Raw genomic sequence first — 72,089 nt, 5'->3', positions numbered from 1 at the left:
CACCAGTACAAGAAAAAAAAAACAGCAAACAAATAAAAACAACAAAAAAAAAAAGAAAACAGCTGGAGGGCTCTGCACATGTGACACAAAATCAGCTGTAACAGAAATTGTTCAATAGAGGCAAGAACATGATATATACTTGTAATTACATATATTAAATTATATTATATATATGCATATTTGTGATAGAAATTAAGATATATAATATATATCAATAAAGTGGGCAATCTCACAAGCTAAGTTATAAATGTATACATGTCTAAAAACAGTGTTCCAATATATGTGAAGTGAAAACTCTCAGGATTAAAGGAAAAGAAATTTCTACAAAAAGGGGTAGATAATTTGTGATATTCCACTTTCAAGAAAGAATGAAATGACTATCAAAAATCCATGTAAAACAAACTGACTTGAACAACTATAACTATACTATATCTACAGGACTATATAGAATATTCTGCCCCAAAGAGTAGAATACATATTTTACTCCACTGTGTAGGAAACATTGTGCAGGACTTGCCATTTTAAAGCCATAAAAATATCAATAAATTTAAAAGCACTGAAATCGGGACAATAATCTTTTGTAACTACAATGAAATTAAGTTTAAAAAAAACAAAATTTAAAAATTTGCAAACATGTAGCAATTAGTGTACTCTTTAAGAAGAAAAAAAATAGAAAATAGTTTAGGTGGATAAAAATGAAAGCAAACATGCCTAAATTTATGAGGTGCAGCTAAAGTAGCCCTCAGGAGAAAATTCATAACCACAAAAGCCTACATTATAAAAGAAAAACCGCCAAAACAAAAATCTAACTTTACACAGTAACTAGCTGTAATCAAATTGCACTGGGGATGAACTTTGATAAAGAATAGAGCAAGAATAAAAGAAATATGCAAAAGAAAGAATTAAGAAAATATCTTGATTGTTCAAAGGATTTACAAAATTGATTCTTCAATTAACCAAGAAAAGAGAGAGAGAGAGTACTCAAGTTAATAAATATAAAAAATAAAAGTGAGACCATCAAAACAGACTCCACAAAAATTTAGAGAATTTTAAGGGCATATTATGAACAACTAAATGTGACAAAACTCCTAAAAAATTTCCATTGAAACTGACTTAGACATAGAAAATCTAAAAATACTTAATAAGAGATTTAATCAGTAAAAACACAATAAAAACAACCATATCAGAGCTGAGCATGGTTGGCACAGTGACTTGGGAGGCTGAGGCAGGAGAATCATGAGTTCAAAGCCAGCCTCAGGAAAAGCAAGGCACTGAGCATCTCAGGGAGATACCATCTCTAAATAAAACACAAAATAGGGCTGGGAATGTTGCTCTGTGGTCAAGGGCCCCTGAGTTCAATATCTGGTACCAAACAACAACAACAAAAATCCTATTAGAAATGTGAAGTGAAACTATCAAACTATATCTAACTCTAAAAGCAGATATATGGCTTTATGTGAATTAAATCCTAAGGTCTCTGTACCAAACAACTATTTAAATAAAACATTTCAGCTTTTATGCAGGATATAGCACCAATCAATAAATAAAATTTTTGAAGCTGAACAATAAATATTCAAAGCAAAATTATTTAAATTTTCATTTATGGTAGTATCAAACATTAAATTCTTAGCAAAAAATTTACAAATATGTCTTATAAGCAGAAAATACTATAGAAAATATTTAAAAGACTAAGTAGGCATCCATTATTTATTGATAAAATTTAATGTTTCTGAAATAGTAAAATGCAAGTTGATTTACATACCAATGTAAATCTTACCAAAATTCCCACATGCCATCTTTGAAAAAGATGGAATGGTAAGCCTAAAGTGAACATAGAAGTTCAGTCAACCTCAAATATGAAATACAGGTTCCCATCAAGAAAAATATAAGGAACAAAATTAGAAGACTCACCCCAATATTAAAGCTCAGTATAAAGTTTCAGTTCTAAAGAAAGTGGATCCTGATTCCTCACCCTGTTCAAAATCAATTCAAAAGGGGTAAAAGATCTGACCTTAAAACTACAAAATAAAAAAGAGAAAGCAATTTAAGCTCTGGTAAGGACAACAAATGTTTTGAAAATAATTTCAAAATCAAAAAATGAATAAATAAATATGGCATTAAACTAAAAACCTGATTTACTGCAAACAAAGTGGAATCTCTATAAAATGGGAGAAACTCTTTGCCCAGTATGCATTTGATACAAGCTTCATATTTAGAATACATAAAGAAAAATAATAATAAAACAAAACAATCAAAAACTAAGTAATGCCATTCAAGTGGGCAAATAAAGTAGACAGTTTTCAAAAGAAGAAACAAAATGTTCCAGTAAACATATAGAAAAATGTTCAATATAATTAGCCTTCAGGAAAATGCAAATCAAAAATACAATGAGGAAGACTGGGGAAATAGCTCAGTTGATACAGTGCTTGCCTTGCATACACAAGGCCCTGAATTCAGTCCCCAGCACCACAAGAAAAAAAATACATGAGGTATCATTTCATCCCAGTCAAAATGGATAACTTCGAAATGTGACAACCACTGATGTGGATGTGGAGAAAAATCAACACTTATGCATGGGTGTGTGCAAGTAAATTGGGTAGCTGATATGAAAAACTGTGCATATTACTCAAAAAAATAACAATAGCTGGGATCATGGTACACAACTAATCCCATATATATATAAGAAACTAAAGGAGAGGATTACAAGTTTAAGGCCAACTTGTGCAAGTTCAAGGTCAAAGAGGGCAAAACCCTGTCTCCAATAAAAAAGAAATGTGTTGCAAGCCAGAAATGGTGATAAATTCCTGTAAAGTAGACAACTTGGGAGACCACAGTAGGAGGATCCTGAATTTGCTGTGAGAATAAAGAAACAATGTAACGCTCTCAAAATAAATTAATAATAATAATAATAATAATAATAATAATAATAATAATAATAATAAATAAATAAATAAGGCACTGTGATATAGTCTAATGGATAAATGTTTGCCAAGCACATGAGGCTTTGGTTAAGTCTTCAACTAAACCAACTAAATAATACTATCTCAAGTAAATAATACTAACATAAAGTTACCTTATGATTCAGGTATTCCACTTGGGAGTATGTAATGAAAACAGTAAAATACTCATCTGATAACTGGATGCCCATGTTTATTGAGGCACTTCCCAGTTGAAATGATATGGAATAGCCTAGGAATTCTGGGACAGATGGATAAAGAAAATATGGCATATATGTAGGCATACATCCATAAAAATCAAATCCTGCCACCTGCAACAATTGGGTGAAATTGGAGGGTAGTGTGGTAAAATGAAATAAAACCATACATAGAAATACAAACACTGCATGCTGTGCCTCATGTGGGGAAGCTACACCCAAATTTAGGTTGGTGATTTTTAAAGGTTAAAGAGTGGAGGTGGGAAATGAGAACAGGATTTCATCAGTGGATGTGGCATGTGTGTTAAAATACCATGCAGAGTCACATTATTATGTATATTTGGTACATCTTCATCAAGGCTATTTTTAAAATGTTACTGTAATCAGTACTGAGTCACACGTACAAAATGATTAAATGGAATAATATTGCCAGGTGTGGTTGTGGATGCCTATAGTACCTGCAACTCAGGAGACTGAGACAGGAGAATTGACACTTTGAGGTCACCCTTGGGAACCTAGAAAGATCTTGTCTCAAAACCAAAAGAAAAAATAATGAGCTGGGGATAAATCTCAGTGGAAGAGTGTTCCCAGATTCAAATCCATTACTGCAAAAATAAATAAGTAAACGGAATAGAAATTAGAAATATATCCTTATATTTATGGTCGATTATTTTTCAAGGAGAATGCCAAGACATTATAGGAAAAATGTTTTCAAATCATCTGGAATAACTATTCATCCACATAAAACATGGAACACGATCTCAAACACTATCTCACACTTTACACAATTTTAAATGGAAGAAAGGTGTAAATATGAGAATTTAAACTACAAGATTCTTAGCAGAAAACATGTAAAAACCTCATGACCCTACATTGAACAATAGATTCTTAGAAAAGACAATTTTTCTTTGTTTCTTTTTGGTATCAGGGATTGAACCCAAGGGAGCTTAACCACTGAGCAACACTCCCAGCCCTTTTAAACTTTTACTTAGAGACCAATTGCTAAATCTGGCTGTGAACATGTAACCCTCCTGCCTCAGCCTCCCAAACTGCTGGGATTACAGGCAGGTGCCAAAAGACACTGCTTAAAATGACATATATTTAGAAAGTATCTACAGGATTTTAGACATGAGGTTTATGATGTGGCATAATAAATTTTGTGAAGGGTAAAAAAATATATTTATAATTTAGTCACTATGTTTTTTTTTTTTTAACTATAGACTTCATCTAGGCTTCCGTATATACTATTTGAAATTTCACTGTTCCCAATGGGGACTTCTATCTGAAAGACTCCAACCACATTTACCTGTATAGGTCAAACCTGGACATCCTTTATTCTTAATCTATAGACTTAAATAAACTTGAAGTTTCTCAAGAATAAAGATTATTCCCCTGGAGCCAAATGATCACTAGCATTGTGTGGAATCATATTAGCTGAAGGGCTGTCAAACAATATTAACTAATTAACTTCTGACCCCAAACTAACATCTATATAATTGTGGCTTCTTCATGTAGTCATGAATGTATTGTTGAGGCACAAAAAAGAGAAATATTATAATTTCGTGGGCATATTTTAGCAAGTTATGAATTATCATGGAAATGGTTCTCATTTTCACTGAACACACAGAAGTATCACCACAGTGAAGATTAAGCCAATTACATTCAGAAATGTCTTTGTCTTTAATAATTATTTGTTGGTACAGAAAATTGAACTCAGGGGTGCTTTGCCCCTGAGCTACATCTCCAGTGCCTTTGTCCATTTTTGAATTTTATTTTTTATTAGTGAATTTCAGTTACACGTAACATTAAGTTTTATTTTGCCATGAAATCATACCACTTGTAAATGGGGATTATTCTAATTGAGTGGCATAATTAAAATAAATACAAAATATTAAATAGCCATCATCACATCCAAAGTAACAAAAATTTTCTCAACTGTTTTTATGAGTTTTATGCTTCTAGCTATTACACAAAGGCCTTTGATTCTTTAAATTTTTTTTTTTTTGTAAATGTTGTGAGGTACGACATATCCAAATACTTCTTTTATTCTTATGGATATCTAGTTATCCCAGGGCCATTTTTGCTGTTGCTTTTACACTTGAAAAATAAAAGCTGTGTGTGTGTGTGTGTGTGTGTGTGTGTGTGTGTTTGAGATTCCTCTGAACATCAGTTACAAATTGCTGCCCATGCAATTCAGGCCAATCACCGCACCCGACCTGCACAGTCAACTGAACTTAAGGTGATTTATGTGAATTTCCAGGGACACCAACTAAAACTCAGACACACTTTACATTTACACAAGCTTCAGGACTGCTTCTCTGCTCTTGGCCTCAGGCTCCCCAAAAGGGAGGGCAAGAGAAAGTAATGAGAGGCTGGTTAGAAAGTGACCACATTCAGAAGAGAACTTTTATTGGAATATTCTTGTTCTTAGAAACTTCTATTCAAAAAAGGCCAGAGAGGGCAGGGTTACAAGGGATACATGAGGGTAAGTCAACCCTCATGGGTAATGCCTACATCTGAAGACCCACCTCTCTATCTGAGCTGGGAAAGTGCCCAAGACACCACAAATGTAGTGACTGGTCAGAGCCTCCTGCTTCAGGATTGGAAGGCATGGGTCATTCAGAGGGGCTTCCCACATATCCGTTCTTCATTCTTTGAAAAAGCAGGTGATGAGTCATTATTTGAGTCCCTGAATTCTTCTTCTGGGTCACAACATCCTACAATTACAACACAAGAGACAATTAGTAGCAATGAGAACAATACAAGGATATTCCATGCAGAGTGTTTAAAAATATTTCCAGGGTTAAAGCTGTTGAATTCTTTAAGTATTTGATCAGCTAAAGAAGTAGGATCTGAAAAATCAATCTTACTTTTCTGTATAACTTGAATCTAATGATGCAGCTCCAAAAGATCCCAGCTGTTATCATTATTCTGCCAAATATACAAAAAATGGTTTTGAACCTTCTCCCAATACCATTAAGAAGCATTGCATTTGGCAGCAGTAACACACACATACTTAGAGCTAGCATGATATCTAAGTCTTCCCTTGAATTTCAAAGCAGAAAGTTCATTACCTATATTCATGACAGCAGCCTCTAAGGCATTTAGCTTGGTCTCAATCTTTTCATCAACATTTATTTGATTGTGAAGAGCCTTGGAAGTATTCTGAGCAAAATTATTAACAAAATTTGCATGTTGAATATGTGAGATATGGAAACCAAAGCTGTGACCATGGGAGCAATAAAATAAACCAAGGGAAGAACTCCCACTATTATGAGCCCAAGAGCACTCTTAGATCTTGCTATCTGGGCGTGTATTTGTAGTAAGACTTGAAAACCGCATCAGCCTACCATGGCTCTGAAATATTTCCTGGTAATAAGACAAAAGAGGGCTGATGAATATCATTGTTCCTTTTTTTTCTATTATTTCTGGTGATACAATTAGTTAAATTACATTTACTACATGTTACAAGATTTCTATCATCTTCCATTATTAACTTTTACATTTCCAGTAATTAAAGCATAAGGAGATTGAATATAGGCCTATAACCCATAGCAAGAATCTTCCTTCTAGTACTTGCTTACAAAGTCTGGTAAAGGTTTTTCAGTAAAATGTAAGAATTCTGAGGCAGCAATTAAGCTCCAAGCATCTTCTGAATGCCACATTCGCTGAAGGTCATGATGTCAATAAGTATGGAGATGCCTTGAAAAACCTGAATGGAACCACCATTTGACCCAGCTATTCCTCTCCTTAGACTATACCAAAACGACTTAAAAACAGCATACTACAGGGATAGGGCCACATTAAGATTCATAGCAGCACAATTCACAATAGCTAAACCATAGAACCAACAACCTAGGTGGCCTTCAACAGATGAATGGATAAATAAAATAAAATGTGACTATATATATATATATATATATATATATATATATATTCCCCCCACCAATCAAATATTATTAGATTTAAAGATAAATGAAATTATGGCATTCGGTGGTAAGTGGATGGAGTTGAAGAATATCATGTTAAATGAAATAAGCCCCCCCCCAAACACGTACACATAAACACACACACACACACAGAAATGCAAAGGCCAAATGTTCTCTCTGATAAGTGTATGCTAATTCACAATGGGGACTGGGGAAGAATAGTTACTTTAGATTAAGTAGAGAGGAGTGTAGGGAGAGGAGGGAATATAGGGATAGGAAGGAAGGTAGAATGAAACACACATTAAATATAATACATAATATATATGGATGTTAAACCACTCAAGAAGGAAGGAGCAGAGAATAGAAATTCAGTGGATTATACAAAGTTGGAATGAAGGAAAGAAAAGGGAAACAGGAATACAAATGACAGGAGGATGAATCATACACAACTTTTCTGTGTTCATATATAACTACACCACCAGTGAAGGTCCACACTATGTACACTTCAAGAATGGAATACTAATTAAATGAGTTTTACTCCATGTATAATATGTCAAAATTCGCTCTACTGTCATGTATACCTAAAAAGAGTGAGAAATTTTGAAAATGATAAGGGGAAATGTGTATACAGAGAAGATTTGTGAGATAAAAACTCTTCAATAAATAGTAATGTCATTAAGGTTAAATAAAATTATAAAAGACTACCTAGAGCCCAAACAAAATAATAAACAATGGTAAATAGAGTTGCCCAAGTCAGTCTGTGCAACTATCTATTATCACAAAATTTTTGGTTTACAACTCTATTTGTTTTACAAAGCAGCACAAGAGAAATACTTACAAGTTGAGCAGAGAGGAAATATGACATAGCAGTGTTATGAATACTATTAATAGTGCTATGTGCTCTCAAAGAAAGCATTCTCAATTTCTTCCCCCATGCAATAAAAAATCATGTATTTGAAAGATACGCTAGTTACTGATTAAATAACACATGCTTGTGTTTATGACATTAAGTATGTGGGCAGCTGCTCAACTTGGCAGGTCAGAGCCAATAGATAAGGAAGACACTCTCTTCACACAAGACAGTGTTTCTTTGAATAATACTATGAAAGCAAGAGAGAAAGGAAAACTAACAGACACAGGCGAATGTATTGCCAGACTAGGAAAACCCCAACACTGAACCTATATACTAGGGAGTCCCAAACAGCTTTTCAGGTTCCTGACTGGGAAGTCCTGGGCAGGGCATCCTCTCCACAGGTGAGAGTCTGAAGTCTTGTAACTTGTATTTAAATTGGGGCTGAATCAATACAAGTTAGAAAAAAAAAAAACTTCATTCTAACAGCTTGCATGACCTGGTGATCCCATGAAGAACACTACATCCTCCCCAAAACAAGTCAGATCCCAGAGGAGGGAGTGATAGCCTTGAGATGACTAAATAAATTGAAGTTCCGATGAGTGAACCACTGAGCCTAATGCATTGAGAAATCAGCATTCTTTAGCTGTTTCGACAAGGATATGCAGACATCATGCAGGCACATGGAAAGGGAAGTCTCTTTAGTATATTTTTAGATATCTGGTACTGAATCTTCCCTCTGGACCTTATAAAGAGTTAAAACTCTCATATGTAAAATGAAGCCATTTTCTGTGTAAAATAATATGGAGTGGAGATAAGTATGAAGCCTAGAGATTTACCCTTTGGAATAAAAAATATTGTGAATATTATTCTCCTATAATTTATCATTATATTTCACTATGTATTTTCCCAAATAAAGTTAAATGCAATATTTGTAGGTGGTGTTATCTTGACCCAAAGGGCTCACATAGGAAGATAATATTGTGTTTTTACTTTTTGAACAGGACTTGTAGATTAGAGACTGGAGGTTTATTTCAATCAAAATTATTTTTCTCTCTCTGTGGTGTCATGGATTCCTGGAGCTGTAAGATCTGAAGAGGGACAGAGTTAGTTTATAGTAGCTGATAATTACTGGATTGCAGAGGGGTCTCAAAGACCATGACACATACTATCTATCATATAATCCAATAAATAAAACAAATATTATATTGTAAGTAATAAGTAGAACAAAAAAAGTCCATGAAATCAAAATATATAATGAAATAAAAATGTGGGGGCATAAATGCTCCTATAGTATGTCTTTTTCTTTTTACAATCATCATTTTACATGTTTCTGGTTACACTTTTCTACTGGGTATCCAAGACTAAAGAGGTGGTCCTCTATTGGGATGTTTTTCCTACACTTTAGGTCAGTCCAGTCTCTTCAGTGATTAATTTCATGAGGAACTGCATGGTTTCTTCAGTTCAAGTGTCAGGAAGGACCTGTGGACCACGTGGTTTCTACAGGAACCATTGAAACTATTTCCCCTTCGGCAACACTCCTTTTTTACCCGAATATGCACATTGGCTCCTAGTCACTTGGGTCTTTCTCCTCTCCCTGATTGGGAGCTTGTATAACTCTCCAAAGTTGTACATCGCTTAGGGAGTACTGCAACTCTATAAGGTGAAATGTTAAAGTTGTAATTCAAACTAGGGATATCTGGGCATTATTTTAATATCCCTAGGAACTTCCTATAACTATCTTAATTTTTTCATAATTACAAATAAGAGTATATAATTTACATAAAAATATTCCCCAAATAAAACTTGATTAAACATATGAAATAATTAATGGAGACATTATATCATTATTTACCCAATAGAATGTTATACTATTGCATCGATCCATTAGCGAAGTGAATAGTGGGAGATGTGTGACCAAATAACATCATTAAATGCATGACAAGGTTAACATTAAGAAACTCACACTTTATTTTGAAACAAATTGCATCTGTAAGGCAAATATAAGTAAAAATGCTCTGCAAAATGTGCGTGGTGGTCCATGCCTGTGACCCTAGGGACGTGAGAAGCTTTGCAAGTTAAAAGCCAGGCTCCATAAATTAGTGAGGCCCTATGCAACTTAGCAAACCCTATCTCTAAAAAAATGGAAAAAAAATCTGGGGATGTGGTTTACTGATTAATTGCCCCAAAGTTTATGTACAAACATAAAAACTAAAAAATTAAAATTTCATATAAATCATAAGAGACTTTTGATATAATAAACTCTGAGAATTGTTATTTCTCCAGTTGTGAAAAATGAGACTCTTTAGTAATGGTTGATTTATAGTAAAATTATATCCTTTTAGGGATGCACTATTCTATATTTGTATTTTCTTATTTCTACAATATCAGTTAAAGATGTAAAGAAAATTTTCAGCAAATGTCAAAAAGCAATTACCCTTTTTCTACATTTAAATGATTTTTCCCTCCTAGGTCTCAAATACTTCAAGGGATGGGCTATAGATAAGAAAATTACTACAATCTTTATATTTGTCAAGGTGTTTTTGTAAATATTTGCTGTTGTCTAAGGTACACACTTTGGACAAATGCTATTCCACACTTGCTACAGATATGAGGTCAGAAACTGAAAAATGTCTGAAATTTTAATACAGTCTTGGACTCATTCTTTGGTTTTCTATATGCTATAAATCCCCCAGTGTTTTTAAAATGTTTGATCAATGTCCAAAAACTTTGCAAAATTTTTTCCACATGTTCTCTCACTCGTATGAATTCTGAGGTGTTGAGTAGAGTGTGAACAACTGTTGGAGAATATGTCACCTATTTTACACTTGTATAATTTCTGTGCTATCATATCTCTGGTATGAAATACTGTTGAACTACTGTGAAAAAAGGGTTGATTCATCCTTAAAGAAACTGATGCAACGTTTTCACTTGTAAAACTTCTCTGCAATAAAAAATCTATAATGTTTAGTAAGATGTGATCTTCAATTTGAGAAGCTTTGCCATTCTTCACATTTATAGAACTTCTCTCTAGTATGGGTTCTCTGGTGTCGAGTAAGTGATGATTTTTGATTAAAAGCTTTGCCACATTCTCTACATTTGTAGGTCTTCTCTCCAGTGTGGATTCTCTGGTGCTGAGTAAGTGATGCTTTGTAATGAAAACTCTTGCCGCATTCTTTACAGTTGTAGGGCTTCTCTCCACTGTGGATCCTCTGGTGCAGAGTAAGTAATATTTTTCGATTAAACGTTTTTCCACATTCTTTACATTTGTAGGGCTTCTCTCCAGTGTGGATTCGCTGGTGCTGAGTAAGTGATGATTTTTGACTGTAACTCTTGCGACACACTTTACATTTGTAGGGCTTCTCTCCAGTATGAATTCTGTTGTGGCGATTGAGCTCTGAGTTTGTATAAAAACTTTTGTCACATACTTTACATTTGTAGGGCTTCTCTCCAGTGTGGATTCGCTGGTGCTGAGTAAGTGATGACTTTCGACTGAAACTCTTGCCACACACTTTACATTTGTAGGGCTTCTCTCCAGTATGAATCCTGTTGTGACGATTGAGCTCTGAGTTTGTATTAAAACTTTGGTCACACACTTTACATTTGTAGGGCTTCTCTCCAGTATGAATACTTTTGTGCCAATTATGCTGTGAGATGCTACTAAAAGCTTTGCCACATTCTTTACATTTGTAGGGCTTCTCTCCAGTGTGGATTCTCTGGTGCTGAGTAAGTGATGAATTTTTACTAAAACTCTTGCCACACACTTTACATTTGTAGGGCTTCTCTCCAGTATGAATTCTGTTGTGGGAATCAAGATGTGAGTTTCTATTAAAAGTTTTGCCACACACTTTACATTTGTAGGGCTTCTCTCCAGTATGAATTCTCTGGTGATTTTTAGGGCTTGGTTTTTGAGTAAAAGCTTCACAAAATTGTTTACATAAGTGGGGCATCTCCCCAGTGTGTGTACACTGGTGACAAATAAGATTAAAAATTTTATTAGAAGTTTTGTCACATTCTTTGCATTTGCATTGCACATCTCCTGTATGAACACTGTGATGTTGAGTAAAGTTCTTGAGCGCATTGCATTCTTCACATTGGTAAGTCTTCTCTGCAGAATAAATTTTTTGTTGTTGAGTAAGAGTTGAAATTTTTTTTTAAAGCTTTGCCACACCTTTTACATTTACAGGTCTTTAGTTCAGTATAAATCCTCTGATGCTCAACAAGTTGTAACCTTTCACTAAAGGTTTTTTTGCATTCTTTAAATTTATAGGGTTTATCACTGTCATAGTATCTACTGTGTTTAGAAGATGTTGAGCAAGCCAATGCTTTCATATATTTTTTTAAACATATAGGACTCTCTTTCTCTATAAATTATCTTGTATTGAGCAAGCTCTGCACTGTGATAAAGAACCCTTTCATATACCTTACACTTGCAAGTTTTGTCTCGACTGAAGCAAACTTTCCCACATTTTTTATCTAGGTATATTTCCTTTAAAAAATGCCTAGAGGTTTCTCTATATTCATAATTTTTATCACCAATGTAAATATACTGGTAATTACTCAGAGTAGAGACGTGGCTAATGGTGTTACTTATAGCATTATCTATATAGTGCACTTTCCAGAAATCTGTATCAGAATTATCATTGAGCAATAGTGGGGAATTAGAAACCTTTCTACAATTCTTAATAGTGTCTATTTGGGCACAAGGAGAAATTACTGTATTGCTGCAGAAAAATGGACATTTTGTAAAGAAATACTCAAATTATCACTTTTAAAAATATCTTCTCTGTGCAAATGTTTGAATGGAAGTTTACCACAGTGCTAAATTTATAATTGGCCAAGTTAAAAACTGATGCATGGACCGGATTTCAAATTTTCCACATTTCTTTTCACTTCAAAAATGGCTGTGGATATATTCTTACAGACACACAGCCCCTCAGAAGTAAGTGAAATAAATTGAATTTTTTTCAGATATTGTTTCTGGTGTCCTTTGACCATGAAATTTTTATCATAAATAGGGACTACTAATTGGTTTTGACCACTATAATACAATATTTGAACTTTACTCTCACCTATATTTTCCCATTGTTTTCTTAGTTGTAAATGGTTAATGTCATAATTTCCATATCTTCCCTCTCTCTCTTGTATTCCCTGCTCTGGTAAAATTTCTTCAGGGTGATGAGAAATCATGGCTGAAATAAAAATAATAATCATGTTTACTTACTGTTCTGGGCTGAGTATATTTTGCAAACATAAGAAATTACAGCAATAAAGGAACATCAGCAGGGGAGTAGGTTATTAAATCTAAGCCCATTGTTAATACAGAAACATATAAATCAAATAAAAATGTACACAGAAAATTACTTTGAGAACTTTCCAAATCATCATAGTGTTCACAGTATCCAAGATGAGTACATTACTATGAAGAGTAATATAGCAGAGGAAAATACATTGTGTTACACAAAGTCTTTCCTCCTTCACAATATATTTTAAAAATCTACCAACTTTCTTCTGTTTCATTAAAAAAGAAAAAAATATGAAAGATGCAAATATTTGGGGACTGTTCAAAAAGGGGTTCCCGCTTAACAAGAGAAAAAGTCATGGCTAAATTTACTGTAAGAAAATAAGTTATGAAGTACTCAAAGGAAATAGTAAATTATCATTTAAAAGAAGTTTACTGAATTAAACCAACACACATAAAAATGGAATTAAATTTAGTCAAGAATTGTTAATAGTAATAAGCAGAAAATGTGTTTTTAAAGTCTTTCTTTAGAAAATGTCTGAAAAAGTCATGGGTGGTTGTACATAGCAACATAGGGGCTTGAGCCAGAAGGATCAAAATTTCAAGGCCAGCCAAGGTAAAAAATGCAAAGTGGTAGTTCTCTTTCCAGTACTAATAAATACATCTCAGAATATAAGAAAAATAAAACATCCAAATAGCTCAAAGTTGTAAATACTCAAAGCAGGTTTTAATCCAAATTTTAAAACTTACAGAGAATATTCAAAGCATCCAAGAGAAAAAGTTGGGTAACCTAGAAATGTGTAACTACATAATTGTGAAATCCTTAGTTAAAACTTCACAACACAGAATGGAATTTGGGGCTATTTTCAAGTGATGGAAGGATAAAATTATCAACCAAAACATTATATTCACAGCTACTATTTTTCAAAAGAGAAGGAAAATAAAGACTTTAGAGATATAAATGCACACACTATTTATCAACACTAGATCTGTTCCCCAAAAAGTATGAAAGGTAATCCTTCATACTGAAATGTAAGTGTGCACAGCAACACAAGTCATAAAATTCTAAACATTTCTTTCCTCAAACAATTGGTTTTATTGTAATAATGGGACAAAAAACATGTAATTTTGCAATAGAATTTGAAAGACAAAAGCATAAAAGCAAAACTGTTAATAGACATATATACCTGTAACAATAATATAGTTTTGAAAAGCCACAAATATATTGAATTTTTAAAAAAGTGAAGTCAAGTTGATACTCATACAAAGTATGAGTAGGAGATTCTTCATTTTTAGATATTTTTATTGGCAAATTCAAGATTACAAAATTCTGATGAAAACAAACCTTGGCTATCTGAATTACCTCTAAAAATTAAAACTGTAGATAGTCCACAGTATACTCTAAATCTAAGGACACACACATACTGAAAGCAAGGGGATACAAGCATGACACATACAAAAGTGACCAAAAAAAAAAACCTGTGCAGTCTAAATTATAGTACATAAAACATAGTTTAAGACAGTTATAGGACATAGAAATCATTTTAAATTTTAAAAAGACTTTGAAAAGCAGCAAAATAGAGAAAAGGAACATTTCCCCAGGTTCTGAATTAAGAGTAAATACATTTGCAATGTATATCATACTTCCCAAACACACAAAGAAAAATATTGAGAGAGTTGAATGAAAACAAAGAATCACTGTCATCCTAGGAGACATCAATCCCCACTTACTGAAAAGGGAAATACAGTGAAGCAAAATGGTAATTGCAAAGCATGAAACTTTGAAAATATTTTGAAGCTACTATAGACTTATAGAATCCCTAATCTTAATTACAAGTGGGATATTATGCTGGATAGACCAATTTTATGTATTAAAACAAAGGTTAATAAATATTTAAGTGACAGTTATTTTGTAACCAACATGGAATAAAACTTTGAAGTCAAAAGTGATAGGAATGTTCAAAAATCCCTAAATATGTGTCAGTTGATTGAACACTCTTGGGCGTGCTGTTTTTCAAGAATTGAAAGATAAATTTAAAAGATGTTTATACTACTTAAAGTTAACTAGAGTCTCCAGGTAATATGCATCAGACTCCCGTTGTTAAAAAATATATATTTTTTTTTGCAGAGAAATCTATTCTTTAAATTGTATGAATATCCCCCAAAATACAAATAAGACTATTTCCCTCCTTCAAAAAATAGTAAAATTACAGCATTCAATTGTAAATGCAGACATAGAGTTAGGTAGACTGACTTTTTAGTGAGGATGGCAATAATCTTCACATCAATAGCAAATTAATAAAATTGCACACCAGGGTTTTTGCATTGTTATTCAATATAGCCATCATGGGGGATGCAAACCAAATATCCCTTGAAAAGAACAATGAGCCAATTTGGAATATAGAAACTATAGAACTTTGAAGTCAAAGAATTTATTCTAATTGTATATTTTACAAAATGTATATACACTAGGTTAACTGAAATATGTCACAGAAAGAATGCTTCAGAATTCTACAAATATGACATCAGCTTTCTGAACAAAAGAGAATGGTTTGGTGATGGGGAGACAGAAATGAGCCTTTGCTTTCTAGGCATAGTTTTTGTTGTTGTTGTTGTTTGTTTTTTGGTTTTTGTTTTTTTTTTTTTTGAGATCTAATCTTTTTAGAGATATATTGCATAACAATTTGAATTAATGTTACTAAACTGTATATTTAAGTTTTTGGAGACAGTAAGTTTTATTTTGTAGTTTTGATTATAATGAAAATTACAAACAATACATAAAAGAGATTTGCAACATTTCTCAAAGCTTCATTTAAAATAATGTGGTCTTTATCGTATAAGTAAGAAAAAACACATCAATATACAAATGATGGGCAAGCATGTAATCTCAGCAACTAGGAAGTCTGAGGCAGGAGAATTGCAAATTCAACACATCCTCAATAACTTAGTGAGAACCTCTCTCAATCTATGAATGAAAAGAGCTTGGGGTATAGTTCAGCATTAGAGAATCACTGCCATCAATCCACATTACATTTACGTATAGAAAATTTCAATTTCTATGTACATGGGCAGAATGAAAAGCATTCAAGATAAAATATAATAGTCATAGACAAAAGACGCTTAATATTTATAAAAGCAAAAGCACACATAACATTATTGGCAATACAAACAAGAGTCATTCATATCTTAATTTGTGAAGCAATTAACTGATATGAGAAAACCCAGTCTGCAACACAGAACCTATTGTACACAATTAAAAAATTAGGAGAAATTAACCAACCAAATTATAAATATCCACAGATGTATTATTTTACAAATCCTCTTATTTAACTACAACTTACACCATCTCTCAAAAGAGCAGTCTTTGTCCATCTTGACTTTCATTCCATGGCAGATAATTTTACAAAAAACTCCATTACACATATCAGAAAGAACACTGACAAGAAAATTTTAGTGAAAAAAATATGTACAAATAAGATTAGAGAAACTGACTTATGATAGTAATGTATTACAATGGTTGACCTAGAGGTCTTGAGAAATGTACAAAAATTTCCTGCAAATAATGGAAGAGGGCCTGGAGTTATAGACTAGTGGTAGAGGGCTTGCCTACCATGTATGAGGCCCTGGGTTCGATCCTCAGCACCACATAAGAATAAATGGGAAATTCATTAACAACTAAAAAATATCTTTAAAAATTATGGAAGAGCTGTCAGATAATATTGACACTCACAAGGCAAGGGGAGTGTTTTGTTGTTTATTTGCATGTATGGAGACATTACTGGAGGAAAAGCCGGAGACTAGATTATTTGAAAGCCAAAACAAAGGACAGGTTCTTCTATGATAACAAGAGAAAGAAATTAAAGCTTCTCAAAACTCTTTTCTGCTGGATAACTTCTCAATCAACCTTTGTGAATTTAGGCTTCCTCCTCTACCTCAACTATTTTCTCTGCTATATGTGGGCCACATTCCTCTAAGTCAACCATATGTCAAGTGAAGGATATATATCATGCCAACAAAGGAAAACATTAAGGACAAAAAGAAACTTAATGTTTTCTTGTCAGCACTAAGAACTACCCCATGTATTTTATTGAAAACACGAATCTGAATCCCATTCTTATGGTGAAGTTCCCAAAAGATATATTTCAATGGAAGAAAATTAAATAATGATAATTAGAAATTTTAAAGGAAAGTTATGCTCACCCACAAAGACCAGGTTGTTGTAGGTCTCTAACATCACTTCTCTATATAAATTCTGCTGAGCAGGATCCAGACATTCCCATTCCTCCTCAGAGATATTAATGGCCACATCCCCGAATGTCAATGGCTCCTAAAATAAAAATTGGTAGTTCAATAGCACACAGACAAAACCATTATTCAGTGTTTAGTTTGGATTAAGAGTTAGTAGTACTGGTTGTCATGTAGGAGAGTTACTTTAATTATTCAATGAGATACATATTTTCCTCTGAATTAGATAATGGAATGTAAGTCCTAAAACAGTGTGTGTGTGTGTGTGTGTGTGTGTGTGTGTGTGTGTGTCTTCCATATCAGAGTGAAGTAAAGGATATATACCATAATCCAAGCACTGAATAAAAGGCCAACTTCTAACTTTTCTGCCATCAATGAATGTGAAATTTGGCCGACATTCCAGAGGCAAATCAGACTTGTCAAAGATACTCTCATAAGACAATTTTGCCCAAGGAGGATAAAAAGAGTGATTTTTTTTTAAAAAAAAAAAGCTTTTGAAAACAGTCTGGTAGTATTCTCTCTGCTTTCTATCCATGAGATAGATTGAACTCCCCAATAAAATTAGTTTCAAGTATCATCCATGACACATTCCCAATGTGTAAAATATTCATAAAATATGAACATTTGGAGACATGTAAAGTGACACTTCCATCTCATGAAAAGACAAATTTGAAATATTTCAAGTTCTATAAGCAGTTCAATGAGTGAATAAATATGGTAGAATAAAGGCCCAGATAGCAGCACATATGTGTTGAAATGACTGGGGCAAAGAAATTGTTAACAAAAGAAAAAAGATTTTTTAATATAATTGCAATGGATATATAATGGTGATGATAAGTTACTTAAAACTCATACAACCAAGGAAATATAACGAAGGGAAATGATGGCTTTGAGAAATACATAATAAAATTATTAGTAATAAAGGAGTCACAGGACTATCATCTCTGTGTGAAAAAGGAAGATGAGATCAGTAAGACACACCAGAAGTGTCCACATGGGTTTTCCACATGTGGATGGATCCTAATTACTTAAACATAGCTACTTTATTAAAAGAATTACCTTGACATCAGAGCAGAATCACCCCATCTACACAAATAACCAAATAAAAATCTTGAATACCAAAATATTTAAATACTTGACAAAATTGGAATTGTATGGTATCAAGATTTTATGAAAGGAACAACAACAAGACAAATCAGGTTAGTAGATGAATGACTATAGTCACTGTTCACAAGATGCAAAAAATAAAATTCCTGACATGTTGGAATAAATATATTTTCAAAATTGTGGAGCAACCTCACTGTAACACTGTAGCCTTCTGTGGTTCATTCCTAAGCTGTGAGTGTGGTAACTCTGGGCAGCTAAGAAAATAATTCTGTAAAGTCCACACACCTCAGATCCCTTTTTCAAACAAAGGAAATGCTTAGTCTTCCAGAGTCACAATTCTCACCAGTTAACAAACATATAGCTGGAGTCACTTTAAGGTCCTCACCTACAATTTCTTTTAAAAATTATTTTTCTAAAATAAAATGTGTGAATTTGCAGAAAATCAACAAAATTTCTACTCTTTGGGAGGCTGGGGTTGTGGTGCAATGGCAGAGCACTTGCCTATCATGTGTGAGGCACCAGGTATAATCCTCAGCACCACATATAAACAAAGGTATATCAAAAACTAAAAAAATGTTTTTAAAAAAGAACATATTTTTGACACTGGTTGGCACAAATGTCACTAGTTCATGTCTCAAACTTGCAGTCTTTCACCTCATTTGATGCCATTTATAAGTCCCAGAATGTCATCTACACTGCTGATCAACTTCCTGTAAATTGGGGGACCCTACAACTACCAAACATATAAAGGAGCATTCAATATTAAGACATTAGTTATCTATAACTCTAATAAATCAATTAAACACAACCATGATAAAATCCTATCAACCTGTTGCAGAAATATAAAAAAAAAATGGCTTCTAAAGACTATATGGATAAGGCAGGCATACAGAATGGACAACTATTAGAATAAGTTTACAGGGCTGAAATATCTGACACTGAGATTTACTATGAACTTAAAGTAACCCAAAAGGTGAGATATGTGGCAAGGAGTATACATACAGATTATTGGAATAGAACTGAAAACCTAGAAATATACTCAAACCCAAGAGATGTCAGGACTTCACTGGAGATGCTATAAACTTTTTAATGAATTATGAACACCTTGGCATCTGTATGCAAAGAAATGATTTAGACTCAGAACTTACAACTTTAAAAAATGAAATCATTGATCTAAAAGAAAACGTTAAATTTGTAGCTTGTGTCAGACAACATAGCAGAAATTCTATATGGCCTTGTCCTTGACATGAATACTCAAAGCCAGAAGAAGGATCTGTAAATGAGTAAGTTAATAAACTTTTATCCTGTTGAAAACTATTCTGTATTTTGAAGAATGCTATTAACATAATGAGAAGAAAGTGGAAGAAATATTTGCCAAATACATATATGATAAAGGTCTGGAATAAAAAAAAAAAATATACAATGAGCTCTTTAAACTCAGAAAAAGGTGCTGGAATTGTGGATCAGTGGTAGAGCACTGTTCTAATACATATGAGGCACTGGGTTTGATCTTCAGCACCACATATATATTAATAACAAATAAAGGTCCGTTGATAACTAAATAATATTTTTTAAAAAAAACTGAGCAAGAAAAAAACCAGTTTAAAAAGGGCAATATCACATATAATGGTATTAGAAATACATAAGGAGCAATAGTAAGAAAAATATAACTAGAAACTATAATAAATATATACAGATCCATGGAGATAAGATTTGTGTATCAATCTACATCTGTTTTTCTATAGATATCTGTATATGTAAATACTTTGATTTATAATTATAGATATATAAAATACAGAATTACATAGTTTAAGCATAAATCTTAAAAAACCTTTATTATAATTCAATCATTAATGACTCATTGTATGTAATTTATGCTTAAATACAGAATAACCTGTAAGGTATTCACTTACAGAGATATTTACACAATAATATTTTATGGAGTTATGGTTGTAGTTAAGTGATGCAGAATTTGTTCAGCTTGTGCAAGACCTTGGGTTTTATTAGCAGCAGCACAAAAACAAATGCAATAGTTTCCACTAAGGCTATGATAACATAGTGACATTTGACAGATATTCCATGAATCTACTCTAAGTCATTTTCTTGGAAACCACAGAATTCAGTGGGTTTCTGTGTCTCCTATCTGTAGTAGAAACTTCAATGTCTGAAAAGTTCTACTTGAAATATTTTTATCAATCCCCATTAATTTCTAATGTCATTAAGTTAAAACAATCAATCATGACCCTAGTGTACCTTAAGCATAATTTTTCTTTAAACTTTCACTTTTTACTTTTCTCATGTTTCTACTTAGTGCCCAGCCTTATTTACTTTGGAGTTCATAAAGTCCCCAAATCATTCCTCCTGTTCAATCACCATGGTTCCAAGAACTCTAACAGAAATGTACAAACTTCCCCCTTAGGGAATCTACACTGATAGCCCTGCCCTGGATGAGCCCATGTATCAGTACATTCTTAAAAGTCAAAGCCATAAGGAAAAAATTGTTATGCCTTTTATCTTTCTAAAGGTTGTTGCCTAGTGAACAAAACTGTATTGAAATTTACACAAAATCTAAAAATGAGAAAACAGATTTAAAATGACAAGGGATGAAAAAATTAAAATTTCTATTTCTTTGGGAGAATGTAAATGGGCATTAGAAGGAACTGACTTTTTATGTATAAAAATATCAGAAACTAAACACTGTTGATCGTTTTACAACATTATGACTACTGTATCAGTTATAGGATTGTAACCTAAAAAATGGTAAATTAGATTTTACTTACATTTTGCCAGAAGAAAAAAAAAAATTTTCTAAGAGACACAATAAAAAAGTCAAAACCATAGCAAAATAATAATAAGTATATAAAAATAAAAGATTAAAAATGCAAACAAAAATGCAAGTGATATTTGCCCAATAAATAACACTATTTCCATAATTAGAAACATTTATTTGAATATGCTACTGCCTATATATAATAATCAACAGTGGATTGTTTTCTTATGCCTTAATTATATTTGTATCAGAAAAGCATATCCAGGTAGCCATGAATATTGGCTATATGTAACTGCAATTAATATTATATTTTGATGGAGCCACATTTTTGTTTCTAACATCCCAATTCACCATAGCCAAATTATGGAAGCAGTTATCATTTGTGTTATTAGATGAATTGATTAATAAAATGTGATAGACACAATATGGAGTTTTTAGTCAGCTATAAAGAAGATTTAAATTGTGACACTTGTCAGTAAATGAACAGAAATTAACATCATGCTAAGTGACATAAATATGACTGATCAAGGGTCAGATCTTTTCTTTCACATGTGACAGCTACCTACAGCAAAACAAAAAGGGAAAAGAGAATTGAATATCATAAATATATAGAGAAGATTAGTGGAGTATAAAGAGGCTGGGTGGGAGTGACAGGAAAGGAGAATATCAAATGAATTTTTAAAAACATGGGTATATAAAAATATACCACTGTGAATTCCACCTTCCTGTATATGTAGAAAGCATCAAACATAAATGAATAAATGAAAGATTAGTAAAATAGATGAAGGAGAATATTGTGGGAAAATAATGAAGGGAAAAATAAGGTAATGAGAATTGAAATGGATTAAATTAATTTAATAAAAGAGGTGAAAGCTTTGTACAATGAAAACTACAACATGCTAAAGAAAAAGAATTAAAGAAGACCTAGAAGATGGAAAGTTCTACCTTGATCTTAAATAGGTAGAAGTAATATTGTCAAAATGACCATGCTACCAAAAGCACTGTATCGATTTAATGCAATTCCAATCAAAATCCCAAGACATTCCTCATGGAAATAGAAAAAGAAATAAAAATTAATCCTGGAAAAACAAAGAGACCCAGAAGAGGCAAAGCAATCCTTAGAAGAGGAAGGCAGGTGGCATCACTATACTAGACCTTAAACTACACTTCAAAGGAATAATGAAAAAAAAAAAAACAGTGTGGTACTGGCACCAAAATAGACAAGTAGATCAACATATTGGAGAAAAAAATAGCCTTTTCAACAAATGGTTCTAGGTAAAGTGCAAATCCATAAGCAGCAAATGAATTTAAGACCCTCTCTTTTATCATGCACAAAACTCAAATCAAAGTGGATCAAGAACCAAGGAATTAAAATACAGACCCTGCACCTAAGAGAAGAAAATATAGGTCCAAATCTTCAACATGTCTGATTAGGCCCAGACATCGTTAATAAGATTATTATAGCATAAGAATTAAAACCAGGAATCAATAAGTGGACGGATCAAAACAGAACAGCTTCTCGGCAAAAGAAACAAGCAGTGAGGTGAAAAGACAGCCTACATCCTTTGAGCAAATTCTTACCACTCACATGTCAGATACAGCCCTCATCTTTAGGGTATATGAAGAACTCAATCTTGACACCAAAACAACAACAACAAAAAAAAAACACAACCATATAACCCAATGGGTAAATGGACCAAGGAACTCAACAAACATTTCTCAGAATATGATATACAAATGAGCAATATATATATATATATATATATATATGAAAAGTTCAACATAGCAATTAGAGAAATGCAAATCAAAGCTAATATTTCATCTCACTCCAGCCAGAAATGCAGCTATTATGCATATAAACAATCAGTGTTTAAAGTAAAAAAAAATATATATATATATATATATATATACACACACACACATACACACACATACATAAACAATAAGCAAGGATGTGGGGGAAAAGGCACATTGATACATTGCTGATGGGGATGTGAATTGGTGCAGGCAATATGGAAAGAAGTATGGAGAGTCCTTGGAAATCTGGGAATGGAACCACCATTTAATCCATCTATCCCATTCCGCAGGCTATACCCAAAGGGCTTAAAAACAGCATACTACAGGGACACAGCCACATAGCGCAATTCACAATAGCTAAACTGTGGAGCCAACCTAGATGCCCTTCAGTGGATGAATGGATAAAGAATATGTGGTATATATACACAAAGGAATATTACTCAGCACTAAAAATAAATAAAAACATTGCATTTGACAGTAAAGGAATGGAGTAGGAGAATATTATGTTAAGTGAAGTTAGCCAATCCCAAAAAAACCAAATCTTAAGTATTTTCTCTGATATATGTGGGGTGACTCACAGTGGGTAGAGAGAGAGAACATGAGAGGATTAGATTAATTCTAGATAGGGAAGATGGTGAAAGGAAAATGGATGGGGAAGGGGATTAGCAAGGATGGTGGAATATGATCAACATCATTATTCAAAAACACATGTATGGAAATTTGAATTTGATGCCAACATACCTTATATACAAACAGATATGAAAACTGTGTTATGTAAAAGTTGTAATGGAGAAAGAAATAATTACATGTATAATGGCATGAATTAGCATGAACATACTTTTTTTATACAGAGATATGAAAAAATTGTGCTCTGTGTGCAATATGGATTGTAATGCATTCCACTGTTGTCATGTATTTAAAAAATAAATAATTTTTTTGAAAAAGAAAGGTATTGGAACCAGTTGGGGACACTATAAGCCTACAGGGTAAAAATTGTAAAACCTTGAAAACACAGAGATGGAAGAGAAGATGCATGAACAACAAGAAGAATGTGCCCCAAACAAAGATGCTACATTATTAGAATCCATGGTCAGAACAGTAGGAGAAATAACAGAGAAGGAGTGGAGGAGGTACATAATTTTCTGTGAATTAAAGGATGATATAAGAGCAAATACAGGCAGCAGAGGATTATTTTGATAAAGCAAATACAGAAAGCAAAAGATTCCTTCAATAAGGAGATAGAAATTCTGAAAAACCAAACAAACAGATATTTTTGAAATTAAAGAAACCCTAAATAAAATTAAGAACTCAAAAGGAATCATCTCCAACAGAATAGATCACTTGGAAGACAGAACCTCCAACATTGAAGGCAAAATATATAATCTTGAAAAAATGAAGTTGACCCCAGGGAAGATTGTAAGAAACCAGGAGCAGAAGATTCAAGAATAATGAGATAACACAAAAAGACCAAATTTAACAACTATTGGGATAGAGGAAGGCATAGACACCTAAACAACAAAAATGGACAATATATTCAATGAAATAATATCAGAAACATTTCCAAACATGTAGAGTGAATTGGAAAATCAAATACAAGCAGCATACAGGACACCAAATGAACAAAATCACAACAGGTCCACACCAACGCACATTATAATGAAAACACCTAGCATGCAGGAGAAGCAGAGTACTTTAAAAGCCAAAAGAACAAGGAATCAGATTATATATGGGGGAAACAAATCGGAATCTTCGATTTCTCAACCAAGACAGTGAAAGCTACAAGATCCTGCAACAACATATCATATACCAAGCTCTAAAAGAAACATATGCCAACCAAGAATCATACCCAGAAAAATTAAATTTTGATGAGCAATTGAATTTTGATATAGATGTTATTTTTCTGACAAAATAAAAACCTTCCATGATACACAAAAGTTAAAAGAATTTAAAACTAGAAGGCCTGCACTACAGCACATCCTTGGCAAAATATTCCATGAGGAGGAAATGAAAAACAATGAAAATTAGAAAATGGAAGTATCCCTCTAAATGAAAAACCTATCAAAGAGCAAGTTAAATACCAAAAATAAACAAAAAATAACTGGGAATACAAATCATATCTCAATAATAACCTTGAATGTTAATTTCCAAAACTCAGCAATCAAAAGACTGGCAGATTGGATTTAAAAAGAAGACCCAACAATATGCTGCCTCCACGAGACTCATCTCATAGGAAGACACCCACAGACTGAAAGTGACAGGTTTGAAGAAATATATACCACTTGGGCTGGGACTGGGGCTCAGCGGTAGAGTGCTCACCTAGTATGTTTGAGGCCCTGGGCTCGATCCTCAGAACCACATAAAAATATATAGATAAAATAAAGATATTGTGTCCATCTATAAAAAAAATAAATATTAAAAAACATACCACTCACATGGACTGTGGAAGCAAGCAGGGGTTTCCATCCTTATATCAAATAATGTGGACTTCAAGTGAAAGTTAATCAGAAGGGATAAAGGAGGACTTTTCATACTGCTTAAGGGAACCATACACCTACAAGACAGAACAATTATAAATATTTATGCCCAAACAATGGAGCATCTATGTTCAAACAGAATCTTCTCAAGTTTAAGGTCCAAGTAGACTACAAGACAATAATTCAGGGTGACTTTAACATACCTTGTTTACCACTGGATAGATTTTCTAAACAAAAGCCAAACAGAAACTATAGAACTCAATAATACAATCAATAACTTAGATTAAACTGACAAACATAGACCATTTCATCTTTCAACAGGTGAATACACTTTCTTCTCAGTAGCAAATAGATATTTCTCTAAAATAGACCATATATTATGCCAAAAAAGCAACTCTAAGCAAATACAGAAAAGTAAAGATACTACCCTGCATTCTATAAGATCATAATGGAATGAAATTACAAATCAATGATAAAATAGAAGCTACTCCAACACCTGGAGACTAAATAATATTCTAGTGAATGAAAAATGGGTTGCATAAAACATCAAAGTGAAGATTTAAAATTCTTAGAGGTGAATGAGAACACAGATACAACATGTCTAAGTCCCTGGGACACTATGATGGCATTACTAAGAGGAAAGCTCATTGCATGGAGTTCATTCCTTGAAAAAGAAACCAGTCAAATAAATGACCTAAAATCGCATCTCAAAGCCCTAGAGAAAAAAAAAATGAATCAACACCAAAAGCAGTAAAGGACAGAAAATAATTAAAATCAGAGCTGAAATCAATGAAATTGAAGCCAAAGAAGCAATTAAAAATTCACAAAATTACTGGGAATGGAACCACCATTTGACCGAGCTATCCCACTCCCCAATCTATACCCAAAGGACTTAAAAACAGCATACTACAAGGACACAGCCACAATGATTTTAGCAGAACAATTCACAATAGGCAAACTGTGGAGCCAACCTAGATGCCCTTCAATAGATGAATGGATAAAGAAAATATGGCATTTGTACACAATGAAATATTACTCAGGAGTAAAAGAGAATAAAATCATGGCATTTGCAGGTAAATGGATGGCAATGGAGAAGAAAATGATAAGTGAATTTAGCGAATGCCAAAAAACAAATGCTTTATGTTTTCTCTGATATGAGGGGCCTGACCTTAGTGAGGTGGGGAGGGGGACCATGGGAGGAATAGATGAATTCTATTTAGGGCAGAGGGGTGGGAAAGGAGGGGCAGTGGATTAGCAAGGATGGTGGAATGTGATGGACAATATTATCCAAAGTACATGTATAAAGAAATGAATTGGTGTCAACATACTTTATATACAGAGATGAAAAATTGTGCTGTACATGTGTAGTAAGAATTGTAATACATTCTGCTGCCATATATTTTTTAAATTAATTATTTAAAAAAAATTCAAATTGAAAAGTAGGCCCTTTGAAAAAATAAATACATTTGATAAACCCTTATCCATGCTAATGTAGAAAAAGAGAGAAAAACTCCAATTACTAAAATCCATGACAAAAAAGGAATATCACCATGAACACTAGAGAAATAAACATAATTAGAAATTATTTTGAAAATTTGTACTCTAATAAAACACAAAATATTGAAGACATCAACAAATGTCTAGAATCATATAGTTTATCCAAACTGAGTGAGGATGATATATACAAGTTAAACAGATCATTTTCAAGCAATGAATTAGAATTAGAAGACACCTTCTAAAGCCTACCAACCAAAAAAAAAAAAAAAGCCCAGGACTTAATGGATATAAGACCTTCAAAGAAAAACTAACACCAACAATCCTCAAATTATTCCATGTAATTGAAAAAGAGGGAACACTTCCAAACTCACTTTATGAGCCCAATATCACCTTTATTCTAATATCAGACAAAGACACATCAAGAAAGAAAACTTCAGATTAACCTCTATAAAAAACAGATGCAAAAATTCTCAATGAAATTCTGGCAAATTAAATACAAAAACATCAAAAACATGGTGCATCATGATCAAGTGGAATTCACCCCAGGGATGCAAGTTTGTTTAAAACATACAGAAATCAATAAATGTAATTCATAGAATCAGTAGATTTAAACATAAGAATCATATGATCATCTCAATAAATGCAGAAATATCATTTGACAAAATACAGCACCTCTTCATGTTCAAAACACTAGAAAAACTAGGGATAACAGGAACTTACCTCAACATTGTAATGGCTGTCTATACTAAGCCCCAGGCCAACATCATTCTAAATAGAGAAAAACTGAAGGCATTCCCTCTAAAATCTGGAACAACACAGGGATGCCCTCTCTCACCATTTCTATTGAACATAGTTCTTGAAACACTGGCCAGAGCAATTAGACAGAGGAAAGAAATTAAAGGAATAAGTATAGGAAAAGAAGAAATTAAATTAGCACTATTTGTTGATGATATGATTCTGTACCTAGAAGACCTAAAAAACTCAACTAGAAAACTTCTATAACAAGAATTCAGCATAGTAGCAGGATATAAAATCAACAGCCATAAATTAAAGGCATTTCTGTATATCGGTGACAAATCCTCTGAGAAGGAGATGAGGAAAAACTACCCCATTAACAATATCCTCAAAAAAAAAAAAAGATACTTGGGAATTATCAAAAGAGGTGAAGGATCTATACAATGAAAACTATGAAACACTAAAGAGAAATCAAAGACCTTAGAAGATGGAAAGATTTAATTTGATCTTGAATAGGCAGAACTAATATTATCAAAATGCCCATAATACCTAAGCACTGTACAGATTTAATGCAATTCTGATCAAAATCCTAATGGCATTCCTCATGGAAATAGAAAAAGAAATCATGGAATTCATCTGGAAAAATAGGAGACGCAGAATGGCAAAAGCCATTCTAAGCAGAAAGAGTGAAGCAGGTGATATTGCTATATCAGACCTTAAATTATTCTACAGAGCCATAGTAACAAAAAACAGCATGGTATTGGCACCAACACAGGCTGGTAGACCAATGGTACAGAATAGAGGACACATCAACTAACCCATAAAATTACAACTACCTTATATTAGACAAAGGTGCCAAAAACATGCACTGGAGAAAGGATAGTATCTTCAAAAAATAGTGCTGGGGAAACTGGAAATCCATATGCAACAAAATGAAATTGAACCCCTATCTCTCACCATGAACAAAAGTTAACTCAAAATGGATCAAGAACCTATGATTTAAACCAGAGACACTGCACCTAACAGAAACAAAAGTAGGCCCTAAACTTCATCATGTGGGATTAGGCCACAACTTTTTTAATAAGACTCCTATAGCACAAGAATTAAAACCAAGAATCAGCAAATGGGATGGATTCAAACTAAAAAGTTTTTTATCAAAAAAAAAAAAGAAAAAGAATAGAGAGTCTACTTCCTGGGAGCAAACTTTTACCCCTCATACATCAGATAGAGCACTAATCTCTAGGGTATATAAAGAACTCAAAAAATCTTAACACTAAAAAAATAATAATCCAATGAATAAATAGGCCAAGGACCTGAACAGACACTTCTCAGAAGAGGATATATAATCACTCAACAAATATATAAAAAAATGGTCATCATCTCTAGCAATCAGAGAAATGCAAATCAGAACCACTCTAAGATACCATCTCACTCCAGTCAGAATGGCAGCTATTATAAAGACAAACAACAATAAGCATTGGCCAGGATGTGGGGGAAAGATACACTCATACATTGCTGGTGGAACTGCAATTTGGTGCAACCAATACAGAAAGAAGTATGGAGACTCCTTGGAAATCTATAAATGGAACCACCATTTGACCAAGCTATTCCTCTTCTAGACTATACCCAAAAACTTAAAAACAGCATACTACAGGGACACAGCCACAGTAATGTTTATAGCAGCATAATTCACAATAGCTAAACTGTGGAGCCAACCTGTTTGCCCTTCAGTTGATGAATGCATGAAGAAATGTGGCATATATACACAATGGAATATTATTCAGCACTAAAAGAGAATAAAATCATGGCATTTGCCGGTAAATGGATGGAGTTGGAGAATATTAGGTTAAGTGACATTAGCCAATCCCCAAAAAACAAATGCCAAATATTTCCTCTGATATATGGGGGCTGACTCACAGTAGGGTAGGGAGGGAGAGCATGGGAGGATTAGATTAATTCTAGATAGGGAAGAGGAGTGGGAGGGAATTGGAGGGGGAAGGTTATTAGCAAGGATGATGGAATGTGATGGTTATCATTATACAATGATACGATCAACATCATTATTCAAAATACATGTATGAAGACTTGATTTGGGTGTCAACATATCTTATATACAAAGATATGAAAATTGTGATATATTTGCATATTAAGAATTGTAATGCAGAAAGAAATGAGTTCATATATACTGGTACAATTTGATGTGAACATACTTTATATACAGATATATGAAAAATTGTGCTCTATATGTGTAATAACGATTATAATGCATTCCACTGTTATCGATTATCTTTAAAAATAATAAAAAATATTAAAAAACATAAAAAATAAAAAAAAGAATCATGACTTTTAAAAAATCTAAAAAAAGAGAAAGAAATTGTGAGATGGGATGCATGTGGTGCTACACACCTGATATATCCAGTCTTCTGGAGGCTTAGGCAGGCAAAATCACAATTGTGAAGCTGACCCCAGCAACTGAGTGAAACCCTGCCTAAATTTTTAAAAAAAGTAATAGTAATTTTTAAAAATTAAATTCAAAAAATATTTAAAAATTAATTTTTAAAACATAAAAATTTAAAAAGGGCTGAGGATATAGTTCAGTAATAGGATACCCTGGAAATTCCATCCAGAAATAACCATTTCTGGCAATCAGCCACATTTTGTTTGCCATATTACATACAGTTGGACAAATACTATGAAACACTGTTTCAGTTTTATATTGGTGTCACATAAATATCACATTTCACACATAAGCATATTTTAAAAGGACAACTGCAGAATTTGAAGAAATACAAATACAGATCACCACAAAACAGACTGAATTACACACCCTGGGAATAGATAATAGGACTCCTCATTAGAAAGAGGACAGCTTCCCTCAGGTTCATCTATAACACCCCATCAAAGTTTCACCATGATTTCCTTTTCATTGAAGAAGGGAACAAACCAAAAAGCTTGAAAATTCTCCTGGAAGGCTAAATTGATATGAAATTAGACAAGAATTCTGAACTCTAAGAGCAAAAGCAGGAGCTATCATTACCAGGCACTAATGCATATTATAAAATTATCATAATACACTGATTTGAGGACCAAGAAAATCACAATGCAGAAATTTCATGGATGACTCCAAATGTATGTAAATTTCATTTTTATTGTTAAGTGCAATAAAAAGGCCTAGATAAGTGCAACCATCTCCAGCAGAGGATTTTATGTGAATGAACAAGACAATCCATCATGAAGGGAGGTGTGGAAACTGGAGGCGCAGAGCACTGGTAGGGCTTGGGTGTAGGACGTGCGTGGTACTGGATTATACTCCAGCACCCCAAAGAAGCACATGTTGAGCAGGATTATGTTTCAAAATTATAGCAGAATAGGAGGCTCCTGGTATAATTTGGTATAGCTGTTACTATTATCATCAAGGAATCATGACATCAACAAAGTCCACCCACGAACCCACGTGGATGTAAAAATCATACACTTAATTGCAATGGAAAAGTCATTATCAATCAAACCCTAACCAGGCCACCCTCAGCAATGTAGCTAGACCCGCGGTCAGAATAAAAACTAAAAACTTCTGGGGTCAGAGATGAGTGGTAAAGCACCCTTCTGTTAATTACCAAAACACAAAACAAATAAACTCCACAAAACTAGCTCAGGAATAAGCAGGGTCCCTGTACACTGCAGCTCCCCTCCTACAGGAAAAAAGCGTTTGAAGGATTTTGCATTTTATTTAGAGGCAGGGTCTCATCTAGCTGGTCTCTAAGTGCCTCGCCAAGTTGCCAAGGCTGGCCTTGATCTCGCAATCTTCCTGCATCAGCCTCTCCCCCGCTCCCCAGCCTCTGGGATGACAGGTGTGTGCCATCGCTGGGCTAGGAGATTTGGATTCTTCTAGTGGTCCCACCTGTCAATCACCACAGCCCAGGAAGACTCCAGGCAACCTCGCTCACCTGCCACTTAGGACTTGAGCAGGGGCTGAGGCTGCCCTGGGGGATGGGGAGGCTGCAAGGGGTTTCCGCCACTGTCACGCTTTCCACCCAGCTGGCCATGGGGACTGAGGGTGCTGTCCCCACTGGGCTCAGTCCTTTGGACTCAGAGAGCACCCAGGGTCAAGGTTGGCCAACTCGGGTTCCTGCCACAGCAGGACCCGCAGGACCACCTCCCTGCCCCATCTCCCTCCGGAGCCTCCCTGTCCAGGCACCAGGTGCCACTGCACACTCACCATTTCCTGGTGCCCATCAGCCAAGCCTGCCCTGGAAAGCTTCAGCTGCTGCGTGGCAGGCCCACGCGGGATCCCAGACACGGAGGGAAGCCTGAAGTCCAACTGCAGGAATCCTAAAAGTGCAGACCACGGAGAAATAAATCCCATCCTGAGTGCGGAGGCCCGCCCCCTGCTTACTGGCTGCGTTCAGGATTGGACAGCGCTCAGCACGGGGGCTTCTGATTGGATTGGGAGTCAGTCAGTCTCTGCTCCCTCCTCCCCAGCCCGAACCCAGGGAGCCTTCTTTTTGAGTGACAGCGGGTGATATCCGCTCCAGGCAAGAAGGAGGCCAGAATGGCAGAGTTTGGGTTTAGCTTTTTTCTTTTTTCCTTTCCTTTTGGTGTCTGGGCATTGGGTTAGGGTCAAGGTGACCAGAATTCTAAGTTCTTTTGGGTTTTGATGTTAGGAAATTGAAGTCATTTCTTAAAAGTTTCATCACCTGGGCCTCCACCTATAATAAGATGTGCCAGAGCATCTCTGGGGTGCTGATTTATCCTCGGTTCATCTGTGCAAAAATCTACAAGCAGAAGTCCCCTTTTGCCCCTTGGGAACTGCTGGTAGAGGCTCACATGGGGCCTGGAAGGTGCCTTAAAGGAGGCTCCCAACCGGTTGGCAGCATGAGAGTTGATGTTCCTCCAGCTGAGTAGAATCTGTATCTTGAGCCCCCATTGAGCTGGAGGCAGAAAAAGAAGATCAGCACAGAAGAGACACAGGAGAGCACAGAGCTGGGTAAACACCAGCTGCACCCAGGCTCCCTCTCTCTCTGGCCACTGGGGGTTGAATTCAGAAGACTGGACCTCTGAGCGCCTTCCCCAGCCCTATTTTGAATTTCATTTAGAGACAGGGTCTCACTGAGTTGCTTAGCACCATGCTTTAGCTGAGGCTGCCTTTGAATTCGCCATCCTCCTGCCTCAGCCTCCCCAGCCGCTGCAATGACAGGCGTGTGCCACTTTTATTTAGATTTCTTTCTTTTTTGGGAGAAATACCTGTGGTGGCCACAGGATAACAGCCTTGCACAGATCAAGGCCACCCTGGGTGCTCTCCCTGGTTTCCACCAGTCCCCTGGATCCCAGGCAATGGGATGCTGCCTCCTCCAAAACCAGAGACACCCTGCCCAGGTGCGCATCCTTAGTATGAGCAGAATACTCTGCACTTAACAAGAAAAAAGAAAAAGACAGACCCCACCTGCTTGTCTTGATGCAAACAAAGCCAATGTGTTTCCAAAGAGAGCTCCACGTCTTGTCCCCCCAATTCAGTGGTGCAAAAAGTCACATAATACAGAGAAGACTTCTCGTTAAGAGGGGCTCAAGGGTCTCTCTCTTTAAGGAAAAACAATTTGCGTTTGATTGAAATTCCAAGAAAGCCAATTCCAGGTTTTCCTAATTTGGTAAATAACTCCATAGACCCGAATGCACCCTGCTCTTCTCTGCCTTAATTAACCTTGGAGGCCTCCAGATTACCTGCCCCCTGGGACCTCTGCACCTGTAGATGAATGGGGGGGGAGTCCTTTCTACTCATGCATCGCCCTGTACCTCCACGTTCCCACAGGCTCCAACACCTTTGGCAGCATCCAATGGGGGAGCCGTTTAGAAAATTCTGGAATGTACCTAAAGACATTTCCTCATCCGGCTATGATGCTATCAATTTGGTCCCGTGGTCCTTTTCAGTACTTTCTATTTTTTTTTTCTATTTTATTGGTTCTCCTTAGTTATACATAGCCATAGAATCCATTGTGGTAAACTTATCCAAACATAAAATGTACCTTATTCTCCTTAGGACCCCATTCTTGTGAGTGGGCATGATGGGTAGATTAATTTAGGTATTTCCATATAATTAAATAGAAACATTATGATCACTTCATGTTACTGTCTTTTCTGTTCTTATCTCCCCTCCCTTCCTGTTGTTCCCCTTTTTCTCATCTATAGAAATTCTCTTCCTGCCCCCAACCTTCCTTGTGATATAGATAATGCATGTAATAAAAAACATGTGACATTTGGTTTGGGAGGATTGACTTATTTTACTTTAGCATGATAATCTCCAGATCCATTCACTTACTGGCCAATGTTATGAAGTCATCCTTTTTTAAAGATAAGTAATATTCCACCGTGTATACACACCACAATTTATGTATCTATTCATCTGTTGATGGGCATTTAGGCTGGATCCATAGCTTAGCTATTGTGAATTGTTCTCTCATAAATATTGATGTGGCTGTGTCCTTGTAGTATGCTTATTTTATCCTCTTTATGCTGAAGAGTGGGATAACTGAGTCATAAGGTGGTTCCAGTCCTAGTTTTTTGAGGAATCTCCATCCTGCTTTCCAGAAGGGTTGCACCAATGTTCAGTTTCTCCAACAAGGTGTGAGCATTCCCTGTCCCCCACATCCTCACCAATTTATTGTTAATGTATTCTTGATAATTGCCATTCTGACTGGAGTGAAAGAGTATCTCAGTGCAGTTTTAATTTGCATTTCTCTAAGTGCTAGAATACATTGCCTTTTCAGTATTTTTTTAAATATTTTTTTCTAGTTGGTGTCAGACCCAATACCTTTATTCTATCTATTTATTTTTCCGTGATGCTGAGAATGGAACCCAGTGCCTTGCACATGCTAGGCAAGTGCTCTATGGCTGAGCCCCAGACTCAACCCCCATTTTCAGTATTTTTTACTTTTGCTTCTCAGTAACAGCAGTCCAGGTATTTGGGGAACCAGTTTTGCTACATTTGTGAAATGGGAACATTTCTCTTGAAAGAATACTGAGAAGGTCAAGGCACATCCCCAAGATTCCAGGGATAAGGAGTACACGGTTGTCTTGCACATGATGAGAAGAAAATGTATGTGGCTGAGAAGACAGAAAGAGCAGGGGACACCCTGGGGCTAGAACCCCACCTACCCCATGAGGGATATTATTAATTATTTTTGTTGTTAGTTTTCTTAACCAAAATGAGAAATTTTCCTAATCTACCAGTGCCACTAGATATAGGTCCCTGAATGGAACTCAGATTTGTCATTAGAGGCAAGAAAAAGTGAATAACCAACCCAGTGGTTCCAATAACCAACAAGCTAGACGTTGGGCTCCTTGAGAACAAAACACTGGGTTTTACCCAATAATTAATAATCCAACAGCACCTATAATTCAACACCAATGAGATAAGCAGAGTGGCGAGAAAACTGGCAAAACCCTCTGCAGTATTCTAGCCAGGAAAATTCATAAGCACTTTAAAAGCATCTTAATGTTTACCCTGAGTCGAATGTGCCTCAATCAGAATGCAACCATTTGAAAAGAGCTGTCAACTTGAAAAGTTTCTGAAATTTGCTTGTTTGTGGACCACATTTGAGGATAACTACAAAAACCATATGAGTCCATGGCTAAATGCATAAGTAAAAATAGAAATCAAATAACGAGCATTCTCCTAAGACTTCCTTCCTGAAAACACTGCCCTATTTGCTTTTAATAATTCCTCTAGCAACAATTGAGGTTCACAAAGAACCAAGGAACATGTCTTGTTGGGGCAGAAATGCTGGGATACCAAGAAGAAAGTTTAACTGAACTTCAAAGGAGAAGGTTAATAAATCACCAGAATGCAGGAATGCCCACAAATTTTGAAATTAAAAACGAGGGACTGGGGTTCTGGCTCAGTGACAGAGCACCTGCCTAGCACCTGTGAGGCACTGGATTCAATCCTCAGCACCACATTAAAAATAAATATATAAAATAAAGGTACCCTGTCCAACTAAAATCTATTTTTAAAAATAATGGTCAGATTTAAAAACAAAAATTTAAAAAAAAGCCAGAGATGATTTTAGATAATACATAAAATATAATCAAAGTAGAGCAAAGTTTATTGGCCCAGAAATCACTAGCAGGAGGGAGGGAGGAAACAGTGAGGCTTCTCTGACATCTCTAGGCCTCACATCCGATTTGCTCCTCAAGTTTATGGGAGATGCTGTGGGTGATTCCAATTCCTACTTCTTAACTGGCAGTCGGATTGCATCATATTTGTAGGTTCCTACTCCACATTGTCTTGTCTAGAGACACCAAAGGAAACACTGTGTGTGTGTGCGTGTGTGTGTGTGTGTGTGTGTGAATTTACTGTAATAAAACTTTATTATTGCAGCCATTATGTAGACAAACACAATAAGTGTAGGCGAGGATGTGGAGAAAAAGTACACTCATACATTTCTGGTGGGACTGCAAATTGGTGCAGCCAATATGGAAAGCAGTATAAAGATTCCTTGAAAATCTGAGAATGGAACCACCATTTGACCCCAAAGCACTTAAAATCAGCACACTACAGGGACACAGCCACATCGATGTTTATAGCAGCACAATTCATAATAGCAAAAGTGTAGAGCCAACCTAGATGCCTTTTAGTGGATGCATGGATAAAAATATGCATTATATATACACAATGGAATTTTACTCAACAACAAAAGAGAATAAAATCATGGCATTTGCAGGTAAATGGATGGCATTGGAGAAGATAATGCTAAGTGAAGTTAGCCAATCCCAAAACAACAAATTCCAAATGCTTTCTCTGATATAAGGAGGCTGACTATAGTGAGGTATGGAGGGGAACCATGGGAGGAATAGATGAATTCTAGATAGAGCAGAGGGGTTGGAGGGAAAGGGAGGGGGCAGGGGATTATCAAGGATGGTGGAATTTGATGGACATCATTATCCAAAGTACATGTATGAAGACACGAATTGGTGTCAACAAACTTTATATACAAACAGAAGTATGAATAATTGTGCTGTATATGTGTAATAAAAATTGTAATGCATGCTGCTGTCATTTAGTTTTTAAAAATCAATAGAAAAACTTATTATGAAAAGTTTAAGATGATATTCTAAATATATAAATGCAACTCTCAAGTCACCTTGTTCTGCACTGACCAGTTCTCATTGGAACTTTTCTGGGACCAGTAGGAGAATAGGGGCACAAAATACTATCAGAGAGGATACTCCAGCTTGAGAGTGTGCCTATTTTCCTTCCCTATGTATTTAAATAAACTAATACCAGATAGATTGAAGGATATGTCTGAAATAGTAGTTAGCAGGTGCACAGTAGTGACAGGAACAGGAAGTTGACATGCCAAAGATCCAGGACAACTCTAGGTCACTTGGCCTATGCAGGTATGGAATGGTTCTTACATATTTGATGGTTAGGTGCAATCATCCTATCTTCTTGAGTTCTGGAATCTAGTCTGTGAAAGTGTCCCAGAACTTGTCCCCACCAGGGTAATTTGTGTTCTCACTGGTAGAGAGACCTGTATTGCTCACATAAATCACAGGTTGTTGGCTGAGGAATGGAATCTAGCACATGAACGTGACCCAGGCAGGGCTCTAGGTAAATTACGTTTCTAAAAGAAAAGTGGGGGGCTGCATAGAGGGCAGGTTTATAAAATGACTCACTGATCTGCATGATCCCATCAATCACATCTGCATGCTACCTGTCTCTATCAGTATGTAGCTGAGTGGTAGAGCTACCACCAGCACAGAAGATAGATAGATAGATAGATAGATAGATAGATAGATAGATAGATAGATCAATCAAGGCAGGCATGAGGTGCATCTTTGAGAACCAATAATGTATCATTCCATAGAGTTCCCTAATAATTTTGCATTTTAAAAATACAATCATTGGCTTATAAAGTGTAGTATCCACTGGTAGACCAGGTGTTCGATATTTATTGAAAATGGAAAAGAGTAGAGACCAATACTATGTGACCAGAAACTCAAGAAAACATTATTCATGGGCCATAAATCATCTTTCAAAACTAGCGAACACTTTTACCAGTTTTCTAAAACAAAAACAAAACATAAAACCCCACTGTGCATTCTGCTCTGAAAGGGAAATGCAATCTTCTGGAATTGAGGAGGAGTTTGAGGTCAAGACTTCTAGAGCTTCTAAATCTATTCTGTTCCCATTTTTTATTTTATTAACGGTGACGTCTTTTTTCTCTGTCTGCTTCCCCAAGCATTAAGTGTTTCCCCGTCTCAACATCTGCCCACCACCCCTGTGTCCTCAGAGGTTCTGCCTGTCCTCTTTTACACCCCAACACTCATGGCTCTGCCTGTCACCTGCTGCTTTCCCAGGTGTCATCTCTGACACTCCACTTGCTTCTGTCTCTGGTCCACATGTTATTGGAATTCCTACAACAAATTTCTAAGCCTTTTATAGACAATTTGCCCTGTATGTTCTCCAGGGATTGGAAATACCTGTGGCCATATGCATGGATTCTGCACCCAAGGTCTCAAACACTGGTGGATGGGAAGGATTTGAAAACGATTTGCTCATGTACCAAATAAATGTACAGACTTTCTCCCAAGTAATGAAATGGTATAACGACTTCTTACATAGCAGTTACTTTGTACCAGTTTTAAATATATATATATTTTTTAGTTGTAGATTGACACAATAACTTTTTTTATTTATTTATTTTCATGAGGATCAAACCCAGTACCTCACAAGGGTAGTTGAGCACTCTGTCACTGATTTCCAGCCCCAGCCCTGTATCAAATTGTATTAGTAACCAGAGATTATTTAAATTACAGGAGGACGTGAGCAGACTGTCTACAAACTTTATACATAAAGTGATGAATTGTGCTATCCTTTGGGGATTGCTGCCTGGAACCAGTCATCCACCTATGCTGAATAAAAACTGCAAGACATCTCCAGTGCTGGAATCAGTCTTCATTTCTCTCCTCCCACAAACTTGTTTTTTATCTGGATTCTCACATTTTGTCACCAAGAACTTTTAAGTGGCCTTTGACTCCTTGTCCTTGGCCAGCTATCCATTCTATTACTTGCAATCAACTTCACCTGGAAGTTTTTCTGTAACTCTCTTCTCATCCATCACTGGTACGGACCCTTACTGGCTCTTGCTTAAACTGGTGGTTGGACGAGGAACAAAAACAAAACAAAAACAACTCATCTCTGACTTCTTGACTTCAACCCTTATCATTGAAAAGAATCATTGTTTTCATCATTAAGGAAAATTAACTGAGCCAGGCAGAGTGGTGCCTGCCCATGATGCCAGCAACTTGGGAGGCTGAGGCAGAGGATCATGAGTTCAAAGTCAGCCTCAGAAATTTAGGAGTAAGCAACCCTGTGAGACCCTGTCTCTAAATAAAGTATATATTAAAAAGGGGGGAGGCTGTGGGTGTGATTCAGTGGTTAAGTAGCTCTGGGTTCAATCCCTGGTGTCAAAAATAAATAAAAAATGAGCAGATTTGACCACTGAAATTCCTTCTAAGAAGCTTTCAAACTCTCATAGCCTAGTATTTTTAGAGGTTGAGAAATGTTATCCCAGGATTACGAGAAATATGTGCTTCTGCATGCATTACATGGTATGAGAATGAGGCTTAAATTCTCCCATGGATGATGACTAGCATTTTCCTTTTGGAGAGAATAAGGACCTTCACTGGCTCCCAGGGACTGATACCTCATACCTCAGATCATGGTGGCATTGTGGCGCGGGTGGGGGGTTACCTTGCATTGTCAGATGAAATCAGGTTCAATTCTTGGAGTCAGGTATGCACCGGACTGCCTTGGTTACACATGAGCCATTCTTAAGGACACTTTGGCATACAATTATGTACTATAAAAATGAGGTTCAACTTTCTTCCTGGTGGATATTTTAGCATTATAATGAAGGAGAATTGACTTCCTAGTCACTGGTACTTTCTCTTGAGTTTATTTGTGAAAGAGGTTCCTCCTAAACTTATTAAACACATCTCAAATTCGTGGTTCATAATCTCATGGGAAATCATATCTTCCATTAGGAGAGGGTCAAGGTGTGTCTTCTAGTCTTAGGCTCCAAGGTGCTAACAATGCAACATGGGCACAAAGAGAATGTGGTGCATGAGTAATTGGAGAGATGTTCTCTTCTACACAAGTGGAGCACTATCACAACAGTCAGTCTCTCAACAAAGATGGTAACTAGCAACTAACAGGAAGGTATTCCAAAAACAGTGTATCAATTGGGAAACTGCTGGAGAAGGCAGAGGCTCATGCCCCTGGAGGGCTGGGGTGGGGGGAGATGAGATTGCATCATGCTACTCAGAACCCTTTGAAATTTAAAACACATGAGTTGCTCATTCTGGAATTTACTATAACTTACAGTAAGGGAAACCATGGTTTAGTGGATATATGATAGTTGAATTGCTGTAAAACAAATACCAAGAGGCAATCTCATGAATGGACAGAGAGAAGCAGTTGAGCAGGTAGAAGACAGCATTAGTGGGTTTCCCTAGAGAATCCAAGAAGCTGGAAGGCAGTGGGAGGACATGATGAAACTTGTTTTTTTAATAATCAATAATTTTATACCTTGCAAAACTGTGCTTCAAAGATAAGGGGAGATTTGTGCAAGGAAAAGTTTGTGGTGAGTAAAAAACTCTTCAAGAAATGCCAATAGATCCATCTAGGTTAAAGTAAATGATGAAAGACAGAATGTTGAGCCCACATAATATAATGAGAAATAATGGTAGATATAGTCAGTAGCTAAATATGGTAGCTAAATATATCCAGTACCATGGACTCTAGAGTTTCTAACTTTTTTCTATTTGTTCTAAAAACATAAGAGTAAAAATTATACTCTATATGTGTAATAAGAATTGCAAAGCATTCTGCTGTTGTGTATTTTAAAAAATAACATTAAAATAAATAAATATGAGTGCAAAACTAACACTTAAAACACAAAAATAACACTCAGAACCAAACACTGAAGCTTAATGACTGTAAGACTCCATTTTTCATTTCTGTCAGAAAATACCTAAGGCTGAGTAGTTTGTGATTAGAAAGTCATTTAGATCAGAATTTTTTGAGTCTGAGAGTCCAAGATAAAGGGATCCCATCCACTTGGCTTCTGGGGAGTATCAAATTTGCTCCATTCCAGCATGGTGGCTGTCATCAGAGTGGGGACATGTGGAAGAAGAAAAATCATATGGACCAATATGAGCCACAGAGCAGAGAGGGGCAGTCTCGGTTTTTCATAACAACTCATTTTCTCAAAAACTCATTCCAAGAGACTAAAGTCCATTCCTCCTGAGGGTGGTGTCCCCAATGACTGAATTAACGCCCAGTAGACAGCACATTCCAAAGGTTCACCTGCCTCACTGCTACCATAATGATGATCAAGTGTCCAAATCCTAAGCTTGTTTGGGGACAAATGATATCCAAGCCATAGAAGACACACAATGCATGAAGTTATAGTCTATGACAAAGGTAAAAACTAGGACAGAGGGACAAATCTCTAAGATTAGCAAAACTGTTCAATACTATTGAAACTAATTTGGCATGAATAAAAACTGATTGTCAATGAATGTAAGATGTTAGAGCTCCCCAAAAAATCACTAAGGAAAAACTAAAACATGTGCCAAAAGAAGAAAATAAAATGAAAATGGCACACAAGAAAAATGAATCATTAACAGGCAATAACGGGAAAATTGATGTTCCAAAAACATGTAGGTAGAAAACAAGTGGCAACATAGAAGAAGCATTTTGTTCATTACTATTACTTCTTTCTGCAAATAGATCCAATTTGTTCCAATTTTAGAAAGTATATTGATCTAGTTGGGCATGCAGCACACCTCCGTGACTCTAGAAACTCAGGAGGCTGAGGTAAGAGGACTGCAAGTTGGAGGTCAAACTCGGTGACTTATGGAGAGCCTGTCTAAGTTATCATCATCTGGGCACAGTAGCGCAATGCTATCAGTAAGCTACTTGTGAGACTGAGGCTTCGGTATCACAAGTTTGATGCTGGCATCAGCAATGTAGTGTAACACTGTCTGAAAATAAAATATAATTTTTTAAAAAGTGGCTGAGGATGTAGCCCAGTGTTACACCCTTGGGTATAAGACCTAGAAGCAAACAAAATTATTCTGCTGTCTATATCAGATTCACTTTAGATTCAAAAACAAAGATGGGATAAGAATAAAAAGTGCTATATAAAAATAGAAATCAAGAGCCCACCCCAGTGGTTCAGGTCTATAATCCCAGTGACTCGGGTGGCTGAGGCAAAAAAATCATGAATTCAAAACTGCAGGTGGTAAAAATAGAGTTCCTCTTGGTGGAATGTTCTGGCTGAAAAATAAAAGCTAACAATGGTAAAGCAGAAAAAAACAAAGCATGATTAAGGTTATTTTGTGGTGCCTTATCCCCCTCTTTGTTATAATTGTAGCTTAATAGATAAATGAGCTCATTCAACAATGGCAGGACCTTGAGGCTTCTATGAAATACCTGTTTTATGATCAATACAAAATTTATGGCAAAACTACTGAAAAGAAAAATTAGTATAAGCTGGAGTATTATCAATTTCAATCGGTAAAAGACATCCTAATGCAGCAAAAGTAGCTAGACAATGAGAAATAACATGCTGAATATTTTATTTTACACAGTCAGTGGCAAAAATAAATCTAGAGTAAGTATCAACAATAACATGAACTTAATTAAAACTGTTTGCCAAATTGAGGGATGTGAATTACATCCATTTGCCATAACTGATTTGGGCATAAACCATGGGATTAACCCCAGTTGGTGAATATAAAATATGTATAAAACATTGTGAGATTTGTTGAACAAATTGACAAGTTTTCCCCAGAAATATTATTTTTTTATATAAAGTAGAAGCATTCTGATGACGTAAAGAATGTGAGGCTTATTCACAATCATATAAAAATATTTATTCACAAACAGCAACAAGTTTATCAATCTTATCATTACCTGATGCTAAAGGACCTGAAGATTAGAATGTGCCCTTATATGGCTAATAAAATGTGGATGGTGACACATTTGAATTGTCTTTTGTAAGATCTGGAACAAATTAAATAACTCTTGCAATTGTGTGTTCCCAGTAGTTGATGTTTCAATATTTTTTGTAACTCTAACTGCAACATAAACTATCAGAATAAAATTTTATTGTCTCTTTTGCAAAATGAATTAAAACACAAATGAGAGCTTGAAGTTCTGCTCATTGTGTAGAAGTATATAATGTCTGTATTATCTCCATATAAGCATGGCTATAGAAACCTGCTTTTCCTGAAATCAATTCATCAGTAAATACTGTTAGTCCTCCAACTATTGGTTAAGCACATACAATTTTGGTAAAAATAAATATAGTCGCAAGAAGAAACTGAATAATTTTATTATGAAGGTAATGGCTTTCCATTTGACCAGGGAAATTAGCAAAAACTATCTGCCAAGTATTAGAAGATGTCAAAAGCCAATCATTCTCTTCAGTAGAAAAGGGGGTAGCAATAATATTAGGCTATGACCCAACTATCTGCAAAACTCATGTTCTTCCTTTAATAACTAACTAAGCAATAAAGTCATGGAATGGAGTCAATGAATTTTGAGGAGAATGAGGTAGGCAATGCCACTCAGTAATTCCCAATTATTGCCACATTGCTCCTGTAGGAGTATGAACATTGGAAAATGTTAATCAATATATAGGCTTTTGTGGATTAATTCTAGTAAGCTGTGCAGTCTTCATGGCAGATTCAACCTTTGTTATGGCAATCCTTTCTTCTACCAATAGTTGATGAGAAGGTAGAGACGTATCTCCCTGTACAATCTGAAACAAACGACACAAATCTGCAATGGCTAGTTTTAAACTTAATCACAGCCAATGAATATCACCTAGTAACTTTTAGAGATCATGTGCCTTGGGCAATTTAATGTGTTTGGGGGAGCTGCAATAGTTCCCAAAGTTAAACCTAAATCTCCACGACTCCATACTGAGAGAAGGCTCCCAAGTAATTCATGGGTGGCTCCTTGAAACTTAGTGAGGCCCTACCTCAAAATAAAACATAAAAGTGGCTGGAGATAGGTCTTAGTGGTAAAGTGCTCCTGGGTAAATCCCTCAGTACAAGACAAAGCAAATAAAAAAACAACAAATAAAACAGCTGGAGGGCTATGCACATGTCAGACAAAATCAGCTGTATCAGAAACTGTTATATAGAGGCAAGAACATTATTATATATATTTCTAATTACATATATTAAATTATATATGTAATGTAAATGCATATTTATGATAAAAATTAAAATACATAATACATATCAATAGAGTGGACATTCTCACAAGCTAAGTTATAAATATATACCTGTCAAAAAACAGTGTACCGAAATACATGAAGTGAAAACTATCAGGATTAAAGGAAGAAAAATTTCTCCAAAAAGGGGTGAATAATTTGTGATATCCCATTTTCAAGAATGAATGAAATGTCTAGCAAAATGTCCATGTAAAACAAAACGACTTGAACAATAATATAACTACACTAGGTCTAGACGACAATATAGAATATTCTGCTCCAAAGAGTAGAATACACATTTTACTCCAGTGTGTAGGAAACAGTGCAGAACCTGCAATTTCAAAGCCATAAAAATGTCAATAAATTTAAAAGCATTGAAATCAGGACAAGTATCTTTTGTAACTACAATGAAATTAAGTTAAATAAACAGAAAACTTAAATATTTGCAAACATGTAGCAATTAGACAGTGTACTCTTTAGGAAGAAGAAAAAGAAAAAATAGAAAAGAGTTTAGGTGCATAAAAATGAAAAGCCAACATAAAAATGAAAGCAAACATGCCAAAACTGATGAGATGCAGCTAAAGTAGCCCTCAGAAGAAAATTCATAACCACAAAGGCCTACATTATTAAAGAAAAACTGCCCAAACAAAAACCTAAATTTACACAGTAACTAGACAAAGAGAAGCAAGCTGTAATCAAATTGCACAGAGGATAAATTTTAATAAAGAATAGAGTAAGAATAAAACAAATAGACAAAAGAATTAAGAAAACAAACTTAATTGTTCAAAAGATTTACAAAATTGATTGTTCAATTAACCAGGGAAAAGAGAGAGTACTCAAATTAATAAATATCAAAAATAAAAGTGAGACCTTCAAACAGACTCCACAAAAAATTTAGAGAATTTTAAGGGTATATTATGAACAACTGAATGTGAACAAATTCCTATAAAACATCCATCAAAACTAACTTAGACACAGAAAATTTAAAAAGAATAAGAGATTGAAACAGTAAAAAACACAATAAAAACATCCATATCAGAGCTGAGTATGGTTGGCACACACCTGCATCCCAGTGACTTGGGAGGCTGAGGCAGGAGGATGCTGTGTTCAAAGCCAGCCTCACCAAAAGCAAGGCACTGAGCAGCTCAGAGAGACCCTGTCTATAAATAAAATACAAAATAGGGCTGAGGATGTGGCTCTGGAATCAAGGGCCCCTGAGTTCAATCCCTGGTACCCAACAACAACAACAAAACTCCATATTAGAAATGTGAAGTAAAACTATCAAACTGTATCTAACTGTAAAAACAGATAGATGGCTTTGTGTGAATTAAATCCTAAGGTCTCTATGAAAGAACTATTTAAATAAAAAAGTTCAACATTTGTGAAGGATATAGCACCAATCAATGAATACAGTTTTTGTAGCTGAACAATAAATATTCAGAGCAAAAATTACTTCAAAAAATCCATTTATGGTAGTATCAAACATTAAATACATAGCAAAAAATTGCAAACAAATATGTCTTATAAGCAGAAAATATTATAGAAAATGTTTAAAAGATTAAGTGGGCATCAACTATTTATTGATAAGATTTAATGTTGCTGAAATGGAAAATGCAAGTTGATTTACATACCAATGTAAACCTTACCAAAATTCCCACATACCATTTTTGAAAAAAGATGTAATGGTAAGCCTAAAGTGAATATGAAAGGTCAGTCAACCTCAAATACCAAATACACTTTTTTTTTTCAAGAAAAATATAAAGAACAAAATTGGAAGACTCACACATCACAAGTTTAAAGCTGTGTATAAAGTTTCAGTACTCAAAGAAACTGGATCCCTATTTCTCACCCTGTTCAAAATCAATTCAAAAGAGGTAAAAGACCTCACTGTGAAACTATAAAATGAACAAGGGAAAGCAATTTAAGACTCTGGTAAGGACAACAAATGTTTTGGAAATAATTTCAAAATCATAAAAAAACATAAAAATAAAAATGGCATTAAACTAAAAACCTGATTTACAAGCAAAGAAACAAAAGTGGAATCCCTATTAATTGAAAGAAAATTTTGCCCAGTATTTATTTGATACAAGCTTCACATTTAGAATATAGAAAGAACAAAAAAATCATAACAACAAACAATCAAAAACTAAGTAATGCCATTCAAGTGGGCAAATGAAGTAGACAGTATTCAAAAGAAGAAACAAAAAGTTCTAGCAAACATAAAGAAAAATGTTCAATATAATTAGTGTTCAGGAAAATGAAAATAAAAAATATAATGAAAAGGTCTGGGGAAATACCTCAGTTGGTAGAGTGCTTGCCTTGCATGCACAAGGCCCTATGTTCCGTCCCCAGCACCTCAAAAAAAATACATGAGGTATCATCTCATCCCAGTCAAAATGGATAATTTAGAAAAGTGACAACCACCGATGTGGATGTGGAGAAAAATCAACACTTATACATGGTGTGTGCAAGTAAATTGGGTAGCTGATACAAAAAACTGAGCATATTACTCAAAAAGCTAACAATAACTGGGATCATGGCACACAATTAATTCCATATACTTAAGAAGCTAAAGGAGGATGATTATAACTTTAAGGCCAGCTTGTGCAAGTTCAGGGTCAAACAATGCAAAACCCTGTCTCCAATAAAAAAGAAATACGCTGAAGGCCAGGAATGGTGATAAATACCTGTAAAGTAGACAACTTGGGAGACCACAGTAGGAGCATCCTGAATTTGCTCTGAGGATAGAAAACTTAATGTAACACTCTCTCAAGATGATGATAATAACAATAATAATAATGCACTGTGATGCAGTCTAATGGTCAAATGTTTGCCAAGAACATGAAGGCTTTGGCTAAGTCTTCTGTATCTCCACTAAATAATACTAAAATAGAATTACATTGTGATTCAGGAATCCCACTTGGGGGTATGTAATGAAAAACAATGAAGCCCACGTCTGATACCTGGATGCCCATGTTTATTGAGGCACATCCCAATTGAAAAGATATGGAATCAACTAGGAATTCTGGGACAGATGGATAAAGAAAATATGGCATGTATGTAGGCATACATGCATAAAAATCAAATCCTGCCACCTGCCACCAGTTGGGTGAAATTGGTGGGTAGCGTGGTAAAATGAAATAAAACCAGACACAGAACTACAAACACTGCATGCTATCCCTCATGTGGGGAAGCTAAATCTGAATTTAGGTTGGTGAGTTTTAAAGGTTAAAGAGTGGAGGTGGGAAATGAGAATGGGATTTCATCAGTGGATGTTGCTTATGTGTTAAAATACCATGCAGAGACTCTTTATTATGTATATTTAGTACATCTTTATCGAAAATATTTTTTAAATGTTACTATAATCAGTACTGAGTCATACATACAAAATGATTAAATGAAATAATATTGCCAGGCATGGTTGTGGATGCCTATAGTACCTGCAACTCAGGTGACTGAGGCAGAGAATTGACACTTTGAGGTCATCCTTGAAAACATAGCAAGATCTTGTCTCAAAACCAAAGAAATAATGAACTGGGGATAAATCTCAGTGGTAGAGTGTTCCTAGATTCAATCTCATTACTGCAAAAAGAAATAAGTAAATGGAATAGAACTTAGAAATAGATCCTTATATTTATGGTCAATTATTTGTCAAGGAGAATGCAAAGATGTTATAGGAAAAATGTTTTCAAATCATTTGGAACAACTATCCATCTAACACTTGGAACACATTCTCAAACACTATCTCACACTTTACACAATTAATTTTAAATGAAAGAAAAGTGTAAATATGAGAATTGGGACTATAAGATTCTTAGCAGAAAACATGTAAACCTCTTGACCCTGCATTGGACAATAGATTCTTACAAAAGACTATATTCTTGTTTCTTTTTGGTACAAGGGATTGAACCCAGGGGAGCTTAACCACTGAGCAACACTCCCAGCCCTTTTAAAATTTTACTTAGAGACCAATTGCTAAGTCTGGCTTTGAACATGTGATCCTCCTGCCTCAGCCTCCCAAACTGCTGAGATTATGGGCATATTCCAAAAGATACTGCATTCAATGCCATATATTTAGAAAGTATCTACAGGATTTTAGATATGAGGTTTATGATGTGGCATAATAAATTGTGAAGGGTAAAGAAAAATATATTTATAATTTAGTCACTATATTTCTTTTTGTAACTATTGACTTCATCTAGGCTTCCATATATACTATTTGAAATTTCACTGTTCCCAATGGGGACTTCTATCTGAAAAACTCCAACCACATTTATCTTGTATAAGTCAAACCTGGACATCCATTTGTCTTAATCTATAGACTTAAATAAAATTGAAATTTCTCAGGAGTAAAGATTATTACTCTGGAGTATTGTGTGGAATCATATTAGCTGAAAGGCTGTCAAGCAAATAATATTGACTAATTAACTTCTGACACCAAACTAACAGCTATTTACTTGTGGCTTCTTCATGTATTCATGAATGTATTGTTGAGTCACAAAAAAGAGAAATCTTATAATTTGGTGGGCAAATGTTTTAACAAATTATGAATTATCATTAAAATGGTTCTCATTTTCACTGAACTCACAGAAATGTCAACAGAGACAAGATTAAGCCTATTACATTCAGAAATGTCTTTGTTCCTTTAATAATTATTTGTTGGTACTAAAAATTGAACTCAGGGGTGCTTTACCCCTGAGCTACATCTCCAGTGCCTTTGTTCATTTTTCAATTTTATTTCTTATTAGTGAATTTCAGTTACACGTAACATTAAGTTTTATTTTGACATGAAATCATACCACTTTTAAATGGGGATTATTCTAATTGAGTGTCGTGATTAAAATAAATACAAAATATTAAATAGCCATCACCACACCCAAAGTAACCAAAATTTCATCAACTGTTTTTTTTGTAAGTTTTATGCTTCTAGCTATTACACAAAGGCCTTTGATTCTTTTTAAAAATTTTACTTTTGTATATTATGTGAGGAATGTATGCAAATACATTTTTTCTTCTTGTGGATATCTAGTCATCCCAGGGCAATTTTTGGTTTTGCTTTTACTCTTGAAAAACATAAGCTCTGTGTGTGTGTGTGTGTGTGTGTGTGTGTGTGTGTGTGTGTGTGTAATCCCTCTGAACACCAGATAAAATTGCTGCCCATGCAGGTCAGGTAAATTGCTGCCCCTGACCTGCACAGTCAGCTAAATTTAAGGTCACTCATGTGAATTTACAGGGACACTAAATCAAACACAGGCATACTTTACCTTTACAAAAGCTTCAGGACTGCTTCTACACTCTTGACCTCAGGCTCCCCAAAAGGGAGGCCAAGAGAAAGTCACGAGAGCCTGGTGAGAAAGTGACCACATTCAGAAGAGAGCTTTTATTGGAGGACTCTTGTTCTTAGAAATTTCTATTCAAAAAAGGCCAGAGGGGGCAGCGTTACAAGGGACACATGAGGGTAAGTCAACCCTCATGGGTAATGCCTACATCTGAAGACCTTCCTCTCTATCTAAGCTGGGACAATGCACAAGTCACCACAAATGTAGTGACTGGTCAGAGCCTCCTGCTTCAGGACAGGAAGGCATGGGTCACTCACAGGGGGTTCCCACATATCTGTCCTTCTTTCTTTGAAAAATCAGGTGATGGGTCATTATTTAGAGTCCCAGATTTCTTCTTCTGGGGGCACAATATCCTACAATTACAACAGAAGAGACAATTAGTAGCAATGAGAACAATACAAGGATATACCATGCAGAGTGATTAAGAATGTTTCCAGGGTTAAAGCTGTTTAATTCTTCAAGTATTTGATCAGCTAAAGAAGTAGGATCTGAAAAATCAATCTTACTTTTTTGTATATCTTGAATCTAATGATGCAGCTCTAAAAGATCCAAGCTGTTATCATTATTGTGTCAAATACCCAACAAATGGTTTTGAACCTTCTCCAAATACCATTAAGAAGCATTGCATTTGCCAGCAATAACACACACATACTTATAGCTAGCATGGCATTTAAGTCTTTCCTTGAATTTCAAAGTGGAAAGTTCATTATCTATATTCATGACAGCAGCCTCTAAGGCATTTAGCTTGGTCTCAATCATTTCATCAACATTTATTTGATTGTGAAGAGCCTTGGAAGTATTCTGAGCCAAATTATTAAGAAAATTTGCATGTTAAATATTTTAGATATGGCCACCAAAGCTGTGACCATGGAAGCAATAAAAGAAACCAAGGGAAAAACCCCCACTATTATAAGTCCAAGAGCACATTTAGGTCTCACTAGCTGGACATGTATTTCTTGTAAGACTTGAAAACCAGCATCAGCCTGCCATGGCTCCGAAATATTTCCTGGTACTAAGACGAAAGAGGGCTGATGAAGTTTCAATGTTCCTTTTTCTCTATTATTTCTGGTGAAACAATTAACTAAATTACATTTACTACATGTAACAAATATCTATCATCTTCCCTTTTAACTTTTACATTTCCTGTAATTAAAACATAAGGAGATTGAACTGAGGCCCATAAGACATAGCAAGAACCTTCCTGTTGCAGTTCTTGCCTACAAGTCTGGTAAAGATTTGTCAGCAAAATGTAAGAATTCTGAGGCAGCAATTAAGCGCCAAACATCTTTCTGAATGCCACCCTCGCTGAAGGTCAGGATGCTACTAACAAATCCTCCAGGATTCATGGCATTACCCTTGCATAACTGCCTATTGTCAATTTTAGGAGACCATTCCAAAACATACCCACCATTTCTACACACCTTATGGTGTACTGGAAAAGTATTTATACATTCCATCCACTTAGGAAAGGTGCCAATTTCTATTGCCAAATTTTTAGTAGAAGGAGGTATTCGTGGATGTTCTGCTGAGATGACTGGTTATGAGAAATTTGCATTTTAATAACTGATCTGATCTAAGGCTTTTAGTCTCCAGGACCAGTATAATTAGTTGGTTCCCCAACTGCTGTCTTTTCCCCAAATACACTTTTGGACAGTCAGCATATTTATTGTGGGACCAACACTAGAGTAGTTGGGCAGTATAGCCAGAATAATTAAATCCAGTCACATGGTTGAGAGTAAGAGGGGTGTCTGTAAATCCTCCATCATGAATGAGTCATTAGCAAACACTGTGATGGATTCTCTAGTCAACACTGCTAGGTGTACTAGAGCTGGATTTGAAAAATATGTCCAGTAAGTATCTCCCTGATTCCCTTTTACCTGATGGCTCAATAGAGCTATTACTGAAGCGAGCATCATAGTTGGAGATTTAACTTTTTCTTGCTGTCTAATCATTTGTTTGCCTGAAGTGTCAAATTCTTCAGGTCTTTCCATGAGGGTGGCCTCACCATTGGGTCTCTCAGGGCCATCTTTCTTCCTCTCTTCTTTTGAGAGTTCCTCTTGTTGGAGAGAGTTAGGTCTGGCATCTCTGGGTCACTCTTCAGTTGTTTGAATCTTGATTCTAGGTCCTCCATGCCTGATGGCAGGTTCAGGAACCCAAATATGATGAAAAGCACTTTCTGGGAAAATACAAGCATGACCTCTGCCCCACATGATATTTGGATCTGGTCCTCTCCATTGGCCAGTCTGCAAGTCCTTCCATCAAACTCGGCTTAAAGGGCCTGTTGCTGTGGAAGACATGTCACTCGGCTGCAGTGTGTCTTTCTGAGTCACAACGTAAAAAAAAATTAAAAAACAGAGCATGATTGAGGTTATTTTGGGGAGTCCTAGTCCTATCTCCCCTTTTAGCTTTTGTAATTGTAGCTTAATAGATAAATGATCTCATTCTACAAGAGATTGACCTTTCTCATTTGTAAGTTTTGAGGACTGATTATATGTCCTCTAATCACATGACCTAGATATTGAAAAGGAGATGTCTTTAACACCTTTGGAGGTGCAATGAACAAACACATTGCTGTGAGTGACATCCCTTATTGGGCAAAAAGTTTAAAGGTACATCTGGATTATCATGAGCTAAAAGTATGTCTTTCATAAAATGAATAATATATGCACAGGCGTGATAGCCTGTGTCACAACATTTTGATATAGGGTTGGACTGTTACACATTCCCTGAGGCAACACTTCCCAGCAATACCTTTTAACTGGTTCTTTAAAATTAATTGCTGGGACACTAAAGGCAATTTCTTTACAGTCATCTGGGTGAAAGGGTATAGAGAAGAAGGAATCTTTCAGATCTATTATTATCAAATAATAATCTAAAAGAATAGCTGTAGGAGAAGGAAGCCCAGATTTTAATGCTCCCATGGGCTCTATAACACAATTAATAAATCTTAGGTCTTGTAATAATCTCCAGTTACCAGACTTTTTCCTAATTACACAGATGGGTGTGTTCCAAGAGCTTAGTGTAGGGGCTCTAAATGACCAGCCTGAAGTAGTTCCTCAACTAGTATGTGGGCTATTTTAACTTTTCCCCTGTAAGAGGCCACTGGTAAACCCAGATTGGCTCTTCTGTGAGCCAATTAATTTTTTTTTGTGGCCAGAGCCTCTTCTATTTTTTTTTTATGGCCAGGGTCTCCTCTAAAAATTTGATTCATAGATTCAATATCTCAGAATCCCAGCAGGCTGTTTTGTATAAACAGGTAAGAAGATTATAAACTTCTAATGCATATACAAAGGACCCAGAGCAGTCCAAAAAACTTTGCAAAAGAAAAAATCTGGAATAAAAACACTATTACAAAGATAAAGTAATTCAGACAATATGGTACTGATATAAAGATAAACAAGTAGATCATGATACAAAATAGAGGCCAAAATAGACCCATGTACACAAAAAATGGATTTTTGGCAATGGTACAAAGGCAATTCAGCATAGAGACAATGTTCATTTTTAACAAATGGTGCTGGAATACCCATATACAAAATCTTATGAATTTTGACCCCTGACTTGCACCACATACAGAAATTAACTCAAAATGGGTCATATACTTAAGTGTAAAACTGAAAACAATAAACTTTCTCAAGGAAACAGGAGCTAACTTCTGTGACTTGGGGTTAGGCAAAAAGTTCTTAGATATGATACAAAAGTGCATTAAAGAACAATTCATAAATTGAATTTCATCAAAATTAAGAACATCTGTTCTTTAGAAGACACTGCTAGTGGAATGTAAAACACGTCAGACTGGGACAAAATATCATAAATCTAATAAAGAATTTGTATCTAGAATATATAAAGAACTCTTAAAACTTAATAAGAAAATCAAATACCCTAATAAATAATAACATACAAGATTTGATACTTTTCAAAGGAATGGCAAATAAGCACATGAAAATATGCTCAACATCATAATCAGCCAATAGGAAAATGCAAATTAAAATCACAATGAGAGGCTGGGGTTGTGACTCAGTGGCATAGCACTTGCCTTGCACATATAAGTAACTGGGTTCAATCCTTAGAACTGCATAAAGATAAATAAAATAAAGGCATCGTGTATATATACAACTAAAAAAAAATTAAAAATCACATTGAGGTAACAATATGTATCTTTTAAAGGACTAAAATTTAAACAGACTACCACAGTAATATTTAAGATAGAGACTTGGAGCAACTGATTCCTCATTCACTGCTGGTAGGAATATAAAAGGAAACAACAACTTGGAATTCAGTTTGGCAGTTTAAAAAATTAAAAATACACCTAGCACATGATCTACTCATTTCACTTCTGGGTATTTACCAAAGAGAAAAGAGAGCCTAAGTCCACACAAAAATCTGTAATACAGTTGTTCAGATGGGTTTTAGTTGTAAGAGCCAAATGCTGGAAACACCCAAATGGCTGTCAGTGGTGAACAGGCACATCCATACAATGGAATAGTTTGAGCACTTAAAGGAACAAACTACTGATATAATCAGAAACAGAGACAAATCTCAAAATAATTACACTGAGTGAAAGAGCAAGAGAGAGAGAGAGAGAGAGAGAGAGAGAGAGAGAGAGAACATGTTTTATAATTCCATTTACATAAAACCCTAGAATAAGCAAATTAACCTACAGTGATAGCAGATCAATAGGTTGGTGGTTTCCTGGAGAAATGGACAGAGGACCGTGAGGATAGAAGAACAAAGAAATTTGGGGTGGTGATGGATCTGTTCATTCTCCTTATTATGATGATGGTTTCTTGGGTGTGCACATATGTTAGAACTGATTAAATCATACACTTTAAACATGAAGTTTATTGGATGTCAATTAGCCTTCAATGAAACTGTCTTTAAAAAGAGCTACCTGAATTTTATAATATCAATTTTAAATTGTCCCTTTTCCATCAGCATACCAAAAATCTTTCACTGTAGCAAACTTACTCATGTAACAGCTTCAAATACACCTTTTCCTTTGACATTTACTCTACATAAACACGATTGTAAAAGTAAATTACTGGCTGGGGATGTGGCTCAAACGGTAACGCGCTTGCCTGGCATGCGCGGGGCACTGGGTTCAATCCTCAGCACCACATAAAAATAAAATAAAGATATTGTGTCTACCAAAAACTAAAAAAAATAAATATTAAAAAATTCTCTCTTTCTCTTCTCTTCTCTCTCTCTCTCTCTCTCCCCCCCCCATCTTAAAAAAAAGTAAATTACTATTGGATAGAAAAGTTAACAAATTGGTCTCCCTGGATTTCACAGTGGTCTGTTTACTGGCTTCAAACGAAGTCTGAATGTTTAGCTGAACTACCAGTACTAAAGGCTCAGTCACTAAATACTGAAAACATTACTTTTGCAAGCTGCCCTAAAACAATTCTTTAATTCAAATAAATGTTTACTGCACATGTGCCCTCTGTATGCCACTGTTGAAAGGGCTGGATTTCATGCAGAATGGACAGTACCAATATACAAAGTTATTCCATGTCTTCTTTTGGAATAATTTGTAAGATTTAGAAACACTTAAATCACATGATGAAAGAATAGCAATGGAAACAGGCCACAGACAGCCAAGAACAGTGACTCTCCTAATTAAAGGTTAAAATAATAAATTTCAATGATAATATGACTGAATAACTGTATCCTAACAGCTTAATTCCAACATTACAAGTATTTCTCATATCTTAAGAGAACTCAGAACATAGGTTACAAATTACTTCCTCACACAGTGAGTATGAAGTCTGCCAGCTCTAAGAGGTCATTCTGGCTTAGAAATATGAAAGGATGTGAAAAGACAGACCCCAAATGATTTTTTAATACCAATAACAAATAGAAAAATTTAAGTGAATTCTATAACAGCTGGTATCAAAGATAATACACTGTAGCAGCATATTCTTCATTACTGAGTTCAGTTAACTGGACCAAGAATGGAAATTACAATATCATATAGAAGATACAAGCTTAATTATTCATCACAAATAAAATCATCCATAGCTCTGCCACAATATACAAGACATTTTACAGCTTAGCAAGGGAATCCATTTGTAAACCTTCCACTATCATTTTCCCTTGAAATGATACTATCCTTTAAGGTTGTTTCTCTAAAAGAACCCAACATCTGCTCCATTTGTATACAATGAATTTAAGCATTTTCTACTGTCATGTATAACTGATCATAACTAATGAATAATTAAAAAAAGGAATCCAAGGAACCCATGCCAGGTACACAAAAATCTATAAAAATCACTTGTTAGCAATAACTATAGATGGCATGAGCTTCTGATTTGCTTAGAAAGTCACTCTTCTTCTAAATTTCTTCACTTTTTTTAGAACTGTCATGTTTTGTGTTCTCAAAGATAGAGTTTTGCTAAACAATAAGCTTTTAGTAAATTTTGATTGACATGATTCCTCTGCATGTGTTCTAAACAAATCATACCCAAATTCATATCTACATTAAACACTACTAATCCTGAGTGTTCAGTAACCATGGAATGCAGAACACGAGTTCTGAAAGCACAATATCCAAGTATTCTCATTTTAATGGAGAAGCAATATCCACTAAACAAAAGATGAAACAAACCATAGTATTCAGTTATTGCATCTTCTATTTATTGATTTTTGGAGTTTTACAAATGCAAATGGTTTGCTTCAGGTAAATTGGTGAAAAAAGCAAAGACATTTAACCACTTTTAATTAAAATTATGAAACTTTACATCTCACCTCTGATACTGATTTTAATTAAAATTGTGAAATAATACCTGCTACAGCTTAAGTTCCATTGAAGCTAAGAGCCAATTTGTGGTTCTTCATGATACATCCAATGTCAATTACTGCCCTTCTGTTTCATTTTACCTTGAAGAAAAACACTGTTTTATGGAGTAAGATCTACTTGCAATTTGTAATGTGCTTGGCACTGTGCTTACCAGTTTATATGCACCAGCTGTGCTCATCCTCAAAACAATACTACAATGGAGAATATCTTAGAAAGGTAGAATGTAACTGACCTTAAATAACTTGTCCAAGGTCACTGAGCTACTTCCCATTACTGACAACACAGAGTATATCTTGAACCATTTAACAAGAGGGCCCCAAATTGGACCAAACCTGTCAGAGAAATTGGATTAATCCTATCATGAATAACTCCCATTTAATCTCAGTACAGTTATTTTTCTCTAATTCACCTTAATCTGACCATTTGCCTTGGCCTGGAGGAGAAACAACATAGTGGCAGAGCTGGGTGTGTGCAACAATTTATCTTCCAAGTTTTGGCTTTCAGCTAGCCTTTATTGTTATATCTTGGAAACTTAGGCAAGATCAAGATCCTTAGTAAAATGACATCTATAGAGTGGTGTTACCAGCAGTGTTATTATTAATCCTGACCATGTTTAAAGCGACAGTAAATATTCAAGACAATTCTGATCTTAACTGTAGCAGTGTTTATCACATAATCAAATGATTCATGCCATGTTATAACAAATAAGATACATAAATGAATAATTTATACTTTATTCCTCCAAAAATGACTTTGTATTTCATTAATGAAAACATAGAACAGTGAAGCCACATCCCCAGCCAAGAATGCTTGTTTTTGAATGATGCTGTTGGTGTAAGAGTGTAGTGCCAGTCCAGCCTTCCACTGTCCTCTGACAAAAATTTCTATTTAACTGCTAAACACACTGATGTTTCTTGGATAACATCAAGAAAAGTAGTTTACAGAAACCACATAACTTCCACCCTTTTAGAATTGCTGTACAATAATGTGTTCTCTTTGAGATGCATAAAGAAATTTAAATTCACACTTCACTAGCATAGGAGCAAGAACCAGTTAAACAGCATCTATTGTTCTTTTTTTTTCTTTTTTTTATTGGATGTTCACAACATTACAAAGCTCATGACAAATCATATTTCATAGATTAGAATCAATTGGGTTATGAACTCCCATTTTTACCCCAAATACAGATTGCAGAATCACATCGGCTACACATCACATTTTTACATACTGCCATATTAGTGACGGTTGTATTCTGCTACATTTACTATCCTCTAATATCCCCCTCCCCTTCCCTCCCATCTTCTCTCTCTACCCCATCTTTTGAAATTCATTTCCCTCCATGTTTGTTATCCCATTCCCCTCGTAAACTCTTATATATAATTTTGTATAACAATGAGGGTCTCCCTCCATTTCCATGTGATTTCCCCTTTTTTTTTTCTCCCTTTCCCTCCCGCCTCATATCTCTGTTTAATGCTAATCTTTTCTTCCTGCTCAGCCTCACTGTTCTGCTCTTAGTTGCTCTCATTATATCAAAGAAGACATTTGGTATTTGTTTTTTAGGGATTGGCTAGCTTCACTAAGCATAATCTGCTCTAGTGCCATCCATTTCCCTGCAAATTCCGTGATTTTGTCATTTTTTAGTGCTGCGTAATACTCCATGGTATATAAATGCCACTTTTTTTTATCCATTCATCTATTGAAGGGCACCTGGGTTGATTCCACAGTCTAGCAATTGTGAATTGTGCTGCTATGAACATCGATGTGGCAGTATCCCTGTAGTGTGCTCTTTTAAGGTCTTCAATCTATTGTTCTTTGTCCATTAAGAAATATTGTTCATCCAGGTTGGTGTAACACACCTGTAATCCCAATGGCTTGTAAACCTGAAGCAGGAGGACTGCAAGTTCATACCCAGCCTCAGCAATTTAGTGTGGCTCTAAGCAACTTAACAAAACTCTGTCTCAAGAAAAAAGAAAAAAAAACAGTTGGGGATGTGGCTCAGTGGTTTAGCACTGTGGGCTCAATTACTAGTACAAAAAAAAAAGCAGAAAACAAAAAAACTCAATAAGCTGCACTATATAAAATGAATTTTAATTACTTTTTCTGGGAGCTGATAGGGTACCTCTGAAAATCCATGCTGGAAAGTCATAGCAAAGAAAATGACCAGTCTCTAGAGGGGAATAGTCACAAAAACAAAACATCTGGACAGTCACATCGCAAACAAAGCTGGTCTAAAGGTGAACTCTGTTTACTTTCTGCATTCTAGTGTACTCACTTGTGAACCTTGTTCTTGCACAGAAATGCTATCGTCATGGGCGATCCACATCACAAACTTCTGAAGTATTCTCAACTTTCCTCTTCAGATCTCAACAATTGCCCAAGCCAGCTTGAATTACCAAAGAGAAACAGATGGTTCTGCTTCACAATCCTTCCCCTCTTCTTGGAATGCTAGTGATGATGGCAGGAACTCCCAGCAAACATTCTGCCTGAGCAGGGGCCACAATACCCAAGGCTAAGAGTGCTCTTGAGTGCTGTTGTTTTGGCTCAGTGTTAGAGCACTTGCCTAGCATGTATAAGGCACTGGGTTTGATTCTCAGCATCACATAAAAGTAAAAAAAAAATACAGTTCATCAACAAGTAAAGAAAATAATATAATTTTTTTAAAAAAAGAGTGCTCTTGGGATTTTAAAAAGCACAGCTGGGAGGAGACTCCCTTTCCTCCCACTTGTGGGAGAGCCTAAAAATGGCCCCCTGCCTAAGGGCCTACATCATGCTGGCTTCTGTGGCATTTCATTCCTTTAATCCTTCTTCAGAAATCTTCCTTCTTCAATAATCCTCCTTTTAATTTACGATGGTTGATTGCAGCAAAGCATCCCAACTTGCACCTTCTAAATATTTCCAGCCTCTGCATCTACCTCTATCATCAGTGCCTTATCTCAGGTCCTCATTGGCTCTCATCTGGACTAGTCCAACAACCCCACAAGTCTCCTATCTCTAGTCCTCACAACCATCATCTGTGGTACAGTTAACAGGAGAGACCATGTTCCCCACATACACCCAAACTCATCAATGGCTCTCCATTATTAAAGGAAGATCTAAATTCCTTAACAGTACTCACCCCAGTCTCTATACACAATCTTCTCTCCATCCAAATAGCTGTTCCTCCTTGACTCACATTTTAGCTCTGATTACCCAGAACTGCTTGGGTTTGGGCTGGAACTCAGACACACACACACACCATACTGAATTAATTAGTAAGTATGAAGTTCCTATTCTTGAAAACCTGGAGAAGTCAAAGAAAAGTGGCTTTCTTCAGGCTTGCTTCTATGTATCAAAATCATCACATTGATATTTACATTTCATTACATCAATATCCCTAAATATTGCTATTATAGGTAACTGGTGCCAAGGTACACAACACACACAACAGCAAGTGTCTGAAAGAAAGAATCATATACTATAACTAAAGGTTCTGATCACCCACACATCTCTGCAGACAGAATACCAGCACTGACTCCCTGTGAGGCTTTCTAACCCTGACAGTGCCCCTCTTCCTCCACTGGTGCCACTACACTCTGTAGAAATCTGTAGCCTGGCACATGACTTCTTGTTTTTTAAGGACAGAACCATATTCCCAGCATCCCTGGATCTCCAAGCCCAGTCAAGTCCTCAGAATACATTAGACATTTATAAATGTTTACAGAATAATATGTGCATTCTGAGCTAAGCAGAACACTCAAAGACATTTTCTGATTTTTTTAAAAAAAGTACACTGGATATAAGGTTTGAAAACTTGGGCTTCACCCATTAAATTTGAAGAAAATATTTGAAAACACAAAATATTTTCTAATATCTCTAACCTATTTTGTAGTTAAAGGAATGATCATTGTTTCTGTAGAAAAAAAAATTAATAGGAGATGTTGAGAAATAAGGTCAGTTTTTTTTAAAATTTAAACAAAATTTCAGAGAAAACTGCATAAGCAGTCAAAAAAAAAAAACTGGTAAATTGGACTCCAACAAAAAATCTATTTGCTTCATAAGAACTGAAAAAACTATAGAATAAGAAAAATTTTATACTTCTAATATCTCATAAGAGTACATTTGTGTATATCCAGAATACATAAGAACTATTACAAATGAACAAGAAATGGACAGCTCAGTTTTAAAATGGGCAAAGAATTTGAATAGGCATTTCTCTAACAAAGATAAATAATGACTAAAAAGTACATGAAGATATTCAATATCATTAGTTATTAGGGAAATGTAAATCCAAACCACAATGAGATGCTACTTCATACCCGTTAGGATGACTACTAAGAAAAAAAATACCATGGCAAACTGTTGGCAAGAATATGGAGAAATGAAATCTTCAAACATTACTAATGGGAATTTAAAATGGTAGAGTCACTTTATAAAACAGTCTGGAAGAGTTACTTATGGTCCATTAATTTCACTCCTAAATATCTACCCAAAGAAATCATAAGTCAACTAAAATACACAAATATTCACAGTGGCATGATCATAATAACCACAAAGTGGAAGTCATCCAAACATCCATCAACTGATAAATGGATAAACAAACTATAGTGTATCATATAACAGAACACTATTTAGCAATAAAAAAGGAATAAAATTCTGATATGTTCTACCTCAAAAATAGGCTAAGAAGCCAGACACAAAGGGCCACATATTGAATGATTACATTTATATAACATATCCAGAACAAGTAAATCCACAAAAAAAATGAGATTCCTAGATACATGAAGCAAGAGTGAGTGGAGAGTGATGACTAAAGGGTATGGGTCTTCTTTGGAGATGACAAAAGTGTTTCAGAATTAGCAAGATAGGCACACAACTATGTGAATATACTAAAACTCAGTGAATTGCACTTTCCAGGAGTGATCTTGATGGTATTGTAAATTATATATCAATAAAACTGTTATTTTTTAAAATGGTTGCACAAAATCATAGAGTAACACCTCTGCATAAGGGTCTGGTTGAATCACTCTGCCTGTGACAGAATATTCTGTCATAAAAACACACAGTCTGTTCAAATGGGGAAATAATCTATGTTCCTACCAATAAATTCCTATTGAAACCAACCATAAAACCAGATCCAAAGTAAAAAGAGAAAAGAACAAAAGAGCATGCAATTCACAATTAGCTGGCAGGTTAGAGAATGAAACTAACCAAACACTACAAAAGAAAAAAAAATATTAGGACTGCCCATTTCTTTTCAATTACATGGATTTAAACAAGTCAAAATCCATTACATTTATAAGAAAATCTTCCAGATTCTTTATTAGCACATAGCAAGGAAAAACAAGCATTCTCTCCTATAACCAAATTAACAATCCACAGAATGTCTGTCTGTACTTGGCAGCATGAACCTTTCATTTTGGAGTGCTGCTAAATTATACAAGCCTATGAGCCAGACACCGTGGCATGCTCCTAGACTTCACTAGTTGATGCTGAAGAACATTAAAAATAAAGAGGATAGTATTTATAATGGCAGTGGTGATGACAGAATAAAGTTATTGTCAGTCTTTTCAACACTTCCATTATCTAGACTACAACCATGGAAATATTCAAACAACTTTCTCCTTTTTTTTTTCTTTTTTGTGGAACTGAGGATTGAACCACACAAAGATGTACTACCTCTGGGCTACATCCCCAGACCTTTTTATTTTAATAAGGGTCTCACTAAGTTCCTGAAGCTGGCCTTATACTATCTATCTTTCTGTTGCAGCCTCTGCAGTCACAAATAATTTTCTAAGCTTCTACCAATACCCTTTTTTGTATGCATAAGAAAGCACTGAACCTTAGAGATACAGAGAATTGAATTCAAGTGATAGTTTTTTGTTTGTTTGTTTTTATTTTTTAAACATGATTGCTACATGCCCAAGGACAAACTTCACAATTTTACTGAGTCCTTGTTGTATTGAGAACAAAATGAAGTAATGCACACAAAGAGCACAGTGCAATGCTCAATCCACAGCCCACCACAAAAATCCTCACTGTTCACAACTATTCACAGCAAACACTCATTTCAGAACTTATATCAGAGTAGGGAGGATTAACATTGGCCATCCTTCTCCCTTGTGGACATCTAAAGACCTATGAAGATTTTACATTGAATGAATAATTTTTCTCCTTCATCCACCTCCCACATAGGTTTTTGAAAAAGCTATCAATAAAGTCTCTTTTAAACGTATTAAATCAGGGCATGACACAAAGCATTCATTCACCTAAGAGGTATTTTCAGAGCACTGAACTGAGAGAGAGAAAGAGAGACATGGAGAGAAACACTCTCTATTAGAAAGAAATCACCATTTTGCAGTGCAATAATTGGTAACCTTTGCATAAAAAAAATGATACAATCTGATTATAATTCTCAAGTGTCTGTTATCTGTTCTTAAAGTAAAAAAAAAGGAACTGGGATGGTTTCATGCACCAAGAGATGATGTGGGAAGATATCCTTTCCCATTGACAGCAATTAATGTTTGAGTGATGGCTGCTAGAATGTTCAGACTGAAAAATTTTCAAATATTAGAACAGACTGAAATATATCTAAAACAAAAAAACAGGGGGTTAAACATACACAAACACAAGCTTCACCAAGGTGTCCTCTCTATACAAACCAAAGAAGGAAAAGCTTGTGTGAAATTTCAATTGCACTGCTATAGATAAGATGTGGGGAAGACGATAGTGGTTTTCAGCCATACTCCCATGCTGGATGTCTATTTAAAGACACCATCTAGACTCTGTAGTAATAGACTCACTCTGCATAGCTCCACACAAATTTGCATCATGCCACACACTGGAATAAACTTTCAGTGTTAGAAGAGAGGAAATTCCTCAGAGGGATGGGAATTTTTCAGAACTTTGGAATACCCCTAAGGAGTTTCACTAAGCTCTGAGCTCATTATGGACCTTGTGCCACAAAGCAACTGCTCTTCCCTCCCTTTTCTAAAACTCCACCCATAAGACTTTGAGTTAATAGTGCCCCTGGGGGAGACCTGGTCAGTTGCGGAGTTTACAGAAGGAAACTCTGAGCGGCTCTCATCTACACTGTACATCAGCACTTGGCACCTCTCCTCCCTGTACTACCACCCTGACTGCATAGCTGTTCCATCTCAAAGGGTACAAAGTCTTAAATTGTGCACAGGAAGACTGAACTTCTCTGTCTACCCAACTTTCTAATTTAATGATCACTTACTATGACAGTTAAACTAAGCTTTATGCCTAATATAGGAAGAAACTGTTTCAAATGCACAAAATCCAACCCATTTAATATGTAATAAAGTATTTTTTGGTAGTTGTAGATCAACATAATAGCTTTATTGATTGATTGATTGATTGTGGTGTTGAGGATCAAACACAGTGCCTCACACATGCCAAGCACTGAGCCATAATCCCAGCCATGTAATTGTCTTAATATCTATTTAAATGTGGTATAAAAAATTTTAACAAATGCAGGTAACAGGAGAAATAAAGGATAAAGGATTAAGGTGGACACAATACCTTTATTTTATTTTTATGTGGTGCTGAGAATCAAACCCAGTGCCTCATACATGCCAGGCTTGTGTGCTATGACTTGAGCCACATCCCCAACCATCAAGTTTTCAAATATTAATAATAAGTTAAAATCAAGGCAAAAGACCAAAAAAGGCAACTCAATATGTTTAAATATTTTCATTACATTTAATGCCTAAGAATATCTCACAAATAAGAATCAAAAGTATGTTCTTAAGGAAGAGAATTCTTTATGTTAATAAGAATATTGAATATAAGAATTCTTTGAATAACACAATGTTTTCTTCAATAATTGGGTACAGTGGAACACACCTGTAATCCCAGCAACTCAGGAGACTGAGGCAGGAGGATCAAAAGTTCAATGAGAGCCACAACAACTTAGCAAGGCCCCGTCTCAAAATAAAATAAAACAAAAGGTTCTGGGGATCTAATTTACTGGGGAAGTGCCACTGGGTTCAATCTCCAGTACCAATAAAAAACATGTTACCTCAAAAATGTTATTTTTTTTCCTATTGGATTAGCAAAGATTAAAAATATTAACAAAACTTGGTATGAGCAAGGGTTTTGAAAATAGTATTCTCATGAAAATTGAGCGGGGATAGATTTAAAGATAACAGCTTAGACATATTTATCAATATTTAACATGTATAATGTTTGACCTGGCAGTTATACCTCTAAGAAGATAAATGAATAAGTACACTATCATCAACATACCATTATTCACAAGAAAGAAAAACAAGTAACAATCTAAATGGTTATCAAAGGAGTAGATACATAAAGTATGATGTGTCTAAATGATGGATAGCCAGAAATAGGGTTGTAGCTCAGTGGTAGAGCACTTTTCTGGCATATGTGAAGCACAGGGTTTAATTCTCAGCACCATATATGTAAATGAAGATCCATTGACAACTAAAAAAAAAAATTTAAAAAAAAAACTAGGCAGCCAGTAAAATGATCACAGATGATTATGCACATCAGTTTCAACTCACAAATAGAGATATAAAAAACACATTAAAAATGACCACATAGCTACATATATAGAGAGAGAGACTGATTTTTATTTAAAGTCCTATATATACTTTCATATACATCAATAAGTTTCCAAAAGTGTGTTAATGGTGGCCATTTCTTTGTGTAGGAGATGAGGACTTACTTTTGTCATTATGTTGTTTTATATGGGTAGAAATATTTCTAATTATTATAATAAAAAATCACAACAAACTTTTAAGATAAAGAAGTGCCTCTATATCACCAAAATTAATTCAAATACTTTCAACTTCCTATTTAAAAGAAAAGAATTCATTGAATGTTGCAAGTAGATGTAATACAAGATCTCCTTCTCAAAACCACTTTAAAATGACAAGATAATAGAAATTAAAATATTAGAGTCAAAGAGATAGAGAAAGGCAAACATCATTATTCAAACAGCCCATATTCCTGGCATTCACCTTATCACCCATAGGTTCTATGAACTCAAACACTCCTAAAACAATATCCCTTTTACACCTTAATGAACCAGACTAAACAAATAATAATTAAATAATTTTTAAAATGTAAAATCATGAAATACTTACCACAGTAAAAATATTTAATTATTTTTCTGCCTTACATTCTTTCTTATCACCTTCATTAGGAACCTGAAAGTAGAAAAGTAAAGATTATTTTCTATCAAATTAATGCCAGCATCAAAGGCAGTTAGAGCAAGCCTCATGGAGAATGTAAACATCTGAGATCAATGAGAACAAAACAGAAGTTGACAGAATAGGACAATTGGGAAGTAAAGTTGGGCACTATTACAAATCTAACCTATGTAAATGATTGCATTCAGTGCATATGTCTGGGGCACCATGGCACGCTCATCTCCTGCACCTGGACCCTGCCTCTCCCACTTGCCTGTGACCAAAGGAAAGTCATGTCAGACCCCCTCTTTGAGTCTGTTCTTTATATGTATAATAACAATGCCAATAAGGAAGATTTCTAAGGAATATGAGGGATAATCCACATCAGAGGCTCTAAAATAGTTCTTAGAACAAACTTTCAATGTTTTAATATTATAGCCTCTCACGTAATTAAAAAATCTGCCACTCACCACATCCACCCCTATTATTTATTGTATTTCTTAAAACTCTTATTGAAAAGAGGCATAGTCTTTGTATTCTACAAAGACTAATGTGTAATGGGTGAGAGGAGCTACCCAGACATGTAAGGCAAAAGTCCAAAGTGAATTCTTCATTTGTTTGTTTAACAAACATCTCAATGTGAACATTGTCAGGTATTTTGCTGGGTTCTGGCATTCTCTCCTATACAGAACAGACAACAGTTTCTCTCAAGGAGTGTCCTATCTACCAAGGCTCACACCACAACACAGGAAAGCTGCTTGAAGTGACAGACACTGGTTTTTACTGGGCTGGGGGTATAACATATCTTAAGTGGCAGAATTAGGTGTGGAAGATTCTGGGTGGAAAGGATTGCATCATAGGACACATGGAGCCTTTGGGGAATGCTGAGTAGCACTGTTATTATGGTGCACACAAGAGAGCAATAAACAGGAGGGCCTTGAAGACAAGACTGTTTGTTTCCTTTCTGAAAAGCAATAAGGAAAAAACTAGTTAGTTTTAAAAGATATTAAAACTTTTATAAAACCAATAATGTGATACTGGTACATGAAGAAAAAGACTAACAGCATACAAACCCAGAGACACTTCAGGACATCCAAAAGTTAAAAATACAATAAGAGTGTTCAAATAAGGGCTCTAAAATCAATAGATGAAAATAACAGGCACACAGAAAAAGATAAAGTTGAACCTACACATCATTCTGAACACCAGAATAAATCCTAGTTTGAACATTGAAATGTAAAAATGATGCCATAAAAGTACTAAAAGAAACCATGGGCAAATTCTAAAAAACTTGGAAGTCAAATGTAGTGGCACATGCCTATAATTCCAACATCTCTGGAGGTTGAGACAAAAGGATCTCAAATTCAAAGCCAGCCTCAGCAACAGTGAGGCACTAAGCAACTCAGTGAGACCCTATCTCTAAATAAAATATAAAATAATGCTGGGTATGGCTTTGTGCCCCTGATTTCAATTCCTGGTACTCACCACCCCCCCCAAAAAAAGAAGGATAAAGAAATGTGTATCTTTATTTTGCAAGTCACCTTTGAATAGTTTTTGGTGCTAAAAATTAAAAAATGAATTGACGTTTTTATATATTTCCTATTTCATTGCCTCTGAGATGCCATCACTTTTAAGACACTTGAACATTCTTATTCTATGTACCACTCAGAAGAAAAACTGCCATGTGGTTACAACATGCAAATTTTAAGATTCCATCAATCTCAAATATGCGTCTTAAAAATCAATGAAATGCCTTAATTATAAACCACAGAATTGCATGGTAAATTATTTGTTTTCCTCCTAGCTAACTCTTATCTCTCTCAAATGTAAAACACCAATAATGGCATGTGTGTTTTGTCCATTGAAAACATATCTTCTCTGCTTAGAAACTGAAACATTTTCAAAATCATTGTAATTTGCTATATATTTAGTTTACTTAGGGACATGTGAATATGAAAAAAAAGTAATGATTTTTAACAGTATTTTTAACAGTACTGACCTGTTTTACTCTGGAACATTTTACTTGCTCAAAATAATAAAAATTAATTATTTTCAACTTGGCTGACTTCTCATGTCAAAGAGATTCAATATATTGCTAGAGAATTGAAGATATATCCTCTTCCAAGAAGTCTTTACTTACATATTTGTTTTCACAGCATGTTTGAAAAGTAATAAGCAACAAACACCATACAAGATTTTTCAAAAATCAAAATAAATATCCTTTTTAGAGTTAAACAAGTTGAAGTAATTTTTGTTACACTGTAGCTGGTTTAAGCTAAACTTTATTTTAATTTTTCTCTATCATAACTAACAGTGTTTTAAATGAAAAGATAAATTTTAATGAGTCATACCATGAAGACTGATATATGTACATTTATCTACATTTTCCAAATTTGCTAATATGAACACCAGTAAGTAAAAAAGGTTATTTTAAAAGTGATTACAGCTGGGCATGGTGCTGCTTGCTTGTAATCCCAACAATTTGGAAGGCTGAAGCAGGAGAATCCCAAGTTTGAGATTACTTCAACAGCTTCAGAAGACCCCATTTCAAGAAGGGGAAAAAGGGCTGGAACTCAGTGGTAAAGTGCCTATGGGTTCAATCCAATCCCTATAAGTAACCCAGCCCCTAAGTGATGACATGAATGTATATTCTACTCAACTCAGACCTGCTATAGTACACACTGCTGTAATTTCCCAACTCTTTTCTCACATGAAACTGCTAAAATGATTCTAGTGTTTAGTTGTCAACATTTCTAATGTGAATTCCCAAACACAGACAAAATTTTGTGACAGGAAATAATCTTGCCTCCCAGGTTTCTAGAATAATTGACAAAAGTGTCACTAACCAAGACCATGCCTTTGTTATATGTCAGACACTTTAGAAAAAAAAAATAATTTTCCCATAAAAAAGTTGTTTGTCATCCCTTTCTTGTTAAAATTAAGTAGATAATGGATATGTTCTTAATAGTATTCTCAAAAAGGCAGATATGTCCTTAAAAAATTTTTAGTTATCAAAGAGCTTGGGGGACACCCTGGGGCATTTAGTGTTTAGGGGCCAGGATCTAGGCTTCACACAATGAATGTGGGATGAATCTGTATCGTCAAGATTCATCCTGGTCCCCAAAATTTTTATCTTAAAATGATTTAATCAAGCCCACTTTAAATGAGCATTTCTATAAGACACAATATTTGAAAGTTTTTATAGGAAACCCCACAGCTTGCCTCTAATTATGTAAGACAAAGTAATAACGGATGCTTCAGGAGAATAAGGAAACTGAAAATTTGTGCTCATTTCTTCACACTACCATTAACTCAACATAAATTTAAAATTATAACGAGTATACATAGATTAGTATATTTCCTAACACTATGAGATGGCATATACATCTCACCGTCATGAATCCAAAAATTTCAATCTTGTTAATATTTTACTGTTATTACTAGCAACTGAAGGAATTCATTAGTGTTCCTTCAAGTAGCAGTAGCTCAAATCACTAGACACAAAGGATGTGCTGTAACATGGTGTGAAAAGGGATCCATGGAAGGGCCATAGTATGACCTGTGGGTAGACTGAGGCAGCCTGTAACTTACCTTGGCATGTCATCCCTATTATGTCGGTGGTGGCGACTTAGTAGCGACTTAGAACAAAGCAGCCCATGCGGGAAAGGAACATCAATCAGATGCCAGTGGAAATGCCTGTCAATCAGCCAGATCTTCTGACTAATGCCTGTCAATCAGCAGGACTCTCTAGCCAATCCTGGAGTTCAACCAACTCCCCTGACCAACTCCAAAGGGGCAAGGGCCCTAAAAACACCTTTTTGCTGTCCCAAGCCTTTCCCTTCCTGCTGTAATCCCCATAAAAGTCCAGTCCATTTAAGCTTCCACACGGTTTCTCCTCAGACCCTTCTCCTGTCCAGTCTGTGGGTCTTACCGAGTTCTGTGTGGGAGTGATATCTCAATAAAGCCTCGTTCAGTGGTCCTTTTAAATCTGCCTCCTTTGGTTGCTGCCCACCTCACCTGATCTGATAAGCCCTACTTCAATCTAACCTCTTCTTTTTATTAGCTTAAGTAAGGTTATCCCAACACTGTTTTCTCCCTAGTTTCCATCTTCCTCTCCCTCTTTGTTTTTCTTGTTTAAAGTAGATCCTAATACTTTTTTTAAAGCAACTCAAACTCCTTCATTAGCAGTAGGTGCAAGCACTTGAATGCATGCTGTCTTCCACCACAGCGGAAAGTTCTGGTTATAAGTGAGACAGCATTGCCTATCATACATTGTTCTCCCTTTATTTTTCTTCTACATGTAAGTGAAAGTATCATACCCACTTTCACTTATGTGTGTAGGTAGGTTCTGTTATTTACCAACCCACTGCTCAGTACTAAAGTGGGCTTGACAAACGCTCAACAACAAAGAGAGGGGCCTTGGTTCTGTGGGTGATAACCAACTGTTCCAGGCTAGAATAGCGTGCTTCAATGGGAATCAAACTTTCCTTTGCCTGAGGCAAGCCATGGGCTACTGACCCCACCCCAAGTGTACAAAGGTCACTCTAAGCTCACCTCTACTCTCTCACTCAGGGCCAAATGATAGTTAAGGGGTGGAAAGTCCTTCCAGGAGTCAGACAAAAAGCGTGAAAAAGCCTGTCCCAAAGAACTCACATACCATGCTGCATCCAATTTCAGAGTTGGTCTCAGACACACCCTCTGAAGTCCCACCAGGACCCCAGGAAACCAGCTACAAGCGCTGGGAGAAGGACCGGAGGCAAGAAAGGGGCACAGGCCTGGGCGGGCGTTGGAAGCCCCATCCCACCAGGTCCCAGCAGTGCAATTTTGGGCAGGGCACTGCACCTCTCTGTGCAGCCGGAGCATGAAGTGCACAAGTTAAGCACCTGACAAACAGCAAAGTGGAGAGGCCATGTCCAGCAGTGCCAACACCACAGCCCTGGGAGATTGAGGCGGGACCGGGGTGCACTGAGGGCGAGGTCTGGCCTACAGCCCAGCCACCCTGAGCAATCCTGGGTGGCTCGGGCTGGTGGCAACACTGCAGCCATGAGGCATGCTGGACTGCTTCCAAGGACACAGGCCTCCCCTCTCACCACCCACGCCTCCCTCGTGCAGGCCTTAGTCTCTGCCTTCTCTCACCCTTCTCAGCCCCCAGGGGCCAACGCTGAGCCCACCGCCCGCTGCGCACCTCACATGCTGCCTCCAGTGCCTTCACTGCTGCTGGCCTGGTGAGATCTCTAGAGACTTTGGCAGCAAGACCCGTGAACAGCCCCTTCAAATAGCAGGTATCTAAATGTCCCTTCATCACAAAGCAATCAACGTCTTTAGACAGGAGGGACTATACCATGAAGTCACAATGAACACAAATTGAGACAGTGTTGAAGAACATGTGGGGTTATCATGAAGGTCCACAGAAACAGATGTTTCATATGGGGACACAGCACGCTCCTCCAGAGTTGAGACCCAGGGCCTGGTGACAGAGAATGTCCATTTGGTAATAGATAAATAATAAACTATGGAAAATAACCATTTCTGGCAATCAGCCACATTTTGTTTGCCATATTGCATACAGTTTGACTAATACTGTGAAACACCATGTCAGTTTTATGTAGCTGTCACATAAATGTCACATTTCACATGTAAGCATACTTAAATAGTACATCTGCAGAATTTGAAAAAAAAAAATACAAATTCAGATAAGCACATAAAAGACTGAATTACACATCCTGGGTATAGATGATAGGACTCCTCAGTATAAAGAGGACAGCTTCCCTCAGGTTCATCTATGATAACACCCCATCAAAATTTCACAATGATTTCCTTTTCATTGAAGAAGGGACCAAAGCAAACATTTTGAAAATTCTCCTGGAAGGTTGAATTGATATGAAATTAGCCAAGAATTCTGAACTCTAAGAGCAAAATCAGGAGCTATCATTACCAGGCACTAATGTATGTTATAAAATTATAATATTGCAGTAATTTGAGGACCAAAAAAAATCACAATGCAGAAATTTCATAGATGACTCCATATGTATGTAAATGTCAATTTTGTTATGAAGTGCAATGAAAAGGCCTAGCTAAATGCAACCATCTTCAGCAGAGGATTTGATGTGAATGAACAAGGCAACCCAACGTGAAGGGTAGTGTTGGAACTGGAGGCGCAGAGCACTAGTAGGGCTTGGGTGCAGGACGTGCGTGGTATTGGATTACACACCAGCATCCCAAAGAAGCACATATTGAGTAGGATTATGTTTCAAAATTATACGAGAATAGGAGGCTCCCGGATTCCCTTCACACATGGATACACCAAATAAACATCTACTTCTGTTTTGAGTCCCTTTTAAATAAAGTTATAATGGACTGAGAGACCTATGCATTGGACCACTCAGAAAATCTCTACCATCCAAAGGGCAGGCAAAGTTGAGGGTCACGTGGGCATTAGTCCTGCCTTGAGCAATGTCCCACATAATTGGGACAGAATACCAAAATGCAATGTCACCCAGAGTAGAGGAAAACTGATTGGCATCACAAATGGAGCACATGGGACACGAAATGACTTGTAGCTGGTAACATAATTTGTCTGGTGCTCATAGAAGAAAGAGCTGAATACACACAAGTATCAGGAAGAGAGAATGGGGGTGATTTTCGATGGCTGTGGAGGGTCATGTGCTTTATCCATGGGAAAATGGCAGAAGGGGAGTGAGATCAATGGT

Source organism: Spermophilus citellus, assembly GCF_964194105.1.
Source record: "Spermophilus citellus genome assembly, contig: SCAFFOLD_223, whole genome shotgun sequence".
NCBI classification, from domain to species: Eukaryota; Metazoa; Chordata; class Mammalia; order Rodentia; family Sciuridae; genus Spermophilus; species Spermophilus citellus.
The sequence above is the reverse complement of the archived record's forward strand: the minus strand, read 5'-3'. Positions refer to the sequence as shown.